Here is a 59,468-nt window from a genome sequence, read left to right on the forward strand (position 1 = left end):
CTCATGCCTGTAATCCCAGCACTTTGGGAGGCCGAGGCGGGCGGCTCATGAGGTCAGAAGATCGAGACCACCCTGGCTAATATGGCGAAACCCCATCTCTACCAAAAATACAAAAAATTAGCCAGGCATGGTGGTGGGCGCCTGTAGTCCCAGCTACTTGGGAGGCTGAGCCAGGAGAATGGTGTGAACCCAGGAGGCAGAGGTTGCAGTGAGCCGAGATCGTGCCACTGCACTCCAGACTGGGCGACAGAGTGAGACTCCATCTCAAAACAAACAAACAAAAATAAGTTATAAAAATGTACCTTTAGTAAAAAAAGTTATAAAACAAAAATTTAAGACATGTTAAAAATTGCCTGTGAAAGTCGTGAAAAATGTTATTAAAAAATGTATGCAAAAAATGTTGTATAATTTTTGTTTCAAAGGTCTAAGCAGGCCGGGCGCAGTGGCTGACGCCTGTAATCCCAGCACTTTGGGAGGCCGAGGCGGGCGGATCACAAAGTCAGGAGACCGAGACCATCCTGGCTAACACAGTGAAACCCCGTCTCTATTAAAATACAAAAAAAAAAATTAGACAGGCGTGGTGGCGGGCGCCTGCAGTCCCAGCTACTAGGGAGGCTGAGGCAGGAGAATGGCATGAACCCGGGAGGCGGAGCTTACAGTGAGCCGAGATCGCGCCACTGCACCCCAGCCTGGGCGACAGAGCGAGACTCCATCTCAAAAAAAAAAAATTAAAAAATAAAAATAAAGGTCTAAGCAAGTTTTAAAATGATAATTGTAAACAATTATGTGTGTAAACACATTTGCTAAAGTTAAAAAGGTATCATCCACTTTTTCTATAAACATTAAAATAAAACACAAGTTTTTCTGCTTTTTTATTTATTTCTTTCTTTTTTGAGACAGAGTAGCTGGGACTACAGGCGCCCGCCACCACGCCCAGCTACATTTTTTTGTATTTTTAGTAGAGACGGGTTTCACCGTGTTAGCCAGGATGGTCTCGATCTCCTGACCTCGTGATCAGGCTGCCCGCCTTGGCCTCTCAAAGTGCTGGGATTACAGGTGTGAGCCACTGCGCCCAGCCCACAAGTTTTTCTTAAAACACTAACCTGCTCTTTAAAGACTGTAAAAAGTCTCTTAGCGCAGGCACCACCACTAAAATTTCTAGTATCAGCCTAAAGACTATGTCCTCATCAAAGGATGAAAAGAAGAAAAAAAAATTTGAGGCAGCCTAAAAAAGACCCTACAGAAATTGCAGCCTCAACAATGTGACTTCCACAAACAACACAGGCCCCAGACATTATGCTGAAAAAAGAGAAGATTAAGCCAAATAATTTACTCATTTTTAATTATCTCATTTTGCCTACTACCTATACCTGCTACACTCTATTAAGCTCATATCTTAAACCTACCTTTCTTCTGCCCTCTTACTTTAACAAACACCCCCTTCTCAGCTTCTAATAACATAACCGCTTGGCTAAAATAAATTAACATACCCCCAGTGGGGTTCCTCATTAATAACATATAGTAAACTAAGATGCCAAGTAACACTACAGGTCACTTTTTGACTGGAAAAAAATGTTGCTAATTATACATGTTTGTCTTCTGTTATTTACTAATGCTAGGATGCGAAGCCGAAATAAGAGCAGTGAACTCCTCACCTGAAAAACCTGTGGCTACAACAGACCAAAATTATACCTATTGGGCAGATGTCCCATTTCCACCTTTAATTAGGCCTGTCACTTGGTTGGAACCCCCGGTTGAGGTTTATGTTAACGATAGTGTTTGGATACCTAAGCCTACAGATACTCATAGGTCCTCTCACACAAAAGAGAAAAAAATGTTAATAAATGTGTCCATAGGTTATTAGTTCCCCTCTCTTTGCCTACGGCTGGCTATCAGTTGCCTAAAAGGCTACTGACAACATTGGCTAGTTAAAATTCCAGGTCATAATCAAAGACCAGTATCCTATCATTTATTTTCTGGATACAGCCTGGATCATTCACAGAGTTTGGTTTAATTGAAACAGTTTAAGCCCAAAAAAAAGAGGTGTCAACAATCTCCACAATGGTCAAAAGATTTATAAATATTAATTTAAAAGAATTGCATCTCTAATCACACTGAGGAACTGCAAAATAATTCCTATGCAATCGTCATTAATTGGTCCCCTAAGGGGACCTTTACAGTTAATTGTACCAATCAAAATAATAGATGCAAAACAAAACTAAAACAAATTCTATACTATCAAAGAAATGACACTAGTGTCAAAGAAATGACACTACTAAAAATCATGCTCATTTTCCCATAATTTGGACCAATTTTAGTACGGCCGGCCCACATCCAAAAATGATTAATCCAATAATAGACCCTACACATCCCAAATTATAAAAGTTAATAATGGCCCAATCTCATATTCAGGTTTAAAGAGAAAAATATTAACTTGATAGAGAAGGTGAGAGACTTCAATTTGTGTATCAGTTTTCTTCCAACCGAACGGTGCCCATTCAGAGTTGTGTCAAGCCTCCTTTTATGTTGATCAAAAATATTAATATTCAACCTAATTCTCAAACTATTATTTCTCAAAACTGTCACCTTTTCACCTGTGTTGATTCCACATTTGGTGTGAAGCCATCTGTGTTGCTGATGAGGGCTATAGAAGAAGTTTGGATACCGGTTTCCCTCAATAGACATTAGGAAGCCTCTCCTTCCATTCATATCGTCACAAAAATGTTAAGAGGAGTGTTTACCAAAACAAAAAGATTTATTTTTACTCTTATAGCAGTAATTATGGGCCTTATTGCAGTCACAGCTACTGCTGCGGCTGCTGAAATTGCTTTGCACTCCTCTGTTCAAACTACAAAATATGTAAATAATTGACAAAAAAATTCCTCAAAATTGTGGAATTCTCAGACTTGGATAGACCAACAATTGACAAATCAAATAAATGATCTTAGACAGAATGTTATTTAGATGGAAGATCATATAATGAGCTTAGAGCATCGATTACAAATACAATGTGATTAAAATACTTCTAATTTCTACATAACTCCCTGTCCGTATGATACTACTAAACATCATTTAAAAAAAGTTAGACGTCATCTAGAAAAAAAGAAATAAAAATTTAACATTAGATTGTAGGGTCCAGCCCTACAGGGCCTATGGGTTTTTTCTTTGTGTGCAGAGATGAGAGATCGTAGAAAAATAAAGACACGAGACAAAGAGACAGAAGAAAAGACAGCTGGCCCCAGGGGACCGCTACCACCAATATTCGGAGTCTGGAAGTGGCCCCGAACACAGCAAGAGAGAAATCCTCATTGGGTGCCAGATGTAGGGTCCAGTCCTACAGGGCCTGTAGGTTTTCTCTTCATGTGGAGATGAGAGATAGTAGAAAAACAAAGACACAAGACAAAGAGATAGAAGAAAAGACAGCTGGGCCCAGGGGACAACTACCACTTATGTGCAGAGTCCATTAGTGGCCCCAAATGCATGGATGCACTGCTATTTATTGTATACAAGACAAGGGGGCAGGGTAAGGAGGGTGAGTCATCTCAAATGATTGATAAGGTCAAGCAAGTCACGTGTCCATGCGACAGGGGGCCTTTCCCTTTGTGGTAGCCGAAGCAGAGAGGGAGGACAGCATATGTCAGCATTTCTTCTATGCGCTTATCAGAGATTGATCAAAGACTTTAATACTTTCACTAATTCTGCTACTGCTATCTTCTAAGAACTTAAAAGGAGGAGCCAGGTGTACAGGTGGAACATGAAAATGGACAAGGAGTGTGACCTTTGAAGCACAACACCCCAGGGAGACGGTTAAGCCTCCAGATGACTGTGGGCAGGCCTGGCTAATGTCAGACCTCCAACAAGAGCTGGTGGAGCAGAGTGTTCTCTAACTCCCCCAAGGAAAGAGAGATTCCCTAGAGATTCCCTTTCCCGGCCTGCTAAGTAACAGGTGCCTTCCAAGGCACTGACGCTACCGCTAGACCAAGGAGCCCTCAAGTGGCCCTTATCTGGGCGTGACAGAAGGCTCACACTCTTGTCTTCTGGTCACTTCTCACAATATCCCTTCAGCTCCTAACTCTGTATGGCCTGGTTTTTCTTTGGTAATTATAATAATACAAAGATTAATACTAAAAACTAATGATTGATAATATCCATTATAATCACCCTTATTCTGTTTCTAACATAACTTTTTCTTATGGTAACTATTTTCTTTATTATATTGGAACAGGTTGTGCTTTCAGTCTCTTGCCTCAGCACCTGGGTGGCTTTCTGCCCACATAAGATATGGCCAAATTAAAAGACCAGGTTTTTAAAGCATCTCAGGCTCATTTAACTCTCCTGACTGGGACTGACATTCTCACTGAAGTTACTGACGGACTTTCAAACATAAACCCTCTTAAATGGATTAAGACCATTAGAGAATCAACTATTGCAAATTTTGCTTTAATGTGTGTCTGTTTATACTGTTTGCTTTTAGTCTACAAATACAGAAGACACCTCTGGAGAGAGACCAGACACCATGAACAAGCCTTAATAACAATGGCGGTTTAAAAAAAAGTTGGGCATATTGGGAAAAAGGCTTGTGGGGTGCCTGCATAAGCTGGCCATAAAAATATGAGACAATAAGTTGTGGAAAGCCACAAGAGGCCTCTGAGGAGGAAAGTCTTCTTATCGCCATTATATTCCCATGCTCTGAGTCCAAACTGCTCTCTTATCTATAAACACTGTGTTCAAGAAGAAAGACACTCCTTTGAAGCATTAGAATGTAGACAGACGTGCAGGCTCCTAGCTAAGCCCACTCCCACTAGCTACACTCCGATAAGTTATAGATATGCTGTTTGAGCACAAAGGAGATTCATTTAAATCGCTATTGCTATAGATTATGCCTATAACACACTGCTTGCCTTTCACCGTTTCGCCCTAAACGTCTGCTTCTTAGATGTAAGTGATTGTACTCAATAAATAGTGTGGAGACCAGAGCTTGGTGCCTTTTGCAGCCTCCATTTTGCAATTGGCCCCCTGGCCCCCACTCTTTATACACTTTTAACCTGTCTCTTCTCATTCCTTCATTGCCACAAGACTTTAAGTACCCTATGGGTGGTATTGAGGCTGGTCCCCAACAAAGATCTCTCTCCACTTAGAAAGCTTTGGAGGGGCTTCTCTCAGCTCTCCAGTCCTGGCACTTGGCAGCAGAAATACAAAGTGCCCTAGATTGATTTCTCTTAGTTTTGTGGCTGTGCTCCCCAACTTCAAAAGACTTTGCACCTGAGGATGCCTCAGTGGATATTCCTCTCCACTTTCCAGCCTGCCCATTCACCTTCTTTTGGGATGCTCTCCTCTAGCAGAGACAACTGGCAGTGGTTTTTTGGCTACTTGGAATTCTGTGCTTGGATCAAGTAGGCCCACAGGCAAATCTTAAAAATCTTTTTGAGTTTTGATGGCTTTTTCCCTCATTTAGTATTCAAGGGTTTCTCTTCCTCTGCTTCTCTGCCCATCTGCCAGGAACAAGGACAGTAGAAAACTCTTTTCTCATATGAAGACCTCTTCCTAGGTGGAATTTGATTAGATTCCCTTGCATCAATTCCCTGGTGGGTTCAGAAAATCTACTATTTTGTAGTTTATGCTCTTGCTTTAGTTATTAAATAGAGAGAAACAGACTCTTGCAATTTTCTACAACTTAACCAGAAATGGAATTCAGTGGGGTGTATTTTTAAATATATTTCCTGATTTCTGTGCCAAAATGCCTTATGTCATGTCTTGAAACTATTTCCTTTAAGACACATAGCAACAGCCTAGCCACTCTCACTTAAAAAACTAACAGTTTGAGGGTCCACTTCATGCCAGGTGCTTTGCATGTTGTTTTAGGTAAACTTTAAATCACACCTCATTGATCCAATGGATATTAAGATAGCCATTATTGTTCTTGCATTTAAGTTATGCAAAGTCACAAATAATGTCAACATGATGATGCAAAAACATCAAGAAGTGAAATGGCTAACTACCTACAAGTGCATTCGTAAGCTTTACTTAGACTTCTAGATGAACCTGCTGGTCACATGCAGAGTGACAGGATGTCACATAAGCGTTTGTTTACATTTCAGAAAGTTACCTTTAATAGTGTCCATTGATTACACAGATGTTTACTGAGAACGTGACATGATCCAGTCTAGTCTTTTTTTTTTTTTTGGAGACAGAGTCTCACTCTGTTGCCCAGGGTGGAGTGCAGTGGCACGATCTCAGCCAACTGCAACCTCTGCCTCCCAGGTTCAAGCAATTCTCCTGCCTCGGCTTCCCAAGTAGCTGGGACTACAGGCGCATGCTGCCACACCTAGCTAATTTTTTGTATTTTAGTAGAGACGGCATTTCACCGTGTTGTCCAGGCTGTTCTCGAACTCCTGAACTCAGGCAATCTGCCCGCCTCCGCCTCCCAAAGTGGTAGGATTACAGGCGTGAGCCACCACGCCCAGCTGATCCAGTCTATTCTTTACTGTGGTCATAATGGCCCCGAAACCACGCATGGTCTCTCCTCCACTCTTCCAGACCTCAAAATCCAGAGCACCCATGACTTCTTAATAATTGCTTAAGTATCTAGATGGTCTTCTCCACCTACGGAGTGTCTTTATTTTACCTTACGAAAGATCTTGGCTGGGCGCTGTGGCTCACGACTGTAATCTCAGCACCTTGGGAGGCCACCATGGACAGATCATTTCAGGTCAGGAGTTCAAGACCAGCCTGACCAACATGGTGAAACCCCTTCTCTTCTAAAAATACAAAAATTAGCCAGGTGTGATGTCCCATGCCTGTAGTTCCAGCTACTGGAGAGGCTGAGGTGGGAGAATCACTCGAACCCCGAAGGCAGGTGGAGGTTGCAGTGAGCAGAGATCACACCACTTCACTCCAGCCTGGACAACAGATTGCCACTCCATCAAAAAAAAAAGGGGGCCAGGCGCAGCAGCTTATGCCTGTAATCCCAACACTTTGGGAGGCCGAGGTGGGCGGATCACGAGGTCAGGAGATCAGGACCATCCTGGCTAGCATGGTGAAACCCCATCTCTACTAAAAATACAAAAAATTAAATAGGCGTGGTGGCATGCACCTGTAATCCCAGCTACTCAGGAGGCTGAGGTAAGAGAATTGCTTGAACCTGGGAGGTGGAGGTTGCAGTGAGCCGAGATCACACCACTGCACTCCAGCCTGGACGACAGAGCAAGACTCTGTCTCCAAAAAAAAAAAAAAGAAAAGAAAGAAAAGAAATGTCTTGGCTGAGCATAGTGTCTCACACCTGTAATACTAGCACTGTGGGAGGCTGAGGCGAGTGGATCACCTGAGGTCAAGGGTTCCTGACCAGCATGGTGAAACCCCCTCTCTACTAAAAATAGAAAAGTTAACCAGGTGTGGCGATGCACACCTGTAATCCCAGATACTTGGGAGGCTGAGGCAGGAGAATCGCTTGAACCCAGGAGGCAGAGGTTGCAGTGAGCCGAGATCACACCATTCCACTCCAGCCTGGGCAACAAGAGTGAAAGTCCATCTCAAAAAAAAAAAGAAAGAAAGAAAGAAAAAGAAAAAAGAAACATCTCATCATATGTTTTCCCCATTCTCTAGTTGGTTCATATGTTTTATTACTGTTGCACTCTGAAGAGTGCTTTATACAGTATATTCTAGATACTAGTCTTTTACTGAATATGTTGTTTGCAAATATTTTCTCCTATCTGTAGCATGTCTTTTCTTACTATTATTAGACTCTCCAGCAGAGCAAAATGTTTTTTATTTTGATGGAATCTCATTTGTAAGTTTTTCTTTTTATCGGTCATGTTCTTGGTATCAAATCTAAGAACTCTGCCTAGCTCTAGATCCTAAAGATTTTCTCCCATGGTTTCTTCTCCTCTTTTTTTTTTTTTTTTTGTAAAATTTTTCTTGTATTACATTTTACATTTAAGTATGTGATGCATTTTTATGTATTATTTGTATAAAAAGATTTCGGTCAAGATTTATTTTATACTTATTTATTATTTATTATTTATTTATTTATTTGAGATGGAGTTTTGCTCTTGTTGCCCAGGCTGGAGTGCAATGGCGCGATCTCGGCTCACCACAACCTCCGCCTCGCGGGTTCAAGCGATTCTCCTGCTTCTGCCTCCTGAATAGCTGGGATTACAGGTGTGCACCACCACACGCGGCTAAGTTTTTGTATTTTTAGTAGAGACGAGGTTTCTCCATGTTGGTCAGGCTGGTCTTGAATTCCCGACCTCAGGTGATCCGCCCGCCTCAGCCTCCCAAAGTGTTAGGATTACAGGCGTGAGCCACCATGCCCAGCAAGCTTTATTTTTGTTCCTATGGCTGTCCAATTGATACAATAAGTACAATGTTAGTGTGAACCCCAAAAATCTGAGACAGGTCTCAGTTAATTTAGCAAATTTATTTTGCCAACATTCAGGATGCACACCCATGTCACAGTCTCATGAGGTCCTGATGACATGTGCCCAAGGTAGTCAGAGTACAGTTTGGTTTTATACATTTTAGGGAGACATGCGACATCAATCGACATATGTAAGATGAACATTGGTTCAGTCTGGAAAGGTGGGACAACTCCAAGCGGGGAGAGGGCTTCCAGGTCATAGGTAGATAAGAGATAAATGGACCGGGCACAGTGGCTCACGCCTGCAATCCCAGCACTTTGGGAGGCCGAGGCAGGCAGATTACCTGAAGTCGGGAGTTCGAGACCAGCCTGGCCAACATGGAGAAACCCCGTCTCTACTGAAAATACAAAATTAGCTGAGCGTGATGGCGCATGCCTGTAATCCCAGCTACTCGGGAGGCTGAGGTAGGAGAATCGCTTGAACCTGGGAGGCAGAGGTTGCGGTGAGCCGAGATCGCGCCATTGCACTCCAGCCTGGGCAACAAGAGTGAAACTCCATCCCAAAAAAAAAAATCCCTGTCTCAAAAAAAAAAAAAAAAAAAGAGATAAATGGTTGCATTCATTTGAGTTTCTAATTAGCCTCTCCAAAGGAAGCAATCAGATATGCATTTATCTCAGTGAGCAGAGGGGTGGCTTTGAATACAATGGGAGACAGGTTTTCCCTAAGCAGTTCCCATTTTCCCTTTAGCTTAGTGATTTTGGGAGCCCAAAATATTTTCCTTTCACATTTGCTATAGAGTTTTTATAAAGATGCTCTTTACCAAATTGAGGAAGTTCATGTATTCCTATATTTTTTTAGAATTTTTCTTTTAATTAAGAATTGGTATTGAATTTTTCTCCTCATCAATTAATATAATAATGTGATTTTCTTCCTTTGCTGTGACTATGGTACATTAATTACATTGACTAATTTTCAAATGTTGAACAACTCTTGCATTCTTTTTTTTTTTTAGACAGAGTCTCGCTCTGTCATCCAGGCTGGAGTGCAATGGCGAGATCTTGGCTCACTGCAACATCAGCCTCCCAGGTTGAAGTGATTCTCGTGCCTCAGCCTCCAGAGTAGCTGGAATTACAGGCATATGCCACCATGCCCGGCTAATTTTTTGCATTTTTAGTAGAAACAGGGTTTCCCAGCGTGGGCCAGGCTGGTCATAGAACTCCTGACCTCAAGTTATACTCCTGCCTTGTCCTCCCAGACCTCCGAAAGTGCTGGGATTACAAGTGTGAGCAACAACGCCTGGCCATAAACCACCCCTGCATTCTACTTGGTGATTATCCTGGTTTGCTAGGGCTACCATAGATGGGTGGCCTTAAACAATGGAAATGTATTTTCTCGCAGCTGAGCCTAGAAATCCAAGAGCAAGGTGTCAGCCGGTTTGATTCCTTTTGAGGCTGCTCTCCTTGACTTGCAGAAGGCTGCCTTCTCCTTGTGTCCTTCCATGATTAACCACTCAGTCTGTGTATTGCCTGTGTCCTAATCTCTTTTTTTTTTTTTTTTTTTTTTGAGATTGAGTTTCTCTCTGTCGCCCAGGCTGGAGTGCAGTGGTGCAATCTCGGCTCACTGCAACTTCTGCCTCCTGCTCAGCCTCCTACCTCCTGTCTCAGCCTCTCGAGTAGCTGGGATTACAGGCGTGCGCTAATTTTGTCAGGCCTGGCTGATTTTTATATTGTTTTAAAAGTAGAGACAGGGTTTCGCCATTTTGGCCAGGCTGGTCTCGAACTACTGACCTCAGGTAGTCCGCCCGCCGCGGCCTTCCAAAGCACTGGGATTACAGGCGTGAGCCACTGTGCCCGGCCCCTAATCTCCTCTTATAAAGACACCAGTAATATTGTATTACAGCTCACCCATATTCCTTCATTTTACTTTAATAACTTCTTTAAAGATCTTATCTCCACATATAGTCACATTCTAAGGAACTGGGAGTTAGGACTTCAGAATATACATTTTGGGAGAACACAATTCAGCCAGTAACAGTCATAGTGTATAATTCTTTTTCTCTATTACTGTATTCTATTTAATAATATTGTGTTAAAAATTGTTGTATCTGTGTTGATGAGGTGTATTGGTCTGCAGTTTTCTTTTTTGTGCTGTCTTTGTCTGCCTCTATTTATTTATTTATTTTATTTTATTTTTTTTTTTTGAGACGGAGTCTCTGTCTGTCACTCAGGCTGGAGTGCAGTGGCGCGATCTTGGCTCACTGCAAGTTCCGCCTCCCGGGTTCACACCATTCTCCTACCTCAGACTCCCGAGTAGCTGGGACTACAGGCGCCCACCACCACGCCCGGCTAATTTTTTTGTATTTTTATTAGAGAAGGGGTTTCACCGTGTTAGCCAGGATGGTCTCCATCTCCTGACCTCGTGATCCGGCCAACTTGGCCTTCCAAAGTGCTCGGATTACAGGCTTGGGCCACCGCGCCTGGCCTATTTTTATTTTTTTGAGACAGAGTTTCGCTCGTGTTGCCCAGGCTGGAGTGCAATGGAAAGATCTCGGCTCACTGCAACCTCCATTTCCTGGGTTCAAGCGATTCTCCTGCTCAGCCTCCCGAGGAGCTGGGATTAAAGGCGTCCTCCACCATGCCAGGCTAATTTAGCAGAGACGGGGTTTATCCATGTTGGCCAGGCTGGTCTCGAACTCCTAACCTCAGGTTATCAGCCCGCCTCGCCCTCCCAAAGTGCTGGCATTACAGGCACGAGCCACCTAGCCTGGCCTTAAACAAGTTCTTATAAAAAGAGAGAGGAAAAGTCTCGGAATTCATACTCTTGGGATGTAAATAAATGTCTCCAGAGTGGAAGATAAGATAAGCATCTCCATGTTTATAAGCCTTAAAATGTCTCCATGGTTCCAGGAGAGAGAAATTGTATTATCCTTCAAATGAGATAACACTTTTGAAATGTGAGAAGCAAATTGGTCTAGGGAAACCAAGACATTCACTAACGTGTCAATTTCCCTTACCCAGAAAGCCAAACCATGCAGAACATGAAAATATTCACTTCCTGACAACACCTTTTAAAAAGAGAGATTTAAGGTAGTCTGATGTCTCATTCTATTTTCACTAATTCTTTAAATATGAAGACTTTTTCTTTTTTCTTTTCTTTTTTTTTTTCCCCCCCCCCAGATAGGGTCTTATTCTGTCACCCAGGGTGGAGTGCAGTGGAGTGATCTTGGCTCACTGTTGCACAACCTCCAACTCCCAGGTTTAAGTGATCTTTCCTCCTCAGCCTCCCAAGTAGCTGGGACTACAGGAGTGCTCCACCACACTCAGCTAATTTTTTGTAGAGATAGGGTTTCGCCATGTTGCCCAGGCTGGTGTTAAACTCCTGAGCTCAAACGATCTGCCGGCCTCGACTTCCAAAGCATGCTGGGATTGTAGGTGTAAGCCATCATGCCCAGCCTTGAGGACATATTTTCAAATGTATTTTACATTTTACATTTGCCCAGTTTTCCAATTTTTAGGCAAAACATTTATCATACAAAAGATGGCATCTTAAGCAGTTTTTTCTTTCTTATTTTATTGGTCCTTAAGGCTGATTACTTCTTTTGTGAGTCATTTCTGAAGACAGTTATTTGTCAGAAGACTGTGGGGATTTTTCTCTTATACTTATTCATTTATACAATCCAGAAATTAGCAGGATCAAAACTAGTGGAAACACATACACACTTACAGCTTTTTATTTTAAGGTCAAAGTACTTACAACATTTTAATTTTAATTTTAATTTTTTGAGATGGAGTCTCGCTCTGTTGCCTAGGCTGGAGTGCAGTGTCATAATCTCAGCTCACTGCAACCTCTACCTCCCAGGTTCAAGCAATTCTTTTGCCTCAGCCTCCTGGGTAGCTGGGATTACAGGCGTCTACCACCACATCCAGCGAATTTTTGTATTTTAAGTAGAGACAAGGTTTCATCATGCTGGCCAGCCAGGCTGGTCTTGAACTCCTGATCCTGACCTCAGGTGATCCGCCAGCCTCAGCCTCCCAAAGTGCTGGGATTACAGGCGTGAGCCACCGTGCCCAGCCTTAAAACATTTTTAATAAGCCCACAGTCATTTAGCAAAGGAAGCCCACTCTTCCTTCACCCCACAAAGTTAGTATACAGCTGCCAGAAAGAAAGACCGCTAAACTTCATCCTCTGCAAGCTATCTGTTTTTTAAACATTATCCTTATGGCCTATGCAGGGGAGAAAAACAACGTCTTTTCTCACCAAGTTCATGGCTGAGGCCTCTATAACAAAATACAGATTAAACAAGAGGAAAGCATACAAGTGTATTTAACATAAGTTTTGTGTGATATGAAAGACTAGAAATGAAGACCCAAAGAAACAGGGAAACATTTGTAGTTTTATGATAGGTTGACGAAGAGAAGATAGTTATGCAGAAGTATAATTGTACAAAGAGGGTATGATGTAATAATAATAAACTGGGGGAATTTAGCAAGGCTTACTTGTTCAGGTTCTTTTGTGTGTCCCCGTGTCTTCAGAGAAAAACATGTTTCTTTCCTCCAGTTATAGGAAGGGCACCTCTGGAATGAAGATCTCATGACCTGCTTTAGGGGAGAAGGGCTAGGGAAAGGTGAGAGTGACCTACTTGCTTCTGTGGTTTTGTCAAATTTCAAGATGTCATATCTTGGGGTAGCATGTTCTGAACCTCATCATCTGAATTATCTTATTTAGTTATTTACTTGGTGGTTGCAAGAAAGCTCCCCAAAGCAGGAACCCTGTTTTGTTCATAACTGTATCTCCAGAGCTTTTTGCCACAAATTCCTATGTAGTGTTTGCATTTCTGACCATTTGCTTGAATTACCTCTACTATTGTTTATTCCAAAACTACTCCTTTGGCTTCTGTGACATCAGTTGTCCTGACTTTCTTTCTATTCCTCTGATACTTGTGATAGTCTTCTTCATAGGACCCTCTTCTCATAAAACTGCAGGATCGAAACTTTTTTTTTTTTTTTTTTTTTGAAACAGCATCTTACTCTGTCACCCGGGCTAAAGAGTGTAGGGGTGCGATCTCGGCTCATCGCAACCTCTGCCCCTCAGGTTCATGCGATTCTCCTGCCTCAGCATCCTGAGTAGCTAGAATTACAGCACGCACCATGACGCTAGGCTGATTTTTTGTATTTTTGGTAGAGACAGGGTTTCACCATGTTGGTCAGGCTGGTCTCCAGCTCCTGGCCTCAGGTAATCCACCCACCTGGGCCTCCCAAAGTGCTGGGATTACAGGCGTGAGCCAAGGCACCCGGCTGAAACTCCTTTTAAACCACTTAGATTGGAATGCTGCTGTTGAAATTGAATTGGGTGATATTTACTATCTCTTGAAGAGCTACTTTTAAAAAATAGTAACAGTTGTATTAATCAGGGTTCTCCAGAGAAACAGAACCAATAGGAGGTGTGTATATACAGAAAGATATTTATTTTAAGGCATAGGTTCACGCAACTGTGGAGGTTGACAAAGATTATTTGTTTGGTCAAACTTTAGTCAGGCTCCTGAACTGTCTCCGGGGCCCATCTGTGCTCTTCCTTGTAAAACCAGTTTTAGCAAGAACCCTGATAAATCAGTTTAACAAGAATTCCCTGCCCTTGATATCTGCTCCCCCTCCATAGCTGATCAGGTTCCTCATCCTCCACCATCTCCCAGGTAAGGTCTGATGGCCCTGGCCTGTCTTCAGCAAGGATCCTGTTAGGTCTGTTCAGCCAGAATCCCCTTACCCCTGATGCTTCCTCTTAGTAATTTTCCATCCACTAACCACCCACCACCCTGATCCTTGGCTATAAATTCCCACTTGTCCATGCAGTATTCAGAGTTGAGCCCAATCTCTTCTCTACTGCAAGACTCCTTTGTGGGCCCTATTACCTACCATGGTGGTCCTGAATAAAGTCTCTCTTACCATGATTTAATAAGTGTCCTTAAGCGAAGAGCCTCAGATCGCAGCCCGCTGCCACCTGCGTTCTGGGCTAAGAGGCAGCATCAAGGATAAGGGGGATTCCGGCTAAACAGACTTCATAGGATTCTTGTTACCTGCCCGAGGTCCTTGTCAGTTCTTAAAGACAGGTGCTTTGCATTATCCTCCAGCACTCTCCCACCCACTGCAACATTCCCCTCTCACCATGCAGGCGGTAAGTAGATTTTGGTTGAAAATATTTATCCAGCAAGAGATAAATTGCCAGATGGCGGGCTAATGTCACTGCCGGACGCCCGGGTAGTCGCCACTTCGTTTAAAGGCGGAGCTGTTCTTGCATTTCAAAGAAATTCAGATTCCGAAAGTAAGTAACAACCATTCCCGTGGCCCGGCTCCTTTCTCTTCCACTCTTCCAAGGACCCCTTTTAGACCTAGAGGAAACCCCGCAGAAGTAATAGAGAGAGGGGGAAAGATGTTTTACAGTGGCGAAACCACGCGGCTGCGAGGGCTTCTCAGCGAGATCTCCTGTTTTCAAAGTGTGGCGAATTTATCAGTTTCATTTTTCTTAAACATTTATATTTTGATGGAGTAGAAAACCTACCAAACCAGTAAAGAATGTTTCCGCCCGGTTTCGAACCGGGGACCTTTCGCGTGTGAGGCGAACGTGATAACCGCTACACTACGGAAACAACTTCGGGAAAAGATTCTTCCGCCATACTTAACTAAGAGGGCTTTGCTTGAAGGGCCTAGACTGCCTTATACGTCTGTCTAGAAAATGATCGTTGTGGTGCAGTTCTCTCCTTTTACTGTTTTCGAAAACAAAAGCAATTCATAACCAAGCTTCCCCAGGGCTCCAATTCCCGCACAAATTTCAAACACGGAAAGCTAGAACAGAATGCTAGAGAATTTTATTTCAAGACCTCCCTGTGCTGTCTATGCACGTTTCTTTATCTGCAAAATCCGCCCCGATAGTCATATCTTGGTGACTTTTGGGAAAACCACGACGGAGCGACCTGAGACCAGGAGATGATTGGAGGCCATCAGCACTTTCTGCCATAGCTGCTCTCATCATTTTGTTTGCAGTCAATTAACTAGAAGTAGTCATGGCTTCTGGGAAATATAGGGAAAGAGATGAAACATGCAAAGAACACCACTAACTCTGCTACAGAATGTAAATGCAAAAAGATACAGTCTTTGCCCCCAAGGAAATCAGAGTCTAGTAATGTCTTCCTTATAAGATCATGATGATATATTTTTTGTATTGTCTTATTGCCCAAAGGTATAGCCATTGAAGACAAGAATCAAAACAAGATTATAGTTCATCTAACTTTTGAATCTCATGCTCTTTCTAGCACAATTGTACTGGACACATTATATTAAGGCAAAATATTTTAAGTCATCTTGGACTTGTAGCCTCTAGAACTGTGAGAAAAATAATTTTTGTTCAATCCACCCAGTCTGTGGTATCTTATGGCAGCTCAAGTTTACTAATACAGATGTGTTTACTATAATTAGTACAAGCAGTAATCAGAATAGTCCGACTCAGAGATCTTTGACATTGATGAGTATACTACATAACATCCCTAGAATTAAAATAAATGTGCAACTTATTAATATCTTACTTGATCTATATAAGCAGAAAAGTCTAGTAGATAGAAGTCTGACCTGAATCAGCAAAACGGAGAATCATGGCCTCCCAACCAATTCCCAGATATGAGCCAGCTTTGACTGAGGAGAAGGTCAGCTTCCCTTGAGAAAGAATACTCATAGCTTGGTACAAATTTATACTGTTATTCTTCCTCCCTTCTCTAAAGGGGCCTGTGTCCATTTACCAGAGTGACTGTGCTTTGGGAAAGGGGAAATAGGCAGATTTTTCAGGAATTACTAAACAAAGATCCTGAACTGACATTAATTCCTAGAGATACTAAGCATCACTATTGTCCACCTGGCAAATTAGGGACTCAGAGAGGTCAGACAATCAACGAAATTTTGCCTCTGGTGCATTTCACTATAGGCACAGGAGATCCCTGAACCTACTCTGTAGTTATTTTCCCAATTCCAAACAGAATATTTATATTGTTTCTATGAGTGATAGAGTGCAGGCTATTATGGTATAAAAGGCCAAGTGGAAGCCACTGGAAATTCCTCTACCTATGAAAATTATAAACCAAAAGGAATATCGTACTCCTGGAGGGATTGCAGAAAGGATGGCACCATCAAGGACTTGAAAGATGCAGGGGTGGTGATTCTTACCATATCTCTATTCAACTCATTATTCAACTGTGGAAGACAAATGGATTATGGAGAATGATAGTGAATTATTGAAAATTTGCTCGGGTAAATATTCCAATTGCATCTGCTATTCCAGATGTGGTTTCATTAATGGAAATATTAACACATCTCCTGGTACCTGCAATGCTGTTATTAATATGGTTAGTTCTTTTTTCTCTATACTTAATCATTAAGACCATCAGAAGCACTGGTCTTTTAGCGGGCAAGGCCAGCAGTACACCTTATCTGCCCTACTGTTGCAGGACTTTTCCTTAGTTCAGCTAAAGATGGGGTTCTTTGTCCCACGGCCATGAAAATTCAGGCTTGTAGACAATTTGGTGAGTAAGACAGGGTTTTATTGGGTGAAAAGGCAAAAAGGGGGAAACAGGGACTCTCGCAAGGCCAGAGTCCCTCCACTAGAGCGCTTCTACTTCCCGCCCAGCAGTTGGAATCCCAGGTTCCACATAGGAAGAGGAAGGGCCAGGATCCTCCGAGCTGCAAACGTCATGAACTTCCTGAGGCTCCACCTCAGTGGGCAGGCTGGTTGGAATCCAGGGACCCCCTCCCACCTGGCTGTCTCACTACCTCAGGGATATATTGAGTCTCTAACCCCATGTCACCAACTAGTCCACAGGGACCTTTATCACCTTACCATTCCATAGAACATCATACTGCTCTCTTACATTAATTATATTTTTAGTGACAAGAAGGTAGCAACTACTCTATAACATTGGTAAGACATTTGTATGCCAGACGGTGGGAAATAAACCTCACAAAGAATCAGAGCCTTACTACCTCAGTGAAATTTCTAGGGGTCCAATTGTCTGAAGCATTATGAGTTGCTGCATCTGATACCTTTTCTTATTAAGAAAGCGGTGGCCGGGCGCGGTGGCTCACACCTGTAATCCCAGCACTTTGGGAGGCCGAGGCGGGCGGATCACGAGGTCAGGAGATCGAGACCATCCTGGCTAACACAGTGAAACCCCGTCTCTAATCGATAAAAAAAAAAAATACAAAAAATTCGCCAGGCGTGGCGAGCCCCTGTAGTCCCAGCTACTCGGGAGGCTGAGCCAGGAGAATGGCGTGAACCCGGGAGGCGGAGCTTGCATTGAGCCGAGATCGTGCCACTGCACTCCAGCCTGGGCGACAGAGCGAAACTCCGTCTCAAAAAAAGAAAGAAAGAAAGTGGTACAATACTGAGTAGAACATACTGAGTAGAACTCTTTGGATTTGGGAGGCAACATTTGGGCACGCTGCACCAAACCATTTATCAAGTAACCTGAAAATATCCCAGTTTTGAGTGGGGGCCTAGAACAGGAAATGGTTCTGCAACAGGACCACGTTGCAGCTCAAGCGACTCTGCCACTGGCACCATAAGAACCAGAAGAGTTGATCTTGCTTCAAGTGTCAGAGAAAAGGGATGTTATCTGGAGGCTTTGGCAAATTTCTACAGGTGAATCACAGCACAGAACTTTAGAATTTCAGAGCAAAGTTATGCCATCCTCTGTGGGTAACTACTCTTCTTTAGACAAATAGCTTTTGCCAGCTTTTTTTTTTTTTTTTTTTTTAACCAGATTCTTAGTACAGTCTGAATGCTTGACCACATACCACCACATTACCATATGGCCTCAGATGCAGATCTTGAACTGGATAGTGTGTGTTACCAAGCCATAAATTTAGACATGCACAGCAGTGTTCCATTATCAAATGGAAATGGGATGTATTAGATAAAGCTTGAGCAGGTCCTAAAGGCACAAGTAGGTTGCATCAGGAAGTGGCACAGCTGTTCATGGCATCTACTCTTGCTACATTGCCTTCTCTTTATTTGTGTGTGTGTGTGTACGTCTACATCTATGGCCTCATAAGAGTTCTAAATGACCAGTTGACTGAAGAAGAAAAAACTGAAGAATGGTTTATAGATGTTCTGTACAATATGCAGGCACCACTTGAAAGTAAACAGCTGCAGCCCCACAGCCCCACATACAAATAAACAAGAAAGGCTAGCAATGAGAATTACAGCATGCAGGGCCCTATGCGTATGTGTTTTTGATGCATGAATATAGGTGGTTAGCGGGCTGTGATGGCCGAGTGGTTAAGGCGTTGGACTCGAGATTCGGTGGGGTGCCTGTGCGTAGGTTCAAATTTTGCTCACAGCGTTTCTGGGTATTTGTTTTTTATTTTTTATTTTTCTCTAAATCACAAATCGCTGTGACTCTCAGCCTTTCATCTTATTTCACATACAAACTGAGAAGAGGGCCGCGTCCTATCTCGAGCTCTGTGTTGGACCGCCCACCTTTACCCTAAGCACCCCGACCTGCTCCTCCCAGCTGAGCCTCTGTGAATCCCTGAGCTCCGGGCGGTGCTTCCATCAAAGATCTACCTACTCCTCAGGGTCCACAGGAAGCCTGGGGCTTCTTGGGCTTTCACAACAGTTGCTTGCTTTGTTTTGAGATTGCTAAATGGGACAGATCCCAATGGCAAAGAGGAAATTTTGCTTTAAAAATACAACTCCCCTCAGTCGGGCGCGGTGGCTCACGCCTGTAATCCCAACACTTTGGGAGGCTGAGGCAGGAGAATTGCTTGAACCCGGGAGGTGAAGGTTGCGGTGAGCCGAGATCAGGCCACTGCAGTCCAGCCTGGGCAACAGAGGGAGACTCCGTCTCAAAAAAATAAATAAATAATAAAAATAAAAATACAACTCCCCAGGCCGGGCGCAGTGGCTCACGCCTGTAATCCCAGCGCTTTGGGAGGCCAGGCGTGGTGGCGGGCGCCCGTAGTCCCAGCTACGCGGGAGGCTGAGGCAGAGAATTGCTTGAACCCGGGGGGCGGAGGTTGCAGTGAGCCGAGATCGCGCCACTGCACTCCAGCCTGGGGCTGGATGACAGAGGGAGAAAAAAATAAAATAAAAATAAAATGATAATTAAAAAAACACCAAACAAACAACAACAACAAAAACTCCCTGTACTGATAATAGAAATGTAGGTAAGCATCCTTAAGTAGTTCTCTGGTATTAAGAACAAACCAGGCTGATGATAATTTGAAAGATCTAAGATCATAAATATCCATTAGTATGTGTGTGCCTGGCACTCTTAAAAAGAGCGAACAGGCCGGACGCGGTGGCTCACGCCTGTAATCCCAGCACTTTGGGAGGCCGAGGAGGGCGGATCACGAGGTCAGGAGATCGAGACCATCCTGGCTACCACGGTGAAACCCCGTCTCTACTAAAAATACAAAAAAAAAAAAAAAAAAAAAATAGCTGGGCGTGGTGGCGGCCTGTAGTCCCAGCTATTCGGGAGGCTGAGGCAGCAGAATGGCGTGAACCCGGGAGGAGGAGCTTGCAGTGAGCGGAGATCGCGCCACTGCACTCCAGCCTAGGTGACAGATCGAGACTCCGTCTCCAAAAAAAAAAAAAAAAAAAAAAAATGAATAGAGCTCTTTCCCTTCGGCGCGCCACTGAAGATCCTGGTGTCACCATGGGCCGCCTCCGCGCCCATTGTTACCGGTATTGTAAAAACAAGCCGTACCCAAAGTCTTGCTTTTGCTGAGGTGTCCCTGATGCCAAGATTCGCATCTTAGACCTGGGAAGCAAGCAAAAATGGATGAGTTTCCGCTCCGTGATCACATGGCGTCAGATGAATATGAGTAGCTCTCCTCTGAAGCCCTGGTGGCTGCCCAAATTTGTGCCAATAAGTACATAGTAAAAAGTTGTGGCAAAAATGGCTTTCATATCCGAGTGCGGCTGTACCCCTTCCACGTCATCTGCATCAACAGGATGTTGTCCTGTGCTGGGACTGACAGGCTCCAAACAGGTATGGGAGGTGCCTTTGGAAAGCCCGCAGGGCGCTGTGGCCAGGATTCTCATTGGCCAATTTATCTTGTCCATTCGCACCAAGCTGCAGAACAAGGAGCACGTGATTGAGGCCCTTCGCAGGGCCAAGTTCAAGTTCCCTGGCCGCCAGAAGGTCCACATTTCAAAGAAGGGGGGCTTCACCAAGTTCAATGCAGATGAATTTGAAGACATGGTGGCTGAGAAGCGGCTCATCCCAGATGGCTGTGGGGTCAAGCACATCCCCGATCGTGGCCCTCTGGACAAGGGCGGTCTTTGCACTCATGAGGGCTTCCACTGTGCTGCCTCCTCTTAATACTCGCCGTAAATCCTACTTCCTGTCCAAAACAAAACAAAACAAAACCAACAAAAAAAGCAGTGAATAGAAATGAGGAAATTGAGACAAAAGGAGGATACACAATTTAGCCAAGGCTACGAGGAAGGAGTCGGGATAAAGGCGCTGTGCACTGTGGCTGCAATGGGGCCCAAAACTACTGAGCTTCTCACTTTCAGAGGAGAGGACCACCCACTCCCGTTTATAAATATTTTTGCATTTTCACGTGCCTATTTCGCCTACATTGAGTCCTTAAATAATATTTAGCCAATTTATCTAATGATGACTGTTATAATTTATATTAACTCCAAGTTTCTAGGTTGTTAAATGAATTTTGTTGTTAAAATGTTTACCTTTTTTTTTTTTCTTTTCAGACGGGCAGGGCGGGGGTGGGGGTGGGGAGCAGCGCCGTATCTCGCTATGTTGCCCAGGCTGTTCTCTAAATCTTGGATTTAAGCGATCCTCCCGCCTAGGCCTTCCAAAGTGCTGGGATTACAGGTGTGAGCCACTGTGCCCAGCCAAAATGTTTACCTTTGTTGAATTATTACATCAATTTTACCTAATTTGGGGAAGGGAGATGTTTCTTTTTTCCTTTTTCTTTTTCTTTTTTTTTTTTTGAGTCGGAGTATCATTCTTGTTGCCCAGGCTGGAGTGCACTGGCGCGATCTAGGCTCACTGCAACCTCCGCCTCCCGGGTTCAAGCGATTCTCCTGCGTCAGCCTCCCGAGCTGGATTACAGGCATGTGCCACCACGCCCAGCTAACTTTTTTGTGTGTTTTTAGTACAGACTGGGCTTCACCATATTGGCCAGGTTGGTGTCGAACTCCTGACCTCAGGTGCTCCACCGCCTCGGCCTCCCAGAGTGCTGGGATTACAGGCGTTAGCCATCGCGCCCAGCCAGAGAGATGTTTCTTAAAATCTTTTCTGTTGCATAGAGTCTGAAATTATTTCCTCTGTAATGGTTTTGTGGTTATGGTTCTTTTGTTATGATTCTTTGGAGAATGAGATGAAAAACATATGATGTATACCCCAAGAATGTATTTAATTCCATTTTCTTTTTCATTATCTCAAAATTTAAAAGTATTTGGATCTCTACTGTTCCGCACAAAGCATCAGTATCCAACATAAGTATATTAAAAAATGAAATTATTTAATGAATGAACAGGTGAACCGACTGCATAAATTAATGAAGCTTTCACAAGTGCAATAGACACAATGGGGCGGTGGCTCACGCTTGTAATCCCAGCACTTTGGGAGGCCGAGGCGGGCGGATCGCCTGAGGCCAGAAATTCGAAACCAGCCTGGCCAATATGGTGAAACCCCGTTTCTACTAAAAATACAAAAATTAGCCGGGCGTGGTGGCTCACGCCTGTAATACCAGCGCTTTGAGAGGCTGAGGTGGGCGGATCACCTGAGATCGGGAGTTCGAATCCAGCCTGACTAACATGGAGAAACCCTGTCTCTACTAAAAATACAAAATTAGACGGGCGTGGGTGGCGCATGCCTGTAATCCCAGCTACTCGGAAGGCTGAGTCAGGAGAATCGTTTGACCGCGGGAGACAAATCTCAGCTCCTTGAGAGGCTGAGGCAGGAGAATCGCTTGAACCGGGGAGACAAAGGTGCGGTAAGCCGAGATTGCCCCATTGAACTCCAGCCTGGTCATCAAGAGCGAAACTCCATTTCAAAAAGAAAAACGAAAAAAGGAAAACACACAGGATGACGTTTTTCTTTAAAAATTAAAAAAAAAAAAAAAAAAAAAAAAAAAAAAAAAGGCCGGGCACGGTGGCTCCCGCCTGTAATCCAAGCACTTTGGGAGGCCGAGGCTCTCGCATCACCTTAGGTCAGGAGTTCGAGACCAGCCTGGCCGACATGGTGAAACCCCGTCTCTACTTAAAATACAAAAATTATCCGAGCGTGGTGGCAGGCGCCTGTATTCCCAGCTACTCGGAAGGCTGAGGCAAGAGAATTGCTTGAATCCGGGAAGCGGAGGTTGCAGTGAGCCGAAATCGCGCCATTGCACTCCAGCCTGGCGGACAAGAGCGAGAATTCGTCTGGGGGGGGGCGGGGGGTGGAAAAATAAGCCTCCGAGCCAGCCAGGAGTCGAACCTAGAATCTTCTGATCCGTAGTCAGATGCGTTATCCATTGCGCCACTGGCCCCTCATAATGGGTTTGTCGATTATCTATTCTTCATTAGGATCACTAAGAAAATAGTTGATTTGCAATGCAACCAGGCATACTTTGAACAAGACTGTGGATTCTGGCAAAGCGCGATTTTCTTTGTGGTCAATTTCAATAAGTTTCACTCTCTTCAGATATTTATATGTCTAAAGAAATTTTCTGCTTTGGAACATCATCTACGTAATAGAGTTACTGTCGTTCACATTTGTTTCCTTGATGTGCCCGCTTCTTTCTTTTTTTTTCTTTTCTTTTCGTTTTTTTTTCTTTATGAGACGGAGTCTCCTTCTGTCACCAAGGCTGGAGTGCAGTGGCGCGTTCTCGGCTCACTGCAACCTCCGCCTCCCCGGTTCAAGCGATTCTCCTGCCTCAGCCTCTCGAGGAGCTGGGATTACAGGCGCGCGCCACCACGCCAGGCTAATTTTTTGTGTTTTTAATAGAGACAGCACTTCACCATGTTGGCCAGGCTGGTGTCGAGCTCCTGACCTCAAGTGATCAACCTGCCTCTGCCTCCCAAAGTGCTGGGATTACAGGCGTAAGCCACGGCGCCCGGCTTGGGAGATGTTTCTTAATGTCTTTTCTGTTGCATAAAGTATGAAATTATTTTCTCTGTAAGGATTCTTTGGTTATGTTTCTTTTGTTACGGTTCTTTGGAGAATGAAATGGAAAACATACGATGTATACCTCAAGAAAGTATTTTATTCCATTTTCTTTTTTCATTATTTCAAAATTTTTAAAGTATTTGGACCTCTGACCACTGTTCCACACGAAGCATCAGTATCCAACACAAGTATGTTAAAAAAATGAAATTATTTGATGAATGAGCAGATGAACCGATGCATAAATTAATGAAGCTTTCACAAGTGCAATAGACACAAGGGGGCTGTGGCTCACGCTTGTAATCCCAGGACTTTGGGAGGCCGAGGCTGGCGGATCACCTGAGGTCAGGAGCTGGAGACCAGCCTGGCCGACATGGTGAAACCCCGTCTCTACTAAAAATACAAAAATTATCCGGGAGTGGTGGCGCGCGCCTGTAATCCCAGCTACTCAAGAGGCTGGGGCAGGAGAATCTCTTGAACCCGAGAGGCGGAGGTTGCAGTGAGCCGAGATCGAGCCAGTGCACTCTAGCCTGGGCGAGAGAGCGAGACTCCTTCTCATCAAAAAAAAAAAAAAAAAAAAAAAGCGGGTACATCAATGATAGATAACCTACAGATGCAGACTAACCGGCCAGTGGTCAAAAGCGCAACCGCGGGCCAGTGGCGCAATGGATAACGCGTCTGACTACGGATCAGAAGATTCTAGGTTCGACTCCTGGCTGGCTCGGACTTTAATTTTGGCTTTTTTTTTTTTTTCTTTTTAAGAAAAATATACTGTGTGTTTTCAAACTGATGACAGAAACCGGTTCTTAAGGTCCTTTGAAAGAAAATTCATCTGATCTGGCTCTTCACCTTGCACCGTACTGCTGCACATCACAATCTTGACCTTTAAGTATGGTTTAAAGTTAAGTACCAAACTGAAATTTGAGACCTTAAGTCTCTTCGGGAATTGCTTTTTTTCTTTTTTCTTTTTTTGTTTTTTGAGACGGAGTCTCGCTCTGTCGCCCAGGCTGGAGCGCAGTGGCTGCATCTCGGCACACTGCAACCTCTGCCTCCCGGGTTCAAGCAATTCTCCTGCCTCAGCCTCCCAAATAGCTGGTATTACAGGCGGACGCCGCCAGGCCCGGCTAATTTTTTGTATTTTCGTAGAGACAGGGGTTTCACCGTGTTGCCCAGGCTGGTCGCAAACTCCTGAGCTCAGGCAATTCGCCCTCCTTGGCCTCCCCAAAGTGCAGGGATTACAGGCGTGAGCCACCGCGCCCGGCCTGGAAATTGCATTTTTAAAATCTGCCCCCTTGCCCTTTTTTTTCCCAACTGATACTGAGAAATGGGTTGATTCAAAGAGATCTCTGGAAAGACAACTCAAAAAATTCAAACATTCGACAACAAAAAGAAGTAAAGTTCTAGGCCGGGCATGGTGGCTCACGTCTGTAATCCCAGCACTTTGAGATGCCGAGGCGAGCGGATCACCTGAAGTCAGGAGTTTGAGACCAGCCTGGCCAACACGGCGCTACTAAACATGGCTCTACTAAAAATACAAAAATTAGCCAGACATGGTAATGCGTGCCTGTAATCCCAGCTACACGGAAAGTTGAGGCAGGAGAATCGCTTGAACCCGGGAGGTGGAGGTTGTAGGTAGCCGAGATGGCGCCACTGCACTCCAGCCTGGGCTGTAGAGCAAGACACTGTCTCAAAATAAATAAATAAAGTAAAATAAAGTTACAATAAGTGCTACAATGTGAATGAACCTTGAAAATATTATGCTAAGGAAAAGAAGCCAAACACGAAAAGCTACATATTGTATGATTCAATTTATAGAAAATGTCCAGAATAGACAAATCTGTAAAGGTAGAAAGTGTTAATATTTGCCAGGGACTGGAGAAAGAGGGTAATGAGTAGAGAGTTTGTTTGGGATGATGAGAATGGTTTGAAATTAGATAATGGTGATAGTTGCACAAGTCTGTGAATACACTAAAAAGCAGTGAACTGTACACCTTCAAAAGTTGGATTTTATGTTACGTTAATTATATCTTAATTTTTTAAATCCAACTTAAAAAAACAATATTGACCGACCGACTTTTTTTTCTTTTCTTTTGAGTCTGGATCTCCCTTTGTCGCCCAGGCGGGAGTGCAGTGGCGCCATCTCGGCTCACTGCAACGTCCGCCTCCAGGTGTAAGCCATTCTCGTGCCTCAGCCTCCGGAATAGCTGGGACTACAGGTGCCTGCCGCCACCCCCGGCTAATTTTTGTATTTTTAGGCGGGTCGTGGTGGCTCACGCCTGTAATGCCAGCACTTTGGGAGGCCGAGGTGGGCGGATCACTTGAGGTCAGGAGTTTGAGACCAGCCTGACCAACGTGGTGAAACCCCGTCTCTGTTAAAAATACAAAAATTAGCCGAGCGTGGTTGTGGGCGCCAGTAATCCCAGCTACCCGGGTGGCTGAGGCAGGAGAATCGCTTGAACCTGGGAGGTGGAGGTTGCAGGGAGCCAAGATCGCGCCACTGCACTCCAGCTCGGCCCACAAGAGCGAAACCCGCCAAAACAAAACAAAACAAACAAAAAAGTAGAAAGGAAGGAAGGACGGAAGGAAATTTTTAGTAGAGACGGGGTTTCGCCATGTTGGCCAGGTTAGTCTCGAACTCCTGAACTGAAGTGATCCGCCCACCTCAGCCTCCCAAAGTGCAGGTATTACAGGCCTGAGCTACCGCGACCGACAGACATTTTTCTTTTTTTACTTTTTTTTTTTGTTTTTGTGAGACGGAGTGTTGCCCTGTTGCCCAGGCTGGACTGGAGTGCAGTAGCACGATGTCAGCTCACTGCAGCCTCTGTCTCCCGAGTTCCAGCGATTCTCCTGCCTCAGCCTCCCGGGTAGCTGGGATTACAGCAGCATGCCACCGCGCCCGGCTAATTTCTTTTTTTCTTTTTTCTTTTCTTTTTTTTTTTTTTTTTTTTTGGTATATTTAGTAGAGATGGGGTTTCGCCATTTTGGCCACGCTGGTCTCGAACTCCTGACCTCAGGTGATCCGTCCGCCTCGGCCTCCCAAACTGCTGGGATTACGGGCGTGAGCCGCCGCCTGACCACTTTTTTTAGTATTTTAAGTCAAGTTCTTTTTGTTTGTTTGTTTCTTCTGTGCCTATGCTTACCCAGACAGTTTCTTCATTTATTTTCCCCCGCCTTGGGCAGGCTTCCACTCTTCAGACTGTTTCCTGCACAACTTTGTCCCTGAGCATAGGTCCTGGACGTAAAAGAAGGGACATCGTCTGGAGAAATATTGAATCAAGAAAGGCGCGGCTGAGAAGAATAGAAATCAGTGTCTCCCTTAGGCTCTCAGTTCGGCGATCTTGGTAATGCCCTGTCCCATGCCTGCGAACGCGATTCAGCCTCAATATCCCCGTCCCGTCCCACGATCGCACCAAGAAGAGCGTGCGAGCCTCCCTGCTACATACTGACACTAAGAAACCAGACTTGAAAGGGATCCCAGACAAACGTTAAACATGCAACAAGAGGGAGAGGGTGTAAGGAAGAGACATCCTTGGGACGATGTCTGATAAAACAAATAGCTCTCCTTTCCACGTGTTTCTGAATTTGATCCCCGACGCCTGGGGCATCGTGGAGGAACTTGCATAGGAAATCAAGGTGTCGCAGGAAAGAGAACACGCACAAGCAAAAGATACCTTAATTTGTGGTATACTCAGTATTTATCTTACAGAAGTGTATCGACGATAGACAATGGGCGATGTGATGGGTGCTGGGAACTTAACGAACTCTCCACGCGCCTAGACCTCATTGGATCCACTTTCTCTTGGGCTGTGAGCCGGTAAAAAAAAGGGGGGGTGGGTGTGGAGGACGGTCCAAAGGATTCGGAGCTCCGTAAAATGCTACTCAAACTTTAGCGCGCTGGAGAATCCCTGAGAAGGAGTATTATACCCAGTTTTCCGGGACTTACCTCCAGTGATTCTATGTCGATTCTTTGATGAGGCCCATTAATTTTTAGCTGGGTGATGCCGACCAGACTGTAAGTAGCACTGTATTCGTGCATTTTCTTTTATCGCCCACTTTTTGCAACTAACACCAACAGAGAACTTCCACGGTAGAAGGCGAAAAATTGAGCGTCTACCGGGAGTGAGACTCACAATCTTATGTTACTGGGCTTTAACCAACCGAGGTAATTCCCTTCTACTTTCAAGATTTTTATTTTTGTTTTCGTTCTTTATAAACGTGTAGATTTCGTCGCATTGTTTTGTTCTGTTCTGTGGCGGCTTTATCATGGAAAGACAACACCAACCTGGGCGTGGTGGCGTGACCCTGTAACTATACCCAGCTACTCAGAAGGCTGAGGCGGGAGAATCGCTTAAGGCCTGCAACTGAAGGCCGACTTGGACAACAGAATGAGACCCTCGTCTCTAATAAAATAAATAATTTTTTTGAAAAAGACAACATCTCCCCCTTAAACGAAATGTTCTCTTCTGAAATTGCATTCTCTTAATCTCCTTTCTTTTACTGATACTGAGAAAGGGGTTGGCTGAAAGAGATCTCTGGAAAGACAACTCAAAAAAATCAAATAAAGAGTATTATTCGGCCGTGTGCGATGACTCACGCCTGTAATGCCAGCACTTTGGGAGGCTGGGGCAGGTGGATCACCTGAGGTCAGGAGTTCGAGACCAGCCTGGCCAAAATGGTGAAACCCCGTCTCTACACAAGTGGCCTTGTGTAGTGGCGGCCACTTGTAATCCCAGCTACTTGGGAGGCTGAGGCAGGAGTATCACTTGAACCTGGGAGGCAGAGGTTGCAGTGAGCCGAGATCGCCCCATTGCATTCCAGCCTGGGCGATAAGAGTGAAACTCCATCTCAAAACAAACAAACAAAAAAGTATGATTCGTCTATAAAAAGAAATGAAATTCTAATACAAGCTACGACATGAATGAACATTGAAAATATTATACTAAGAAAAAGAAGCCTTTGACCTTTGATATGATAAGCACATTGGGACCCCATCCCACTCCACTGAAAAAACTACAGAGATTGTATTTGAAGATAAAATACATTCTTTTCCAGAGTATTCTAGAGCAGCACTGTCCACAACAGCCACTCACACATATTTCAAAAACATAGTACAAAAAGAGAAAGAAAGAAAAAAGAAATCTCATATTTTCTTGATAACATGTTTAAATGATAATATTTGGAGTTAAAATATATTAGAAGTAGCTGGGCGCAGTGGTATGCTCTTGTAGTCCCAGCTATTCCAGAGGCTGTGGGAAGGGGGATTTCCTGAACCTAGAAGTTTGAGACCATCGCGGGCAATACAGTGAGCCCCCTTCTCTTAAAAAAAAAAATTAAATTAATTTCACTTGTTTAACTCTACTTTCTTAGTATTACTAGAAAGCTTAAAATTACCCACTATATGATATTATATGTTAACTCTCACATCTTCTTGTGGTTATTGATGTGGTAACATCAGGAAAGTGCTATCAATTTACCAGGGGCACAGTCCCTTTGAGCAGACTGCAGACTCTGTAATGCTGTCATATTGCATTTGTTTTTCATCAGTAAATACATATTTTCTTCTCTTAAACCAATTTCTGTTTTTCTTTGTGTGTGTGTGTGTGAGAGAGAGAGAGAGAGAGACGGAGTCTTGCTGTCTCCCAGGCATTCCATGGCAAAATCTCAGCTCACTGCAACCTCCGCCTCCCAGGTTCAAGAGGTTCTCCTGCCTCAGCCTCCCGAGTAGCTGGTATTACAGGCACCCGCCACCATTCCCAGCTAATTTTTGTGTTTTTTAGTAGAGATGGGGTTTCACCATGTTGATAAGGCTGGTCTTGAACTCCTGGCCTCAGGTGATCCACCCCCTCAGCTTCCCAAAGTGCTAGGATTACAGACGTGAGCCACCGTGCCCAGCCTCTCTTAAACCAATTTCTAGTGTGCAAAAACGGTAAACTCCTCATACTAAATTTCTTTTCCTGATTTTCTTTTTTCATTCAAGAGAGATCTATGGGTTGGCTAACGAGCTTGCTTAGTAAACTGAAGATCCTGGATTTCAGTTTGGTAGGGCTTTCTATAGGCTTTGTAATTTTTACAAGTGTAGCTCTATCTTTGTTGCATACAGTTTAAGGAATTTATTCTTGATGACATCTGTGTTATTGATTTGTTCTATGGTGTGGAAAACTAAAAAGCCTGAGGTCTAGTTCATCAATTTAGTTTCTGAGGGTGGCAGGAAGTCGGAAAGACTGGATGGAATATGCTACATGATGGAAGCCGCATGAACAATCATTCCCTATGTGGCGTGACTAAAGCACTGTCAATTATTTATTGGGAACAAAAAAAAATTTAGAATTTTCAGGTCTGGTGCGGTGGCTCACGTCTGTAATCCCAGCACTTTGGGAGGCCAAGGCTGGTGTATCACTTGAGGTCAGGGGTTCGTGACCAGCCTGGCCAACATGGCGAAACCTGTCTCTACTAAAAATACAAAAATTAGCCAGGCGTGGAGGCGGGCACCTGTAATCCCAAGCTACTCAGGAGGCTGAGGCAGGAGAATCACTTGAACCCAGGCGGCAGAGGTTGCAGTGAGCCTAGATGGCAGCCCCTGCACACCAGCCTGAGAGCAAGACTCTGTCTCAAAAAAAAAAAAATTAGTGTTTTCATCTGATGACAATTTCCTTGTCCTATACAGTAAGATTACTAATGATTTCTTTTGCAATCATTGAATATTTTGTCTTTTATCTATGACTTTACCATTTGAGAACACGCAATAAGAACTCCAGTAGTTACTGGAAATCAACATTTTCAATTTTGTATGATCTCCACAAAAATTGTTTTGGTTTTTTTTTTTTTTTGAGACGGAGTTTTGCTCTTGTTCCCCAGCCTGGAGTGCAATGGCGCGATCTCAGCTCAACCAACCTCTGCCTCCCAGATTCGAAGTGATTCTCCTGTCTCAGCCTCCCAAGTAGCTGGGATTACAGGCGCCCACCACCATACCCAGTTAATTTTTTTTTTTTTTCTGTTTTTAGTTGAGACGGGGTTTTGCCATGTTGGTCAGGCTAGTCTCGAATTCCTGTCCTCAGTTGATCCACCTGCCTCAGTCTCCCAAAGTGCTGGGATTACAGGCATGAGCCACTGCACCCGCCTCCACTTTCTTTTCTCCACTTTCATGGAAGTCAATAGAAGGGAGCTGGACACTGGAGAAGTTGAGAGGTCTGCAGGAGCTGCTGGAACCAGAAAGCAAAACTCTCTTCCTCCTGCAAAGTCTCTCCAGCACCCACAACGGACAAAATTCAGTGACAGCTGGCACAAGAAAAAAAAAAGTAAAGGGCCCAGATCCCATTTCAAAAAGCAGTCTGAAAGGATGAATTGCAGATTGAAATGTAAAAAAAGCAATCATGGGCACAGATGGCTCCATAATGAGCAGGGTCCCAGAGCAGTGCCCCCAAACAGTATCTTCCAACTCATAACACACTGAAAACTGCTAAGTAGATACCATCAATTATGCACTTTTAAATAGTGAGTGATCCATATATGTGCTCTTGTCTTTTTCTTCTGTTCTTTTTGGGTTTTTTGTTTTTTGTTTTTGAGAGACAGAGTCTTGCTCTGTCACCCAGGCAGGAGTGCAGTGGCAGGATCTAGCCTCACTGCAACCTCCGCCTTTCTGATTCAAGCGATTATCCTGCCTCGACTTCCCAAGTAGCTGGAATTACAGGTGCTCGCCACCATGGCCAGCTAATTTTTGTATTTTTCTTAGTAGAGACGGGGTTTCACTATGTCTTAGCCAGTCTGGTCTTGAACTCCTGACCTCAGGTTATCGACCTGCTCCGGCCTCCCAAAGTGCTGGGATTACAGCACCCCGCTTGTTCTTTTGTGTAGTTTTTGTTTTTGTTGTTGTTTGTTTGTTTGTTTTGAGACAGAGTTTTGCTCTTGCCGTCCAGGCTGGAGTGCAATGGCGCAGTCTCGGCTCACTGCAACCTTCACATCCTGGGTTAAAGCAGATCTCCTGCTTCAGCCTCCCAAGTAGCTGGGATTACAGGTGCCTGCCACCAAGCCTGGCTAATTTTTGTATTTTTAGTAGAGATGGGGTTTCACCGTGTTGGCCAGGCTGGTGTGGAACTCCTGACCTCAAATTATCCGCCCGCCCCGGCCTCCCAAAGTACTGGGATTACAGGCGTGAGCCACTGCACCTGGCTTCTTCTGTTCTTTCCAACGCACTTTAGATATTTCTGGATGATTGGTTTATCCTTTCCTCCTCTAGTTCTCTTTTTTTCGGGCTAAGCCACATATATGTCCTTTAAAGTTGCCAATCTGACAGAACCTGAAACACCACATGTAGTTTTTGTATACTTTATCGTCAAACACATTTACTTCATATTTAAATATGAAAGTAAAATTAACATAATTTTGATTTCCAAAACCTTTTTTGGATTTTTGTTTTGTTTTGTTTTTTGTGGGTTTTTTTTGTTTTTTGTTTTTTGTTTTTTGTTTTTTATTTTTTTGAGACAGAGTTTCGCTCTTGTTGCCCAGGCTGGAGTACAATGGCGCGATCTTGGCTCACCGCAACCTCGGCCTCCCGGATTTAAGCGATTCTCCTGCCTCGGCCTCCTGAGCAGCTGGGATTACAGGCATGTGCCACCATGCCTGGCTAATTTTGTATTTTTAGTAGAGACGGGGTTTCTCCATGTTGGTCAGGTTGGTCTCAAATTCCTGACCTCAGGTGATCCGCCTGCCTCAGCCTCCAAAAGTGCTGGGATTACAGGCGTGAGCCACCGCGCCTGTGCTTTTTTTCGGTTTTATGAAAGCTTTTCTTTATTCGATCCTAGTCCTTGTTGTTGGATACAGTATTGTTTCTCTCCCTTCTGAAGATATTAGTGAGATATGATATAATATGATACATGGTATAAAGTTTTTGCTGCAGTCTGTGTCCTTAAATTGTATTTTAAAAATCTCTTTATATATCCTTCCTCCCTCCCTCCACCTCTCTCTTTCTCTCCCCCACCTCTCTCTCTATATATATTTGGTGATCCTTGCACTATACACATTGTATTAGTTTGTTATCACTGCCATAACAAAGTACCACAGATTGTGTGATTTAAACAACAGACATTTATTTTCTTACATTTCTGGAGGCTAGAGGTCAGAAATTATGGTGTCAACAGGATTTGTTTGTTTGTTTGTTTGTTTTATGCTTCTTTCCCTGGTTTGCAGATAGCCATTTCCTCCATGTCCTCATATCGTCTTCCTTCTGGGTGTGTCTGTGTCCTAATCATTTCTTTCAAAGACACATCATACTGCATTATGGCCAATTCTAAACACCTCATTCAAAGGCCCCATCTCCAAAGATAGTCACATTCTCAATTAGTACGTGTTAGGACTTCAAAATACGAATTTGGTAAAGAGGGGAGGACACAAATTAATCTTTGACGCATATATTTAAGAATAGGAGACTAAAATGCTGTTTGAGGCTGGGCATGGTGGCTCAAGCCTGTAATCCCAACACTTGAGAGGCCAAGGTGGGTACACCACTTGAGGCCAGGAGTTTGAGACCAGCCTGGCCAACATGGAGAAATCCCACCCCTACTAAAAATACAAAAAAAAAAAAAAAAAAAAAAAAAAAATTAGCCGGTTGTGGTGGCACTTGCCTGTAATCCCAGCTACTCAGAAAGCTGAGGCAGGAGAATTGCTTGAACTCCAGGAGATGGAGGTTGCAGTGAGCTGAGATCCTGACACTGCACTCCAGCCTGGGCGACAGAGTGAGACTCTGTCTCAAAAAAATAAAAATAAAATAAAATGCTGATTGAGAAGACAATGTAGTCATATTGTTCCTATCATTCCCACTAAACACAGTTAAAAACCCTGGACATCATATATAAAACATACATAAGAAGACTTCAAAAAACGGAGAGAAGGCAAACTGGTGGGAGACCTTTCGACCTGAGGAAGGACACAGTGGTAAATTTCCTAATTTTTGTTTTTTTAATTTCATGTATCCTGGACTGAGTGCTGGAGAAGCCAACAACCCATTAACACAGACAAAAATCCACAAGAAAAGCCAGCTTTCTCTAGCCAAATGAAAAGAAAAAGAGCAGCCTAGCAAGACAAAACTTACAGACAATAATTCTCTATTCCAACAGCATACTACAGAAAACGCTGAACTCCAATATCCCTACTCCCTCATTCCCCACCTGAAAGGCCCAGTCGGGAGCCCAAACTCTCACCTTTGACCAGCAGCTGAGGTGGTTTCAGAGAAGGCCAATTGTGGAACTGAGATCTTTAACCTCATTTGGTAGTATCACTGCCCACCTTCACACCTGCTAACCCCAGCCTGATCAGAAGCTCAGAGCACTTGAGTGTGGTTCTTAAAGGGAAAAATAACTTGATTTATATGGCTGGAACACTGTGGTTGGGAGAAACCTCCACTGTCAGGAGACAGTAAGTAATCAGTAAGGATCTGTAAAAGGGTTGGGCAGATTTCCAGAAATCAACTTCCAGTCAACCCGGAGATCATAGTCCTAAAAATGAATTAGAGACAAAATAAGGTAAAGTTCCATTGCTTTGTAGGATGTTGTACACCTTTCTAATTTGTTAGTCTCCTCCAGGCTAGTGAGCCTCCATATTACTCACTTAATAGCATTGTCTTCTAAATATCCTGCTATAAATTTCCTCTATATTCTGAAACAGAGCAAGGGGTTATATAACTCTAAATTTCCTCAAAATGGCATTAAAACGAGATCTATTTTCACTCTCCTATTCACTACATGTACACGAACGCCACCAATACCTGAAATTTTGGGGGCTGGCTTTCACAAGGTAAGTTATATTCTTTGGCTTTTCCCAATTCTGGCTTAAAGTGAAACTTTCCTTGTGTATCACACTAGTCCTTCTGTTATTTGGTTTTCAGAATTTTGCTACTGCTTTCTACTTTCCCATTATTGTCCTTTTGTACTTATGAACGGCTCTCTCTCCTTTTTTTCTTTTTTGTTTCTTTTCTTCCTTCCTTCTTCTCTTTCTTCTCTCTCTCTCTGTCTCTGAATTTTGGGCTAGAAAGACATCGGATGCCTGTCTTCAATACGTGATTATTGTAAACAGGTCTATTTCTAACTTACCATGATTTTTCACAATGCTTGATATTCAGAGGATTAACAAAATAATACAGTAGGCAATGAAGAGGATGCTATCCTTTATGCTCAGATTAAAATCCTAAAGGGACTCCAGCCTCCACCTAGAATATAGAAAGTTGGAAAGAATATTGCTCCTAATCTAACAATGAAAAAGTCCACATAGGCCAGGCGCGGTGGCTCACACCTGTAATCCCAGCACTTTGGAAGGCTGAGGTGGGCAGATCACCTATTACCTGAGGTCAAGAGTTTGAGACCAGCTTGGCTAACATGGTGAAACCCTGTCTCTACTAAAAATACAAAAAAAAAACAAAAAACAAAAAAAAAAAACTAGCCGGGCATGGTGGCGCATGCCTGTAATCCCAGCTACTCAGGAGGCTGAGGCAGGAGAATTGCTTCAACCCGGGAGGTGGAAGTTTCAGTGAGCCGAGATGGAGCCATTGCACTCCAGCTTGGGCGATAACAGTGAAACTCCATCTCAAAAAAAAAAAGAAAGAAAAGAAAAAAGAAAGAAAAAGTCCAGATAGTCTAGAAAAGCATAATTTTCCTTGAACCCATGAAAAAGTTAAAGTCTCAGAGCAACCACATAGCCTGAAATCTATGGAAAAATGGGTGCTTCCAAGTAGAAATGGGAAATGAATACTGGCTCAACTATAGCAATAGGATGATGATGAGGCTCCATGCAAGAGGGTAAGAAAAATTCAGCAAAAATTCAATATTTTATGACTTGCTGAATTTAGTCTAAGTGTCTATGTCTAAGAAGGAAATTCTAGAACCCCTAGGATCAAGTACTCAAGAAGAGTTTTCACACTTTTGCAGGCTTTTCTTCACAATTCTCATAGTACTGCTGTCCTCCATGTTGCAGGAGAATTGGTTCCAGGACCCGCAAGAATACCAAAATCCACTGATGCTCAAGTCCCTTATATAAAATAACCTATGCACATCTTCCTGTATACTTTAAATCATGTCTAGATTATTTATAATACCGAATATAATGTAAATCCTATGTAAACTGTTGCTATACTGTATTTTTTAATTGTTGCACTGTTGTTTTTATTTTTTTCAAATATTTTTGATCCTTGGTTGGTTGAGTCAACAGATGTAGAACCCGTGCTCATAAGAAATGATGGAGCAGGGCAAGAGATCAGAGAAAGCCCCTTTCAGTGGAACAGGACTGACAGAGAGAATAGCCTGTCCCTAAAGAAAGAAAGCTGAAGCACTTAGGGAGTAGCAGCAAACATGGTTATATCCAGGGAGCAGAAAATTCACAGGAGCTGAAGAAAGTAAAAAAGAATGAAAATGTGTACTTCAAAGGAGTATCAGGTACAGAATATTAGAGAATGTCAACTTCTGGGAGCAGGCAGAATGACTAAGAACATCCCACCTCAGAGACCCTGATCACAGAGTCTGCCTGTCTTAGTCTGTTTTGGGTTGCTATAACAGAATACCTAAGCCTACGTAATTTATAAAGAAAAGAGTCTTATTTGGCTTATGATTCTGGTAGCCGGAAGGTTCAACCACATGATCATCTCAACAGACGTAGAAAAACATTCAATAACATTCAACACCCATTTATGATTTTAAAAAAAAGTAGTAAACTGGGAATAGAGAGGAGCTTCTTCAACTTTATAAAAAGCATCTGCAAAAAAAATGTAACATCATACTTAATGGTGAAAGACTGAATGACTTCTCAAGATAGGGAATGTCTGACAAGAATATCTGCTGTCACTACTCTTTTTTTTTTTTTTTGAGACGGAGTCTCGCTCTGTCGCCCAGGCTGGAGTGCAGTGGCGCGATCTCTGCTCACTGCAAGCTCCGCCTCCCGGGTTCACGCCATTCTCCTGCCTCAGCCTCCCGATTAGCTGGGACTACAGGCGCCCGCCACAACGCCCGGCTACCGGCTAATTTTTTTGTATTTTTAGTAGAGACGGGGTTTATAGTATAGACGGGGTTTCACTGTGTTAGCCAGGATGGTCTAGATCTCTTGACCTCGTGATCCACCCGCCTCGGCCTCCCAAAGTGCTGGGATTACAGGCGTAAGCCACCGCGCCCAGCCTCTTACCACTCTTATTCAACATTGTTCTAGAAGTCCTGTTTAATGTAATTACACGAGACAAATAAATAAAAACACACAGATTAGATTGTAAAGGAAGAAATAAAACTCTTTCTAGTCATAGGCAACATGATTGTCTATACAGAAAATGCAAAATAATCTAAAATAAAAAATAAATATAACCTAAAATAAATAAAAATGAATATAACCTAAAAATAAAATATATAAAATAGAATAATAAAAGAATGTAGTAAGACTGTGAGATAAAAGGTAAATAAATAAAAATCTATTGTATTTCTATGTACAGAGGTACCTCCACTTATGGTGGGGTTACATTCCAACGAACCTATTTCAAGTTAAGAATATAAGTCAAGGCCGGGCGCGGTGGTTCACGCCTGTAATCCCAGCACTTTGGGAGGCCGAGACGGGCGGATCACGAGGTCAGGAGATCGAGACCATCCTGGCTAACACGGTGAAACCCCATCTCTACTAAAAGTACAAAAGAATTAGCCGGGCGTAGTGGCGGGCGCCTGTATTCCCAGCTACTCCGGAGGCTGAGCTAGGAGAATGGCGTGAACCCGGGAGGCGGAGCTTGCAGTGAGCCCAGATGGCGCCACTGCACTCCACCCCAGCCTGGACGACAGAGCGAGATTCCGTCTCCAAAAAAAAAAAAAAAAGAATATAAGTCAAAAATGCATTTAGTACCTCCCCCCCCAAAAAAACCCATCACGAAGTTTAGAAAATTTAAGGCAAACCATGGTAAGTCACTTTATTCGAAATGAACAATTAGGGCCAGGCGCCATGGCTCACGCCTGTAATCCTGGCTGGATCACCTGAGGTCAGGAGTTTGAGACCAGCCTGGCCAACATGGCAAAACCCCATCTCTACTAAAAATGCAAAAAAATTAGCCAGGCGTGCTGGCAGGCGCCTCTAATCCCAGCTACTCGGGAGGCTGAGGCAGGAGAATCGCTTGAACCCGGGAGGCGGAGGCTGCAGTGAGCTGAGATTGCACCATTGCACTCCAGCCTGGGCGACAGAGCGAGACTCTGTCTCAAAAAAAAAAATGTCTGATTATTGTAGTTTGCTCAGAAAATATAAGGAGCTCTCAGAACTCAATAATAAGAAAACCAAATAATAACGAATATTTAAGCACACACTTTGCCAAAGATTATATATGGCCAACAGATAAACACATACACTTTATGAAAATATACTTTAATCTTTAGGGAAATGCAAATCAAAATCACAGTAAGATACTAATATTTTTGCTAGAATGGCTAAAAAATTAAAAGATAATTGAAAACAAGCATTGGTGAGAATGAGGGGGAACATAAACTCTAATATGTGGTTCCTGGGAATTTAAAACGGTATGAATTGTTGCTGGAAATTTAAGACGGTATGACTGCTTTGGAAAGCAAGTCAGCAGTTTCTCATGAAACTTGTAAAACAAAAGTGATAAACACTACATGAAGGTCCAATATCACTGTGAAGAAGGACAGGAGAGAATTCTAAAAATAGCAGGGCTCAAACAACAATTGGTTGCTGTCATCGGATGCAAGGACAGTCTCTCACTAAGTATATACAGCAGTCGGATTACACGTATTTTTCTTTTATAAAACTATAACCACACCGAGGATCATTTCCTTTCATTTTCCTGTCAAGATTGATTTAGGTTAGCCAATTATCTCCTGCTCGTTGAAATAAATTTAAAAGCACATTATTTACTTATTGATGCTTTCCTATAATGTCTTAGCTGAACATTTCTATTCTGAAAGACTATTTACATTCGACAATCTTGCTCGCATTTGGGATAATTTCTCCTACTTGAGTCTGATTTTTATAAGGAATATTGAGAGCCTTAACCTTAGTGGAGTTGGGCTTCTCTGAGTTCCTCTGTCTGGCAACAAAAAGAAGCAGTGCTTGTGGGATTCGCTTTTGCCTGCCTTAGTGCCAAAGAGAACCTAAACGAAAAATATTTCACAATTTCCTTTCTTTCGGAACTGAATCGCCTGCAGAATTCAGGTCTCTTTAGGTAGAACATCCACTTAGGCTTTCCTCTTCCCACAATTCCTTTTTTTTGAGACAGAGTCTCACTCTGTTGCCCAGGCTGGAGTGCGGTGGCACGATCTCAGTTCACTGCAACCTCCGCCTCCCTGGTTCCGGCGATTCTCATGTCTCAGCCTCCGGAGTAGCTGGGCTAACAGGCGTGCACCGCCACACTCCGCTGATTTATTTATTATTATTATTATTTTTTTTTGAGACGGAGTCTCTCTCTTGTCGCTCGGGCTGGAGTGCAATGGTGCAATCTCGGCTCGCTGCAACCTCCACCTCCCGAGTTCAAGCGATTCTCCTGCCTCAGCCTCCCGAGTAGCTGGGATTACAGGCGCCCGCCACCACCCTCGGCTAATTTTTGTATTATTAGTAGAGACAGGGTTTCGCTATGTTGGCCAGGCTGGTCTTGAACTCCTGACTTCAAGTGATCCTCTAGCCTCAGCCTCCCAAACTGCTAGGATTACAGGCTTGTTAATGTACTTAAATACATCCCACAGTGATAGGAATGTATTCAAGACTTGAATACACCGTGCTGTTAGGCCATAGGAATTGTGGGAAGAGGCGTCTCCTACTTAACACTGCTCACCGAAGCAATTTCTTTGACGATTAAAAAAAAAAAAAAAAAAAAAGTAGTGTTGGGCAGAATATTGTTTAATAACCCTCGTTATTATTTGAAGCGTTTACACTAAAATTGAGAGGGGGGTCATATTAGTTGTTATGTAAGCATACCTAGCTTCCAACTCTGCGCCAGAAATCGCAAACGTCAAAATATGCGCCACTGCTTACCGGGAGTGGGGCTCGAACCCACGCAGACACCTGTCCATTGGATCTTAAGTCCAACGCCTTAACCACTCGGCCATCCCGGTGACAAGGCAGCGTTTTCTTGTCAACATTTACTAGGCAAGAATTTGTAGTTTCTGGAAGATTATGAATAATTTTGTATCCGCGAAAACTAGGACCATGTTTAAAAGAGTGTACAAAGTTAATAAATTTTTCTAATATTGCTTGGAAATAAACAAATGAAAAGATATATTTCCAAAAGCATGACTTAATCACTAATTTGTGACAGGCATTATACTAGGTGTTAGGGAAAGACGAACCATCCCTGATTCCTTGAACTTCCATTAAAATGAGGCAAGTTGAGGGAAATCCATGCCTGTCAATGCTGCGATCAGAGCTGAATTCTAAAGATTCAGCAACCTCCGCCTCCCGGATTCAGACGATTGCTGGGTGCAGGAAAGAACATGTCAGAGAAAAGAGTCTCCCATACATTGACATACAGAAGAGTTTTTAATAATTCTATTGTTGTGATTTTTTTAAACATGAACTATACAGTATAATCATCTGTGGATTTTGTAAAATATACTTATCTAGATAGTTTAAATTCCTACATATGACAGATAAAAAAATAATAGAAACATGTAGAAAAATAGCTTTATTATCTAGGGGACAGAACAACATTAAACAAACAAAACTAAAAACACAAACAATAGGCCGAGCGTGGTGGCTGACGGCTGTAATGCCAGCACTTTGGGAGCCCGAGGAGGGCGGATCACCTGAGGTCAGGAGTTCGAGGCCAGTCTGGTCAAGATGGCGAAACCCCGTATCTACTAAAAAATACAAAAATTAGCAGGGTGGTGGCATGCGCCTGTAACCCCAGCTACTCGGGAGGCTGAGGCAGGAGAATCGCTTGAACCTGGGAGGCGGAGGTTGCAGTGAGCCGAGATCGTGCCACTGCATTCCAGCCTGAGCAACAGAGCAAGACTCCGTCTCAAAAAAAAAAAAAAACAAAAACCAAAAAAAAACACAAATAGTAAAGCAAAACACTGATATAGTCTGCTGCACCCAAATCAAAGAAAGCCACAATGGAACAGTAAATAGACAAATACAACCAAAGTAGAAGATACTTGAAATATTTACAAATGAAAATAACTTAATCTACATGTTACAGTAAGAAGCCATTAAAATCAGCAAGATCAAACAGCAAGCTCAATAGAAAATGTGTAAAGAAGCTGGGCGCGGTGGTTCAATCCTGTAATCCTAGCACTTCGGGAGACCGAAGCTGGCGGATCACCAGGTCAGGAGTTCGAGACCAGCCTGGCCAATACGGTGAAACCCCGTTTCCACTAAAAATACAAAAAAATAGCAAGGCGTGGTGGCAGGCGCCTGTAGTCTCAGCTGCTCGAGAGGCTGAGGCAGCAGAATCGCTTGAACCCAGGAGGCAGAGGTTGCAGTGAGGCGAGATCGTGCCACTGCACTCCAGTCTGGGTGACAGAGCAGGGCTCTGTCTCAAAAAAAAAAAAAAGAAAAAAAAAGAAAATATATAAAGAATAGGGACAGGGTCTTCATCAAACTCATGATAAGAAGAACCTGAAAAGATTAACATTTTAAATATTTAATAGTATTATCAATTTATAAAATGCAAGATAAAATAAGTTATTACTCAACCTACATTAGACTGGAAGAATTAGAAAGCTTGATGTGTCCATTACTGCAGAAATGGGAATATGGACGCCCTCATATCTTGCTGGTGGAAGTTTATATTAATGCAGCCACTTTGGAAAGCAGTCTAATACTTTTTACTCAAGATGACCTAGGTATTCAGCTCCTAGGTATACATTCCCCCTCATGTCACAAAGATACAGATTGTATCACATGTGGATGTTAATTGCCTCACTATTTTTCCTCTTCCAGAATCAGATTCAGCCTTGAAGCCAACATTGAACAGTAGATAGGTGAAGTGTGGTAAACACATAATATTAAATATTATGCAACTATGAGATGTACTAGAGTAAATGTACATGTACCAATCTTTTTTTTTTTTTTTTGAGATGGAGTCTCACTCTGTCACCCAGGCTGGAATGCAATGGCGTGATCTTGGCTCACTGCAACCTCCACCTCCCTGGTTCAAGGAATTCCCCTGCCTCAGTCTCCTGAGTAGCTGGGATTACAGGCACACGCCACCACGCCCAGCTATTTTTTTTTTTTTTTTTGCATTTTTAGTAGAGATGGAGTTTCACCATGTTGGCCAGGCTGGTCTCGAGCTCCTGACTTTGTGATCTGCCTGTCTTGGCATCCCAAGGTGCTGGAATTACAGGCGTGAGCTACAGCGCCTGGCCGCATGTACTAATCTTAAAAAGAAATTTTTTTAAAAAAGATAATTAACACAGTAAGATTTTCCCTTCTATTAGCACTAATCATTCTGCTCTCTGGCATTCAAAATTTTGCTACTTGCTACTGGTCATCATTGTCTCATCTTTTTGTCCCTGTATATTTATGTCTTTAAACACCCTTAATGCTTTGTATAAGTGTAGTTTGGAATAAAGAGAAAGCAAATACTGTGCTTAATTTGCCATCATTATAATTAGGTCTATCTGTGACTTACTATGATTTTTTATCACCATGGAATCCTAAGGATTGGTAAAATAGTGTGTGGTGATATCCACTTGTGGTGATAGGGAACCATCATTTTATTGGGATCAAATACCAAAGAGTCTAGAAAATAAATTTTTACGTCAAATTTTCTTGTCTCTCATTTCACCACTTCAGTCTATTGAGGTTAAGCTGAAAGAACAAATATCACATCCAGGACAGAACCTCATTTGCAAGCTGCTTGCTATTTTTCTGACCACTTTCCCTAAGTTCTGACAAATGCTGGCTCAGTTACTACTATTCTGCCTTCCTTACCGCTCCAACTTTTCAGAAAATAGAGCTAAAAGCCAGAGCCACATGAGCTGCCCTAGAAAGACACAAATGCCTTTCTATCCTGGGCATTTTCTATTCCTGGGGTTCTGGACTCAAGGCCTTCTCAGGCCATCTGAATCCCTGGCCTACTCTTTGTTGGCTGAAGCTGGCAGCTTTCTACATTTTCACAGCTTCCACGATAGCCTCAGAAATCAGCTGTTAATTCTGTATTGTGAATGTTCAGCAATTGTAAGCACTTGGGCTTTGTGGAGGGCCCTTTATGGAGGCAGAAAAAAATGAGAAAATGTTAGCCAGACCCCAGAACCCTGTAGTCTGCTGGAGCAGGCAACCAGGTGATAACACTGTAAAATAATTCCTTGGTCTCTCTATTATGAAATTTAAAAGGCAGGATAAAGAGATCAGTCCTTGGTTTATTTTGGATCTCCTGCAGAGCAAAACCATGACCTTCTGCATATAACACACAGTGATAATCACTACACTAACACAAAATGTCATAGCTGAGGACAGGTACAAATGCTAGAGAAAACATTGGCTACAGTAAAATCCAAGGATAGTCTCACTACAAGATAAAGTAAGGAGAGTATTTCAAGTGCTAAACAATTTTATATGCATCTCAATTGGCACAAGTTTGAAAGACCCATCAATTAGAATACACTGAAAAAAGGTAAGTTTAGATATCCAAAACTGAACTCTCGATTCTTACTTGTTCTCATTCATTCATTCACTAAAGGAATGTTAATTAATTCTCTACTGAAAGTCCTAAGCCAGAGACTATTAAGTAGCTGGGAATAAAGCAGTGGACACGACAGACAACATATCCTTTTCCTTATGGAATTTATGTTTTAATTCCTATCAAATAGCAGTTGATGATCAAATATGCTATCTTTTGATGAAAATTTTTACCATAGTTAGCAGAACTCTTTATCACTTCTTTAGGATTTATAAAATCTGGCCTCCTAGATGCTTTTCACTATGCTAAGGATGAGATAATTATGGATGAGGAAGCTTATCCTCATGTTCGTATATATGTATACAAAACAGCAAAAAATACATAGTGTGAGAAGCCTATATACATATATATACATATGTGTAAATATACATATATATTTATTACCAATTACCATGTATGATATATAGATATTTGCTCATTGGTAACTGATCCTAATGAATACGGTTGTTCTGTCTTGATTTTAAATTTCCCCTTACACACCCAAGCTATTTATTTCTTGTTATACGCCTTTGCATGAACACTGCCTCTGCCTTTTGTTTCAAACCTCAAGAAAGAGTCTCATTTAGGAGTAAGCGGGACTTTGAATGAATCTCACTGACAGGCTGCTGGCATGAAGAAAAAAACACTTCGAGGGCACCAATATCCTGCTTAATTTTCAGTCATCGAGAAATGAACATCAGAGCGTCTTATGAGAGCAGAGAGCATAGAACATACCAAAAAAAAAATGAATTGGAATAAAATTTCCCAAGAGACTGCCTGATATTTCCCCGCCCTGTGCTTCTGAAGGAATTGAAGCGTCAGGAGAAGCATTTGCTCGATTGCAAGTTGTCGGGTTTTAAACTGTGGATTCTAACAATTAGAAAATGTAGGGGAAAATATTATCCCTCTGCCAAAGATATACCCTGAAGGAATGGATAAATGTAAACAACCTTACCAAGTAGGTTTCTGTAGTGTAGTCGTTACCACGTTCACCTAACACGCTAAAGGTCCCCGGTTCAAAACCGGGTGGAAACAAACAGTAGTTTTGTTTTTTGGGTTTTTTTTTCTTTTCTTGACACGGAGTCTCACTCTGTCGCCAGGCTGGAGTGCAGTGGCGCGATCTCGGCTCACTGCAACCTCCCACTCCCTGGTTCAAGCGATTCTTCTGCCTCAACCTCCCGAGTAGCTGGGATTACAGGTACGCACCACCACGCCCAGCTAATTTTTGTATTTTTAGTAGAGACGGAGTTTCACCATGTTGGCCAGGATAGTCTCGAGCTCCTGATCTGGTGATCCACCCGCCTCGGCCTCCCAAAGTGCCGGGATTACAGGCCTGAGCAAGTGCGCCCGGCCCATAGTTGTTTTGTAAAATTCTGAATCTGTTTATTTATATATATGTGTGTGTATGTGTATATACACACACACTATATATATATTATATATATAAAAACATTATATATAAACATTATATATATAAAAACATTATATATAAACATTATATATATATAAAAAAATTTTTTTGAGACGTAGTGTTGCTCTTGTTGCCCAGGCTGGAGAGCAATGGCACGATCTCGGCTCACTACAACCTCCACCTCCCGGGTTCAAGCGATTCTCCTGCCTCAGCCTCCCTAGTAGCTGGGATTACAGGCATGCGCCACCACGCCCGGCTATTATGTATTTTTAGTAGAGACGAGGTTTCTCCATGTTGGTCAGGCTGGTCTTGAACTCCCTGCCTCAGGTGATCCGCCCGCCTCGGCCTCCCAAAGGGCTGGGATTACAGGCGTGAGCCACCGCGCCTGGTCAGTCAGAACTTTCAATTAAAAGAATGGTAATATAACAAGAGCAGAGCTAAGACTGACTTTCTCACCCGGCCCTCTCACCCAGCCCTCAACAAATACTCGAGTTCAAGTAATACCTGTTCCATTAAAGATACTGCGCCTCGGCCGGGCGTGGTGGCTCACGCACGTAATCCCAGCACTTGGGAGGCCTAGGCGGGTTAATCATCTGTAGTCAGGAGTTCGAGTCCAGCCTGGCCAACATGGTGAAATCCCATCTCTACTAAAAATACAAAAATTAGCTGGGCTTGGTGGCGCGTGCCTGTAATCCTACTCAGGAGGCTGAAGCAGGAGAATCACTTGAACCCGGGAGGTGGAGTCGAGATCCCACTGCACTCCAGCCTGGGCAACTGAGGGAGACTCCGTCTCAAAAAAAAAAAAAGATACTGCACCAGGCTGGTGTTGGCCTTCTATAGGAAGAGATGCGGTACTCTTCTGTTGAGGGCAGAAAGAGTTAGTGAAGTAACGTAAGTTTTTAAAGCTCTTTCGACAGTTCAGTGGAGAATATTTTATAGAGAGAAAAGAATGGAATTAGGGAGATCTGTTAAGTTCCTTTCATCAGAGATGACTGTGGCTTGAACAGTATGGTGGCAGTTGAGGTGGTGAGAAGTAGTCAGAGCCTGGTTATATTTTAAAGATAGAGCCAAGAGGAATTTCAGAGAACATGGATGTGAAGAGTGGAAGAATAGAATCGGTGATAACTCTGAAGGTTTTTTTTTTTGTCTGAAAAAATGAAAGGATGCAGTTGCCATTAACTGAAATGGAGAAGAGTTGGTGCAGCAGGATTATTAGGAGAAAAAAATGAGAGTCCAGTTTTAAACATGCTAACTAGTATAGCATAAAACATTTAAGTGTAATGCCGAGGAATCACTTGAATACACAAATCTGGAGTTTAATGGAGTGCTCTAGATCGCAGATTCAAATTTATGAGTGGTAGTTATATAAACATTATTTATGCCATGAAAATAGATGAGTGAGTGTATATAGGAAAGAGGTCCAAGGACCAAGTCCTGAGGTATCCCGTCATAAAGCTGGCTGGTGGGGAAGAGGGGAAACAAAGGCTGTTGAGAAGGAAGAGCCAGTGAGAAAGACAGAAAATCAGGACAGCAGTGTCTTGGAAATCAAATAAAATGTTTTAAGAAGAATAATGTGCCTATTGCCCCTTAGAAGTCAAGAAAGATAAGGACTTGGGAGTGATAATTAATCCTAGACATGTAAAGGTCATTCATGGCTTTGACCAGAAGTTTCCATGAAGTGCTGATACCAAAAAACCTGAAGGTGGTGGGTTTCCAAAAGAAAGGGAAGCGAGAAACTGCAGATAGTAAATCTGAATAACTTTATAAGAAATTTTTAAATAAAGTCACCTGAGAAATGGGGCACTAACTAGAGAAAAATCTTGAGTCAAGAGAAGCTTTTGTAAGATAGGGGTCAGACTCCTGACCTCAGGTGATCCGCCAGTCTTGGCCTCCCAAAGTGCTGGGATTACAGGCGTGAGCCACAGCCTGGCCAACGTGGTGAAACTCTGTCTCTACTAAAAATACAAAAATTAGCCGGGCATGGTGGTGCGGGCCTGTAATCCCAGCTACTTGGGAAGCTGAGGCAGAGAATCACTTGAACCTGGGAGGCAGAGGTTGCAGTGAGCCAAGATCCTGCCACTGCACTCCAGCCTGGCAACAAGAGTGAAACTCCGTCTCAAAAAAAAAAAAAAAAAAAAAAAAAAAGGGGTCAAATGTCATATTTAAATGTTCATAGGAATAATCCAACAGCTAGGAGAAAATTGCTGCGTTCAATGTAGATAAAATTCTCTTTATGTCATTAGTAATTCACTGATAGGAGTATGGGAAAATTACTCTCCCTTCAGGAGAATAAGGAATTTTTCAAAGCTGTGTAACAGCAACAAGTCACCAGTAAATTTTGATTTCATGCTTCTCTTCTGTTATTTTTTGTTTTCAAGACAAAGATACATAAAGACTCATTCTAGAATAGCTACACTAAAATTTAAAATGATGGAAGGAATCATGAGAAGTCCGCTATAGAGCAACAGATTTGGCAATCCACTAGTTTGCCATGTCATTGGTGTCATTTAATGGACACTGTTCCACCTCCACATCACATCACATCACATTCCACCTCCTATCACAAAAATGATCTATATTCTTCAGAAGTGTCCATATTTTCTTACATGTAATGCTGACTCTCAAGCTCAGGCCATATGTAATTGCCTTTTTAAAAGCAGTTAATCCATTAGCTGTCAAGTAATCTGTGAGAAGACCTATGAGACCTTCAGTTAAGAAAAATAAATAAAAAAAAATAAAAGCTCTTCCCAAAAGGGATTCAAGTATTTACATAGGTAGTCCACATGGATTCTTAAAGGGTGCATTGAAACTGGAAAGACTAAAGATAATCAGATAGTAGACAGACATAATAGATTCAAAGAGAAGATGACACTGAAAGAATTACTGATTCACATTCCTCTCCAATTGATAGAATATAGATCAATGAATTACTGCCCTTCAGTGGGGGTTGAGATAATCTATACTTTCTATAGATCTTATTAAATTAAGAGATACTTTGAGCTGGAGTATAGATGACCTTATTGCTAAAACCCAGTGTGGATAACTCCAATTACACCTAGCTTCCAGATATTAGAAGGAGGGAAAGGAGATGGAAGGAGGGAGCTTACACCAAGTAGGTCCTGCCATGAACTTTCAGAAAAGGAAAATGGGTCATTCCAGTTCTAATGACACAACGTATCTGAAGTCCCAGACCTAAGGTAATCTTTGCTCCTCTCTCGCAACCTCTCTTCAAGCATGTGTCCTCTTTTCTTTAGACAAAGAATTTAATCACTCATTCATTCACAGTAAGTATTTACTAAATGTATACTATGTGTCACATACTGTACTAAGCACTGGGGTAACACCAATGAACAAAATAAAAAGAAATCTTTCCTTTCTAATGGCAAGGTTAACATGCTTTTTTAAAAAAGTAAAGCATAGGCCAGGCATGGTGGCTCACACCTGTAATCCCAACACTTTGGGAGGCTGAGGCAGGTGGATCACGAGGTCAGGAGTTCAAGACCAGCCTGGCCAAGATGGTGAAACCCCATCTCTACTAAAAATACAAAAATTAGCTGGGCGCAGTGGCAGGCACCTGTAATCCCAGCTACTGAGGAGGCTGAGGCAGGAGAATCGCTTGAACCCAGGAAGCAGAGGTTGCAGTGAGCCAAGATCTTGCCAATGCACTCCAGCCTGGGCGACAGTGAGACTCCATCTCAAAAAAAAAAAAAAAAAAAAAAAAGTGTATATAAAATACATGATGTGATGACAAATGCTAAAGAGAAAAATTAATCAAGGATGGACATTAGGGTTGAGTTTTTATTTTTAATTTCTAAATGGAGTAAATGTTATATTTGAGCAAAAATATTAAGAAAGAAAATGAATTAGCTATGGGGATATCTAGGTAGTCATTCCAAACACAGGAAATCGTGCCCACAAAAATCTTGATGTGTTTAACTTATGTATTAGAATCATAGCAAAAAAGCTAACTTTGCTGATGTAGAATGAATATTTTAGTGTACATGTCAGTTATCTATTGCTACAAATATACTTCTTAATAAACCACCTCAGTAGCTTAAAAAAAATCAGATCTATTTAGCTCACTAGTTCATGGCTGATAGGTTGGGATTGACCAGACAGTTTGTGTCCCAGCTGGGGCACAATAATCATCAATCTCCATATTGCATTATATATTTTTCCAAACTCATAGAATGTACAACCCCAAGAGTGAACCCTAATGTAAACTATGGATTTTGGGTGATAATGATGTGTCTATGCAGATTCATATGTACAAATGTGCCACTCCAGTGTGGCTTGTTGATAGTGGGGAGGTTGAGGAGGAGAATTAGGCAGGGTATATATGAAAACTCTCCCTGTACTCTTTCATCCAATTTTGCTGTGAACCTAAAACTGCTCTAAAAAATAAAGGCTATTTAAAAACAAGAAAAAAAAAAAACCAAGCAAGCAGAAAGAGCAAAGGGCTTACTCGAGAATCTTCTTTGTCGGGGCTGTGCGTGGTGGCTCACGCCTGTAATCCTAGCACTTTGGGAGGCCGAGGCGGCCGGATCACGAGGTCAGGACCATCCTGGCTAACACGGTGAAACCCCGCCTCTACTAAAAATACAAAAAATTAGCCGGGCGTGGTGGCGGGCGCCTGTAGTCCCAGCTACTCCGGAGGCTGAGGTAGGAGAATGGCGTGAACCCAGGAGGCAGAGCTTGCAGTGAGCCGAGATCGCGCCACTGCACTCCAGCCTGACGACAGAGCGAGACTCCGTCTCAAAAAAAAAAAAAAAAAAAAAAAAAAAAAAAAAAAAAAAAATCTTCTTTGTCGTATTTGCTAATATCCCCAAAGTCATGATGCTCAGCTTAAAGAAAGAGTGGAACGGCACTACAAGGTCACCTGAAGAACAGCAAGGATAAAGGGAAGGGAGCACAGTTGGGGTTGGTTTGTTTGTTTTGGGACGGAGTTTTGCTCTTGTTGCCCAGGCTGGAGTGCAATGGCGCGATCTCGGCGCACCATAACCTCTGCCTCCCGGGTTCAAGCGATTCTCCTGCCTCAGCCTCGCGAGTAGCTGGGATTACAGGCATGCGCCACCACGCCCAGCTAATTTTGTATTTTTAGTAGGGATGGGGTTTCTCCATGTTGGTCAGGCTGGTCTTCAACTCCCGACCTCAGGTGATCCGCCCGCCTCAGCCTCCCCAAGTGCTGGGGTTACAGGCGTGAGCCACAGCGCCCGGCCCAGAACTGGTTTTCAATCAGTTCAATCTGTCAGTAACAATCGCTTCTGTGAGCACACTTTGGAAAACCGATCAGTGTCTGCTCCTGGCTTCCGAAAGTGAGCTGATCATGGATGGACTCACTCCAATAAACATACCTCTGAGTGCCGACCAGACAATGGCAGTCTCTTACAAGTAACCATGCTCCCATAGATTATATCAACCTAATGAAAAAAAGATCAGCCATCTGTTCTGTTTTCAGGGACTGTGTTTTACAATATAGCTCTCCCTTGAATGAGCTTTGATTTGTCTTTTTAAAGGATCGAGCGGTGGTTTCGTCATCCTTTGAAAATGCCCCTTTGTCAAATCTGAAATGTATAAGTTTCGTTTCTTGCTGGGATTATTTTTACCATTTATTTTTCACATCTGTAATTCTGTGTATTCTATAAAATGATATAATCTTTACAACCACTTTGTTTTGCTGTAAATGTAGACCTTGGCAGGCTTTTGCTCCTTTATATAAGTTTATCAGTCAGAGTGGGCAAACAAAATTCCAATGTTTGAAAACACACACTAATGGCGAGTCTTCAACAGTCACTCCACAAATATTTACCAAATGCCTACTCTGTCTTCAGAGCCATTCTGAGACCTGGTGATCTAGAAGAAAAAAGAAAAAAATTATGTCCTCAAAGACGAAAATTCTGATGAGAACAGACTGAGAATTTAATATGAAAAAAAAGGAAAGCAAAATATGTATGCATTGTTTCCCATTGTGGTTATCTTAATAAAAAATGTCAATTTCAACAGTGTTCAAAAGATAGCGCCAGAGATGAGGAGACCATCAGGTAGAGGAAGCACGTGACAGGCACAAGCGGACTCGATAGGCTGGATCCTGAGAAAGGGACCAAAAAATCATGGAGTTCAGATGGACAGCGGGCATCAGACACACATCCAACCCCAGTGCTATCCCCCACTCTAACACCCTCATTTTCTTCACTAAAAATTCTGTCTTAGGGCGTCATGTCACTTGTTCCATAAGATTTTCTTTTTTCTTTCCCAAGCTCCTTTAGAGGAATGCAAGACTGAAATGGGTAGGTGTCACTGCTGAAGAAGAAATGACATCAACATTTAATTCCTACTTTAAGTTGAGGAGGATGTTATTTCCAATGTGTAGCTGGATGTGAACTGACTGCCGCAAAATTAGAGAGAAAAGGTGACAACCCCTGTGGCCCGTACGGGGATCGAACCCGCGACCTTGGCGTTATTAGCACCACGCTCTAACCAACTGAGCTAACCGGCCGTCTGGAAAACAGTTGTTCTTTTAGTTTTAAAAAAGCAAAATGTTTGTTGTTTTTGTGTTTCTTAAAACTAAAGGAAATTCTTTTCCTCTCTTCAAAGGGATGTCTTTTAAAATAATTTTAATTGCGACTACGTAATATTGTTTCTTCAAACTTCTGTTGGTGTTTTGCATTTTCCCTTCCTGCACTCCCGCAGGGAAGAAGGAAAACAAAAACAAAAACAAGGACAAGGCCAAAAACTCTACCTCCAGCAGAAAGGAACTTGGCCTCTCCCGTGGGAAATGAGATTTTCTCAAACTCACCTATTCCGACCGGAGAAAATACTACAGAGAACCATTCACGAGAGGGGCTTCCTTCCTTCTGACCCTGGGAAGGGTCCAGAGACCCGGGGGACGATCTGGAAGCAGAAGCTGGTCGTTCTGAGTTTTCCATCCAAATGGTTTGATTATGAAATTGACTCACCACGCGGAATGGCTGGTGGATTTGGCTCGCGGCATGAGGAATCCGCTCCATACTGGAAGGAAGAAAATCTCCGGCAGATATGCCTCGCGGGTTCATAAGGACTGGGGAGGTACTCCTTCTTTCTGGCCCCCTCAAAACGCCCGGTGGTATGTCTGATGCTCCACTACGCGTTATTATAATTAACTGCTTGTGTTACTCTTTGTGCTGTCTTGCTCTTCATTCTCCTGGTATCTCGGGTGCCCGCACAGCATGGTAGGCTGCTCGATAGTTTAATGAATGGGGAAAAGGTGTGCAGAGGTCATTTCTGCTGATTATCAAGACTTCAATTCTTTGAAGTGGAGCACGAGGATCCTCTAGGCGTCAGGCAAATGTCATCAGGAGTCTCAACGTCTTCCCCCCAAAAAACAATATTTTCAACAGAAATCAATTTACCTCCTCATTGGTGGTGGAATGGGAAGATGGTGGAGAAAGCTGTGCTTTAATAACAGCTCGGAGGTCTCCGTTCTCCAACAAAGGACTTTGTGCGTACCTTTTCTCTTCCAGTTCCCGCCGCTATGGCTGTTGGAAGACTAAGGACTTCCACTCAGCCGGGCTTCGGCGCCTCTTCCTGTCCGGGCGCGGCTATGGTTCCTGGTACACGATCGCTGCGCCTCGGGCAGCCTAAGGGTTCTCAAGTTCAACAAGGTCAGCGCCCAGTTCTTTTCAGACAGGGAACACACTGGCGATGCAAACAGGGTTGAGTTGGTTCAGGTATGCATGTGTTGAAATAGACAAGTCTGCGCCCTAGAGCCCTCGCAAAGATCCCAAACAGGCAGCTCTTTTTCCTGGACAATTTCCCAGGAATTAAGAGTCTGGCTCAGCTCTAGTTTGGTGTCCGGCTCTAGTTTGGTGCCCAGCAAATAAATTTCGAGTGGAAAGAGGAATTCAGACCATTTCTGGAGTGACAATGGCATCCACGAGCAAGTGCTCTAAATTTTCCGGCCACTTGGAGGTTTCTCGGATTTCTATTTTGAGGACAAGGACGATACCGCTAGCCTCCATGACCCTGCTGAGTATCTAGGAAAACTTCCAAGAATTCGAGGGAGGCCGTGTTGTAATATCTGGTCTGAGTGGCCCTCTTTGGATTTGGAGGCTGTTTCCAATAGACACGAGATAAAAACTGAAGATTTAACAGAGCTTAGTCGTTAGCCAAGCTGGGCCCTTAGGCTTCAAAATATTGTTACCCACCGTCCTCCCCAATTTTTTAAAACTATGTCCTCCCCATACACATTCTTGACAAATTAGTATGTATCTTAAGATTAAGCAGATGTTTTTCTTTGTATTATAATTATTGACATTTTTAAAAATTAAAGTGTTGCATCATTCTTGAATACGTTGAAGATTATAAATTTTGAATAATGTAATAGTTTAATGCTTAAAATTATTTTAAGTTTTCCATAGCCTACTTACCTGCAACAACAACAAAAATATATATGTACATGACAATCAATTTGGGGGATCGCACAGGCTTTTTTCTTTTTTTAGACAGCATCTCGCTCTGTCGTCCAGGCTGGAGTGCAATGACGCGATCTCAGCTCACTGCAACCTCTGTCTCCCGGGTTCAAGCGATTCTCCTGCCTCAGCCTCCTGAGTAGTTGGGATTACAGGTACACACCACCATGCCCGACTAATTTTTGTATTTTTAATAGAGACGCGGTTTCACCATATTGGTCAGGCTGGTCTCGAACTCCTGACCTCGTGATCCACCCGCCTCAGCCTCCCAAAGTGCTGGGATTACAGGCGTGAGGCACTGCTTTCATTTTTATGAGTTCCTCTGCATTGAATTATCATTAAAATTATTATTTATATACAATCAAGCATAACAAAAATATGAATTTGGAAACTAATCAGTGAGTATAAAGGTGAAACTAATTGGATATTTATCTAAATTACACAATTGGGCTTTTCATGTAATTGTTGATAAATAAATGTACACATTGCCATGATAAGTCATTTCAACATTAGTTTTATGCCCAATTTATAACCACTGAGAAAATGCATTTTAGTATACAAATAAATGAAAATAGATCAGATTTTGTTACACAAATGTCTCAGAATTATTTAACAGTAAGTTATTTGCCAAAAATCACATAGTAACCCACAATAAATAATTACATTTTACACTCTATCCTAGTTGAGAACTTGATTCTCCCTTAATTTGTTTAAATCAAATAATTGGAAACTTCCTGACTTGCTAAAGAATAGTTACTTAGCAATTAGAGCAATTCAATTACCCGGGAAAGACTCTTCCCACCCAGGTCTTTCCAATTGTCCCTGTGTTGAAGCCCAGAGTGTTTTTTTTTTGCACCTTGAGCTAAAGAACCTTGGTCATATTGAGAAGCGTGAGAGAAACACAGGGTTTTTTATTATTTTTGTTTGTTTGTTTGTTCTTGTTGTCATTTATTTGTTTCGTTTTTGAATATAAGAAAGGCCATTGAGAAAATGCACACCTTGATATCAGGAGTGTTCTCAGACAGATCAATTTTAGAAAAAAATCTATATGGTGGTTGATGATAGCGCAGTGGTGCGATCTCGGCTCACTGCAACCTCCGCCTCCCAGGTTCAAGCAATTCTCCTGCCTCAGCCTCCTGAGTAGCTGGGATTACAGGTGCGCCCTACCACGCCCGGCTAAATTTTTTTTTTTTTGTATTTTTTGTAGAGATGGGGTTTCACCATGTTCGTCAAGCTGATCTGGAACTCCTGGCCTTGTGATCTGCCCCCTTCGGCCTCCCAAAGTGCTGGGATTACAGGCGTGAGCCACCGTGCCCGACCGGATCTTGCGCTTTTTAAAATTAGGTCCTCTTGTGTTCCCAAGGGTAAAATTACCCTAGTTTGATAACTGCTGCAGTAGACCACTGGACCTCATTCTCTGAAAAGATATCCACCATCTATCATGTCCCACTACTTTGTGGTACCCATACTCCTTAAGGATAGGTATTATTGAGTGTTTAAGTAATTTCACAATGGCACTTGGTTAATAAGTAGCCAAGGCATATGAAAGTCATCCCTTTATTGCCTTTGGAAAGCAGAATTGAAACATGTTTGAATTTGTGCCTTTGTAATCAGTGGAGAGAACGGGACAGATGTAACTAAACTCCGAGTAACACTAGGAAGTGGAGAGAGCGGGACAGATGTAACTAAACTCTGAGTAACACTAGGAAATATATTAAGCATGTGCATTAACAGGGTAAAAGAAACTTGCTATATGAACTACATATATGTAGGATTTCGGTCAGGGTGGTGGAAGAAGTTATAAGAGAAAATTAAAGGAAAAACGCAAATCTTCTTGGAATGCCAGGAGGTTTTGTAAAAGCTTTAGGAAAGGCTTATGGCTGAAGGCAGCCTGATCCTCTTACCTTGAGATAATAGTAAAAAGCAAATAACAAGGAGATGTAAAGAAACTGATCTAGATAAGTTAGTTTACTTAGGCCTCCAACCCTGGCCTTTAATCACCCGCAGGACTGCTCTCTCCGGGGAGGGTGACCATATTAATTAGCCACAAGTGTGTTGACTCAAAGCCTTTGCCATTAAATCTGTACTGAATAAATGTCCGCAGGGCCAGCTTGTCAGGGCCGGGCTGCGTACTCTTTAGAACACCCTACTCGGTGTGTGCAAGCAGGATGCAACAACTCCTTCTGTGAACGCCCGGTCCCCTAGCCTGCTCTTTCACTGGATATCTGTGTCTGAGTGCATTTTTTCATCCGACGTTCGGTCAGGGTCTGCGGGTCGGACCCGGCACAGTGTTCATGTGAAAAGGCTTTTCATGATATCCCAAATCATTTCTAATTTGTGAGAAAAAAGCAAAAGTCTTACTTCTGAGCACCTTTGTGAGCGTCTGCCCTGCCATGAAAATAAGTTTCAGTTAGAAGCAAGAAAATGGAGCTCACTTCTAGCTAAACATTGTAAAAGAAAAAGGACAGTAATGCATGTCAGTTGATTTGGGACTATATATATATAATTTTTTTCTTAGAGATGCAGTCTCACTCTGTCGCCAGACTGGAGTGCAGTTGCATGATCTCGGCTCACTGCAACCTCCGCCTCCCGGGTTCAAGTAATTCTCCTGCCTCAGCCTCCCGAGTAGCTGGGACTACAGGCGCACACCACCATGGCCAGCTAATTTTTGTATTTTTAGTAGAGACGGGGTTTCACCATGTTGGCCAGGATGGTCTCGATCTCTTGACCTCGTGATCTGCCCACCTCGGCCTCCCAAAGTGCTGGGATTACAGGCACGAGCCACCATGCCTGGCGAGTCAACTATATTTTTTAAAAACCAGATTAATCAATAATAAAATTTTCACATATACAGCATAGACCTGAAAAAAATATGACTGACCCAGAAGAGAAAGGCATTTAAAGACCTCTTCTATCCTCACTGGGCATTCACTCCACTGCCCCAGTATGCTACCCGTCATTACCACCTGCACACCTGGACCTGTCTCAACCTCACAGTCTCTCCCAGACAGAAGCTAACCTAGCAGAGACGTCATGATAGTTCCAAGGTTCATTTTGGGGAGTCTTGATTCCTTTTCAGGTCACTTGTAGGCACTAAAAAGATGCAGACCAGAAATAGCGAAATAACCAGGAGTTTCTTGAATTCAAATTCCTTCCACTAGTGCCTGAGGTTCTGGAGAAGAAGGCAACAGCTTCATAGCAAAAGGGAGTGACTAAGAAAGTGGCCCCAAGGACAGGGCAGGAGATCTCTGAAAAAAGTTAAACTCCCAAAGGAAAAGGCAAGGATGGAGGGAAGATATGGGAAATATCTTTTGGACAGTGTCACTTTAAACAGATGGGTCTCTTTTCTCTGTGTAGCGCCAGGAACTCCAGACGCTTGAGACAGAGTGAAGGGCTGAGAGGAAATCAAGATCACGTGGAAACTCGCTCACACAAATCAAAAGATGCCCTTAGTTATCAGGTGGATTTCGCAAATAGTTTATAACGGTTGATTGAAGTTCATGAAAGCGCGCTGGATGGGGCGTGGGGGATTGAAATGAGTGAGCGCGCTAGTGTCCTGCCTGCGGATGATCACGAATCTGTTGGGCTGCGAATGGTTTAAAAAGGCAAAACAATCTAGGGGATGGATTTAAAGCTTCCTAGAGCATCATAATTTATCCCCTGTTTTACTGCTCAAATTAAGATGACTTCTGCTAAGAACAGTTCAGAGGAACAAAAACCATAGAGAAGGTACGGGTACTGGAAGCAAACCCACAATTTTGTGGGCGCTAGGACCACACTCGAGCCCAGCTAAGCTACCAATCATTCCACTGACTTGTCTTTGCTTTGAAAACATTAACTTCATCAACATTCTTCTCGTAGATAATCTTAGACCGGAAAGAAGTCCCTTCCCACCTTCCACCCCTGCCTCAATAAAAAGAATAATCTATTTTCGATTAAAACAAACAAACTTGGTTTTAAATCTTACTCATGGAGTAGACAAAGGATGCAGACGTTTTCAAACCTGCAGCTTCTGACTGGGGAATCCACGGAAATTTCTGACCCTCCTGAAGGACATCATGTTTATGCTCACCAGGGGTCTGACCCGCTGAACTTCAGGCAGCAGGCACCACTGCCCACAATAAAAAGATACAGTTTCATGCCTGAAGGGATAATCTGGCAGCCTCTGGTCCTCTCTATTCAATGATTTTTCCTGGCGTCTTTCAGTTTTCACTTTTCCAGCGTGTTCATGTTTGAAATTGGAGACTTTCTACCTGTTTGGTTCAGGTTTCTGGAGTCTAAGAAATTACATGAACAAATGGTACAGCCACTTTGGAAAACAGTTCAGTTCAATTTCTTTAAAAGTTAAATCTGATTTTAATATATGCTCTGGTAATTCCACATCTAGGTATCTACCCAAGAGAAATGAAAATGTATCTCAACAAAAAGACTAGTACACAAATGTTCATAGTGGCATTAGTCATAATAGCAAAAAGAGGAAATAATCCAAATGCGCATTAACTGATTAATAGATAGCTCAAACATAGTATATCCATAAAACAGAATATTATTCAGCCATAAAAGGAAATGAAATGCTGATACCTGCTACAACATGGATGAACCTCGAAAACATTATGCTAAGTGGAAGAAGCCAGACATAAAAAAGCATATATTGTAGAATTCCTTTTATATGCAATGTTCAAAGAAGGAAAATAAATATATAGAGAAAATACATTAATGGTTGTCTGTGGCTAGGGATAGAAATGGGAATTCACTGCAAATAGGCATGAAGAGACTTTTTGGGGGTTTCTGAAAATGTTCTAAAACTGGATTCTGCTAATAGTTGCACAAATCTGTAAATCTACTAAAAAACATTAAAATTTACACTTAAAAACAGGTGAGTTTTATGGTATGTAAATTATACCTAACAAAAGTGATTTTTAAAAAAAAAATGAGTTCAAGAGTCTTCTACAGTGGCTGTTTCCTTTACATTTCCAATGCTTGTATTGCCTATCTTTATCAGAGCCATTTTTGTCAGTATGAAGGATTATCTCATAGTTTTAATTTGCATTTTAGTGGCTGGGTGCAGTGGCTCACGCCTGTAATCGCAGCACTTTGAGAGGCCGAGGTGGGTGGATTTCTTGAGATCAGGAGATCGAGACCAGCCTGGCCAACATGGTGAAACCCCATCTCTACTAAAAATACAAAATAGGTGGGCATGGTGGCGTGCACCTGTAATTCCAGCTGCTCGGGAGGCTGAGGCAGGAGAATCACTTGAACCCAGGAGGCGGAGGTTGTAGTGAGCCAAGATCATGCCCCTGCATTCCAGCCTGGGTGACAGAGCGAGACCCTGTCTCCAAAAATAAATAAATAAATAAATAAATAAGAATTGCATTTTAGTAACGACTAATGATGTTGAGCATCTTGTCATGTGCTTATTAGCCATTGGTATATTTTCTTTGGAGAAATGCCTATTCAAACCCTTTTTCCATTTCCAATTGTGCTATTCGTCTTATTATTGAGTTGGGATAAAGATCCCTGTCTTTCCAGTCTAGCAATTAAAACAACTAAGTAAACTGGTATTTATCAAAAAATAAATTTAGAAATTTACTAATACTTTTTTTAAATATGGGTTCTTACTGTGTTGCCCAATATGGACAACATTGTGTTGCAGTGGCTAGTCACAGGCTCGATCACAGTGTACTGCAGCTTTGAACTCCCAGCCCTCTCATCCCAGCCTCCCAAGTAGCTAAGAATATAGGCATGCACCACCACACCCAACTTTAAATTTACATATGTATTAATGTTTTAAAGGGACCCTTATGGCAACAAATTAGTATTTTTTTTTTTTTTTTTTTGAGATGGAGTCTAGCTCTGTTGCCCAGGCTAGAGTGCAGTGGCATGATCACGGCTCACTTCAAGCTCCACCTCCCAGGTTCAAGTGATTCTCCTGCCTCAGCCTCCTGAGTAGATGGGATTACAGGCGCCTCCCCACCATGCCCAGCTGATTTTTGTAATTTTACTAGAGACAGGGTTTCACCATGTTGGCCAGGCTGGTCTCGAACTCATGACCTTGTGATCCACCTGCCTCGACCTCCCAAAGTGCTGGGATTACAAGCATGAGCAACTGCGCCCAGCCATATATCAGTCTTTAAATAAAAGCCAAAGCCCTTTCTATGGCTTGCCAGCAGGGTTGAATCTCTGATTACTTCTCTCTTCTCATCTAATTCAAATTCCTTCATTGACTTTCCAGCCCACTAACTGCTGATGTTCCTTGGAGGTGCCAAGCAGGTTTGTGACTCAGACTCTTTGCACCTGCTCTTTCTTGGGCCAGAAGCCCTCTGACTCCAGATAACCTCATGCTCCCCCCAGCTCCTCATTCTTACCTCAAGTATTTTTTTTCCCTGCCTTCCTCCCTTCCCACTCACTCCCTTGCCTCAGCTCTTAGGTCACATTCTTAGGGAATTCTTTCCTGAGCAGAAAACTAATTCATTAATTAATCAGT

The 59,468-nt window shown here is 42.9% G+C and overlaps 5 non-coding genes and 1 pseudogene across 5 annotated transcripts; 2 read left to right on the plus strand and 4 right to left on the minus strand.

Annotated features, from left to right (window-relative positions):
• Positions 1-14,924: 14,924 nt before the first annotated feature.
• TRNAV-CAC (transfer RNA valine (anticodon CAC)) lies at positions 14,925-14,997 on the minus strand. Its single transcript has one exon. It is a non-coding gene; the product is annotated as a tRNA-Val (tRNA).
• A 5,055-nt stretch (positions 14,998-20,052) lies between these two features.
• LOC100451583 (large ribosomal subunit protein uL16-like) lies at positions 20,053-20,718 on the plus strand (annotated as a pseudogene).
• Positions 20,719-22,824: 2,106 nt separating this feature from the next.
• Positions 22,825-22,897, minus strand: TRNAR-ACG (transfer RNA arginine (anticodon ACG)). Its single transcript has one exon. It is a non-coding gene; the product is annotated as a tRNA-Arg (tRNA).
• A 1,268-nt stretch (positions 22,898-24,165) lies between these two features.
• Positions 24,166-24,238, plus strand: TRNAR-ACG (transfer RNA arginine (anticodon ACG)). Its single transcript has one exon. It is a non-coding gene; the product is annotated as a tRNA-Arg (tRNA).
• Positions 24,239-39,495: 15,257 nt separating this feature from the next.
• On the minus strand, positions 39,496-39,578 carry TRNAL-UAA (transfer RNA leucine (anticodon UAA)). The gene has a single exon. It is a non-coding gene; the product is annotated as a tRNA-Leu (tRNA).
• An 11,381-nt stretch (positions 39,579-50,959) lies between these two features.
• TRNAI-AAU (transfer RNA isoleucine (anticodon AAU)) lies at positions 50,960-51,033 on the minus strand. Its single transcript has one exon. It is a non-coding gene; the product is annotated as a tRNA-Ile (tRNA).
• Between the last annotated feature and the right edge of the window lie 8,435 nt (positions 51,034-59,468).

Source organism: Pongo abelii, chromosome 5 (assembly GCF_028885655.2).
Source record: "Pongo abelii isolate AG06213 chromosome 5, NHGRI_mPonAbe1-v2.0_pri, whole genome shotgun sequence".
Lineage (NCBI taxonomy): Eukaryota > Metazoa > Chordata > Mammalia > Primates > Hominidae > Pongo > Pongo abelii.